Raw genomic sequence first — 59,359 nt, 5'->3', positions numbered from 1 at the left:
GGGGGAGTGGCCCAGCCCTGGAGGAGACACTGCCTGAGCTGGATCCGGTTGCCCGGAACAGCTCCCTTGCCCGGCCCTTGTTCCCATCCGCCAGGTTTATGAGCTTAGTCACAGCTCAGGTCTGGGGCGGGAGAGTGCGTTGTCCTCATCCCTGCAACCCCTCCTGGCTTCGCTGTCCTTCCACCAGGAGTGCAAGCGCCCTGCCTCCCAGGCTGTTGGCGGATGCTGGCAATCAACCTGCGCGGGGGGGGGGGGATGAGGCTGTTTGGCTGCTGATCATGACAGCTGTGCAGCAGCAGAAAGAGCCTCAACTGCCCCCCCCCCATTTTCTCGGTGTCTTCTCTGCATTGGCCAGTCCAGCCGCTTTAGCCCCCCCCAAAGCCATTTCTCTGCTTTCTATACACCAGTGGTTCTCCACCTGTGGGTCGGGACCCCATTTGGGGTCGAACGACCATTTCACGGGGGTCACCAAACAACGCAGTCCGCCATTTTTTCCCCCTTTTCCTTAGCTGTGGCTACTCCCTTTTATTCTATTGGCTTTTGAAAGCCAATAGAAGAGACTCTCTTGAATAGAGTCTAATTCTATTGGCTTTCAAAAGCCAATAGGAATTGTCCAGGCTGTCTCTGCCCTGCTGAGCCCGCCAAAAGTCCCCTTCTGCAAACGGTGCTGCACCAGTTGAGTAGTCCTCGACTTATGACCAGTTGAGTAGTCCTCGACTTAACAACCGGTTGGGGGTCGCGGCATTAAAAAGGTTGAGAACCACAGCTATACACGATGCCCCTTCTTTGGGTTTTTTATTTCCAGTAAGCTTACTTCTTTATTATCTTTATTTCTTTTATTTCTGCTTCCTTGCCTTTCCTCTAGGAGCTCAAGGCAATGCACAGAACCCTCCCTTCTCCAATTTTCCTCACTGAAACTTCTGTGGGGCAGACTTGACAGAGAGGAGCTGGGCCCAAATCTCTAGGGTGACTTCTTCTACGTTTGGGGGAAGGTTTGCTTCTGGCCATTCTGTCCCCACCTATCCTATCCTCAGCATCCAAAGGTGATAGCACACCTGCAAGCAAGGCAGCTCTTCCAAAGCCCTGGCACTCGCGGCAGAGCAGCTGCCAGCCTGTGCTGCCGGGAGAGGAACGCCTCGGGCTAGAGGGCAAAATGCTGTCATGTTGCCCAAGAAGGGGCACCTGGCCAGTCCCTTCTGGCCCGGCTTGCCAATCTCCCGAGCGAGAGGCAGTGCAGGATCCCATCGGGTCGGTCAGCAGGACAGAGGTTCCGAGTCGTGCTGGAGCCCATCCTCAGGGAAGCTCTCTCTACAGCAGTGGTTCTCAACCTTTTTAATGCCACGATCCCCCAACTGGTCGTAAGTCGAGGACTACTCAACCGGTCGTAAGTCGAGGACTATTCAACTGGTGCAGCACCGTTTGCAGAATGGGACCTTTGGTGGGCTCAGCAGGGCAGAGACAGCCTGGACAATTCCTATTGGCTTTTGAAAGCCAATAGAATTAGACTCTATTCAAGAGAGTCTATTCTATTGGCTTTCAAAAGCCAATAGAATAAAAGGGAGTAGCACAGCTAAGGAAAAGGGGGAAAAAAATGGCGGACTGCGTTGTTTGGCGACCCCTGTGAAATGGTTGTTCGACCCCAAATGGGGTCCCGACCCACAGGTGGAGAACCACTGCTCTACAGAATGTGTGCTTTGGGCTGTTCTGCGTATAGTATTGATGTGGTCCCTGGTTGTGTGTGGCTCTTTAATTGTTGATTGGGGTGTTGATAGCTGGCAGGCAGTGCCCGCATCTGCCCACTGCGTTAACCACTGTCCAGCTCGGGACGGGGCCTTTACCAAACTCCATGCCAGCTGCCAGTCTGCCAAGAGGGTGGGCGTCATTTCACCCCCCCAGTTAAACCAAGCCTTTCCCTCCATTCCCTCGAGCTTTTTTTGTAGTTCTATGCCAGACGTGCTTCTTGAAATTGGAAGCAAGGTGATTTTTGCCTTCCATATGGGAGAAGAGTCCTGCATTCTGCAGAACGTAACAGCAACATGGCAGATTTCTGGCTCCATAGCAACAGTTGGTCTTTAGGACCGACCCACGTGGCAGCCGCCTTTGCAAGCCGCCCAGTGCCCTTCAGCCCAGAACATGGTGAGCAGCAGCGGTGCAACGGCCCAAGGGCTCTGCTGCGGGTGTGTGCACTCTGCTTCAAACCTGTATGCCTGACTGCAAGGACTGGAAAGGCAGCATTTTTGCCAGCACACTCACTTCGGAGGAGAACACGAGCAGGCAGCATTTTCAGAGGCAATTTTTCTCCCCCCAGCATCAAACAGAATTGTTCTGAAAACTGTAGCGACCACAGATGCAAAGGAAAAGCTGTGGTGACCAAAATGAAGCCCAGGGATTCCTGCATTCAGGTCCCCAGCAGGGACCCCGCAGCTGCTCGGACTTCTGAGGGACCAGCATGCGAATTCCAACAGCCTCTGAGCTGCTGCAGTCTGACCCACCAGGAATCTCCCCCCCCCCCCCGCAGAAGTTGTTGAGCATAGGGCCCCCTTCTATGTCAAACACCACCCCAGAGTTCAACCGTGCAGAGCGTTTCCTCAGTGTTCCTGGAGGTGACAGGGTGACCCCGCAGGCCTGCAATAATGTGGGAGAGCTGAGTCCAAGCATGATACTCTGCTCCTTTCCTCTCTCTGGCTCTCCACCCTCCCACCACGGGTGCCTCCCCCTCTGGGCGCTGCTTGGGGCTGGGTCATTTTCTGCACATTGTCCACCCTGGGACATCTTGCTTTGGGTGCCCGTGACCGTTTTCTGCCATGTGCCTCTACCTCACAGGTTGGCAAGGGTGAAGAACACTGGCATTCCCCTTGAGAGGGCACTTGGTGTGATTCTGGTCTCCCCTTTCCAGTTCAAATTCAGCCTAGGCTGTTGGACACCAGGCTGGCAGGGGACAACCTGCCGCCACAGCTTTTCCTCCTGCCCGCCAGCATTGGGCAGACTCTCTGAAAAGCAGCTGGCGCATTTCTCCTCGACCCATGTGACTCCTTGTGCTGTGGGGAGAAAAGTTTAGTGCCCCCAAAATGAGGAACGCGAGGGCAAGGAGAGGCGGAAAGGTGACAAAGGGAACATGCTTTTCACCCAAACTGGGTTTATTCTGTGACAAAGCTTTGTAACTTTTATAATGGCCCATTTCTTTGCGGTGACTGCCTCTTGCACCTCAGCCCTTTTATCACCTCCAATAAAGTCCCCCACGGGATGTCAGCCACCAGGTGCCTCTCCCATAAAGCAGCAGAAGGCGCAGGTGGGGCCAAGAAGGCCTCTTTGGTTACACAACGCCTTGCCCTGGCTGCCCCCCCCCATGCCCGCTCCTCATTTTAAGATGTGCACTACTAACAAGCATTTCCCATGATTGGCGGTAAGCTCCCCTTTCAGAATTCTTACGCCAACCTCCTGACCTGCCAGATTTATACCCCGAAAGAAATACATGGGCTTTAGCAGCAGATCAGGGCTCTCCAGCTGCTCCCCAAGTTTCTGATGTGTTGAGCGGAACCGGAGGGGGGCTGTGCCATCCAAGAGGGAGGGGGAAGGATGCCCTGCAGGTGCCCAGAGGAGCAGAGAGGCAAGTTGCCGTCCTGGCCTCACTGGCTCTCGGTGTCCGCCCCAGGAGCTTCTTCCTCATCGCTATCAGGCACCAGCAGATCCGCAGGGAAGCACACGGAGCGAGTCGTACTTGGGGGGTGGGGTGCCGGGCTCAGAGCCAGCCCCCGGAGCGTCTGGGGGCCTGTCACCCAGGCTCCCAGCCGCTGCCGCCTTCTTCTCCTCCTCCCCACAGAAGCCCAGGTTGGTGTAGGCCTCCACTTTCTCGCAGATGGATGGGAGGGCGTCAGGGGGCCGCGGGGCCGGCTTCCACTTCAGCCCCTTGCCCCAGGCGATCAGCTTCAGGACGCTGATCCAGACAAAGTCAATGAGGATCTCCCCGAACTCAATGAGGCACAAGACGGAGCCCCCCATCCAGAAGCCAAACTGTCCACCGAGGCTGGAGAGGAGCCAGACGATCTGCCGTGGGAAGAGAGGCCGAGGTGAGGCCGGCCAGCTCAGGCATCCCCAGAGCAGAGACGCAGGGATCAGCTTTGCAGCTTGGCCAAACTCTCCTGGCCAGAGAAGGGCCGGGGCTGGGCTGCTCTTACGGTCCCCCACGAGGCCAGCATGGAGGTGAGGAACACTCACCAATCCAGCTCCTGAAGCCAAAGCCAGACTTCTAAAATTCTGAATTTCAGATCCTGAAAATGGCTTTGAGCCACTTCCTGGAGTTTCCTCACTGCTTGCCAAGCAACCCAGTCACCCCACTGTCTCAGGTCGGCCTCTCCCAGTTTTCCCAGATGCCGACATTGTTCCTGCCACATGCAAAGCAGGGCTTCCTGTAAGCACGAGGGCACACCCTCCTCCCACGTGACCTCCCACTTCTGAGGAGGCACCTGCCATTGCGTTGCCCATCCCTGCTTATCAATGAACTCGGCCTCCTCTGTGGGGGACAAGCCTTCAGAAGACCTCTGGGGAAGGAGGGAGCTGGACTCAGACCTCTTGCCATCTCAAAGGGGCCACTTACAGTTGTTGCTGCAGACTCTGAGATGGTGCGGTAGTTGTACTCCTGGAAGTAGATGCTGAGCTTGATGATTCCGTTTCTGGGACAGAAAAAGAAGGAATATTCAGGACTCCTCAAAGTGTGAGGCAAGACCTCCTTTCTGTTTCTCCACACCCTTTCCAGCGGCTCGTGGTTTTGGGGTTTTCACAGAAGAACAGACTCATAAGAGTTTGAAGGACCTCAGTGCAAGATCTGCTCCAGCATCCCTCCTCAGAGGACCACCCAATCTCTCACTGGCCCTTCAGCAATGAACTGGCTGCTTCGTGTGTGAGCCTGCTCCACGGCTGAGAGTTCATCAGGATCCTCCTGACATCCTAGCCCAGGGGTAGGCAACCTTGGCTCTTTTATGACTTTTATGCCAGAATTCCTGAGCCAGCATGGCTCAGCTTGGAAACCTCTCCCTTTCCCCTCAGCATGGCTGGTTCAGGAATTCTGGGAGTTGAAGTCCACCAGTCATAAAAGAGCCAAGGTTGCCTACCCCTGCCCAAATGCCTGAATTTTGATCATGTGACTGTGAGGAAAAATATTTAAATATTTAAGCCAGGGGTCTTCAAACTTGGCCCTTTTATGACTGGTGGACTTCAACTCCCAGAATTCCTGAGCCAGCATGGAGGAACTATGGTCCTCTCATGGCTGGTGGACTTCAACTCCCAGAATTCCTGAGCCAGCAGGGCTCAGCTTGGAAACCTCTCCCTTTCCCCTCAGCATGGCTGGTTCAGGAATTCTGGGAGTTGAAGTCCATGAATCATAAAAGAGCCAAGCTTGCCTACCCCTGTCCTAGCCTGAGCCTCCTTCCATATGGTTCTGGTTCTGTCACCCAGGGCAATGCAGAGTAGGCCCATTCCCTCCTCTATATGTGATCCTGCTTTGGATTCATATCTTGCCCTCAGGATGACCATGCCCATATCAAGCCCACAGAGCCTGACCAAGACCCACGGAGTGAACCAATTACGTCCCGTGATCTGGACTCTTAAGATCCTGGTAATGCAAACAGTATTTGCCCTCCCAGCACTTCCATCACGCTGCTGCTGCTGCTGGTGGTGGTGGTGATTGAGAATGGCAGCCTGGTGCTTTCACGTGGACTACCAGCTCCCTCTCCCACGCCTTTCCTTTTTCCTAAATAGATGCATGTTTACTGCTGTCCCATCCAGTCAGTCTTGACCACACTGATACTTTCTCTAGGAGGATCCATCCCTGACCTGCTCCTTCAGGTCTTTCAGTTTCTCCCTCAAAGTTTACCTAGTTCTCCCAGCTTGTCTTCTGCAAATTTTTAAAATGTCTCCTCACTCAAGGATCAAAATGTTGAATGGCCAAGAACCCCGTAGCCAGCCCTTGAGACTTCCCTCCAGATTGGGGGACTCTTGGAGTGTAGCAATTCAGCCAAGATCCAACATCATCGTCATCTAGTCTCTATTTCATCACTTTTCAAAGGAGACCATCATCTGATACTCTGCTGAAGGCTTTGCTGAGATCCAGTGTCTGTGTGTGTGTCGGGCCCCTTCTCTCTCACTCCAGGCGGCTGAACGAAATCCAGCCGGCAGGTTGAAAGGTCTGGCTGGGCTGCTCAAGCCTCAGAAGCCAAAGGGGCTCCGGTGGGCTTTCCTCTGCCCCTGCCAGCCCCCCCATCACAGCAGAGCTCAGGGAGGACACAACTAGAGCCACAGTTGGGCCAATGGGCAGAAACAAACAGGATGGAACTTCACGGGGTTTTGTATCAGAAGGTGAACGCTGGGACAAAATGGGTTTGAGGAAAGTTCACGAGAAGAGGGAAGCTTGGACAAATACACACATAGCTTATTTTTGACAAGAAGGGAAAGGTGTTTGGTTACTGCAGTGATTGGGGATTGTGGGATTTGGCCCTCTGCGCAGAGACACAAAGGTGAGAGCAGCTGTATGGGCAAGGAAGCAGAATTGGCTAGGCTTACTCCTCGTTGACCCACAAGGGAGCTGGGCTCCCACAGAGAGAGGACAGAAGCCCCGATATGCCTCCCAAGGGACGCCTCCCTTCGCTTTCTCCACTCAGGGCTGGCTGAGCGATGGTGGTGACTCAAAGCCGCTCGGTCCACTTCAAGAGAAAGCAAAGGATGAACCAGGTCCAACTCTCCCCACCCGTGGCCCTAGTGTGGGACAGCTGCTCCTCCCAGCCTCTCACATCACCCAGGAGCTGCAAGCGGATGCTTCCTACCGCATCGGCGTCAACGAGGGACACACACTGACGCACCTGTCCAGAGTCACTTTGGTCGACGTGTCTCTTTCGTAAGATAAAATGTGGAAAATCCAGTCCTAGCAAGAGGAAAGCAAGGGACACAAGCAGGTCACGGCAGGTGACAGATGCTCTCATCGGGACCAAGAAGTAAGAATTTTCTGCTTGAATACCTTTTTTTCACTTCCACTGGCTTTTAGAATTTAAACTATTGAACATGGGTCCCCTGACTGACAGAGTCAGAAGGGCCCCTGAAGGTGCTGCTGAGCCCCCCCCTCAGAGAAGAGTCAAGATGGCTGCCCAGCCTCCCTTGCCGGGACCTTGGAGAGGCAGGTGAGGAGCCGGCTGCAGCAGCACTCACCTCTGAAGCTTCGGAGGGCCAGTCCGCCATGGAAATGGTCATCTTGTACTGGGTGTTGCTGCAGGAAGAGATAAAAGATCAGGCCTTTCTCTCAGCCCCCCCCCCCAGCCCCCAGGCCCCGCTTGACCGCTCTTACTTGCAGGTCTCCTTGCAAGATTGGATGCACGTCTGCCGATGCTCCTGGCTGGTGCGCAGGATGGAGTAGCAGTAGGCTGTAGGGAGGGAAAAGCCCGTCTTGGCACAAGGCTCTCGGCTGAGCTTAATCTGAGCTTAAATGTTACCTTTAATTCTGAAGGAGGAATGCCTCGAACCAAAGTTTTGCCTAAGGATTAAGAGGTGGGTCTCTTTCTATTGGGAGCAGGACACCTGAAGGGGGCTCGGCTGGCATTAGCTGTGCTTTCAGGTCCGCTCCACCCCCAGCCACAGCCAGCCAGGCGAGAAACCTCCGGCAACTCCACAACTCCATTCTCTTGTCGGACCCATATGGCTGGGAAGCAGCTCTGTGGGGGGGGGGCAAACCCTCTATTTCCTCACCCCAGTTGGGATAATCCTCGTTGTTACAGTAATGGGTCCCTTCGGGCAGCGGGTAGGAGTAGTGGGCACACTGGCAGATCTTCACCATCTTGTCTTGGAAGCAGGAGCGCAGGCAGGCCTGGAAGAGGACAGGGTCCTGCTGGCCGTGTGCTCCTCAAGAGCAGGGCCCAGCTCCAGCCACTGGGCGCTACCACCACCACCTTGCCAGCCAAATTCCCCCAAGAGGCCCCCAAAGAGGGGCCACAAGAGTTCTTGGGAATGTCACCATCTCAGCCCTCCCCCGGACTGGCACTGAGAGAGGGTCCATGTCTGGGGGGGGGGGCGGGGGGGGCAGCAGCATTGCTCACCTGGATGGAGTATGTGGTTTTGTACTGGTTTCGGAAGGGGCCCATCTTGCTGCCAGGGTGGGTGCAGTTGGCACAGACCCCCATCTCCTTGGCCTTCGAAGAGGAAACATCAGTGGCCCTCCCCAGATCTGGAGAACAGCCCCTTCCAACAGGGCTGTCTCCCCCAGGGCTCTTCACGGGGGGGGGCAGGGCAGAGGAGGGGAGCCCAGAGACGAAAGACCCTCTCGTCCGCAAACGCTCTCCCCCAGCTGCAAAGGGTGGCTCCTTCCAGAGATCTGAGCTGGTCTCTTGCGGGAATCAGGCCAAGGGCCATAGCAAGTGGCCAGCCGGTATTTCCTCCCCCCCCCCGTTTGGCTCTGGCTAGAGAGAGGCCCCACCCCTCCAGGAGGGAGGCTGCCAGTGCAAAGTGTTCCTGCATGGCAGATTTTTCTAGGGAAAAGCACAAAGGATTATAAAGCAGGAGTGCTGGTGTAACAAAAGGCTTATCTGGACCCACCCAGCAACCAGGAAAAAAGGGGCCACCCAGCACACCCAGAGACGGGGAAGCGCCCTTGTTCCCTCTCAAGGACACGGCGGCCCTGAGGAGTTTGGAAACTTCCTCAGCAGTTTCCGGAGGAGACTGGGGCAGATTCAGAAACCGACGGCCCTTTTGCTCTTTTGGGGGGGGGTCCTCCTCCTCCTCCTCCTGCTGAACCAGGGCATCTCCATTCTTTCTGAGCAGCCCCACAGCCCAGCCTGGGAGGGCCTCCCTGGGCCCAAAAGACTCGAGGGCTCGGCTTTCGAGAGGCTGCAGCTACTCTGCACCTGGGGGGGGAGGGCGGGGGGAGGCCCCAAGGTGGCTGAAGCGCTCGCTCAGAGTGCTCATACGGCCCGTCTGCCCACAAAGCGGAACAGAGCAGGGAGAGAAGGCTTTGCCCTCTCCTTCCTAAGAGGAGCCCAAAGCTCCCCCCCCCAGAATCACAAGAGGCACCCTGGATTCCCCACACTTTGCTCGGTCGGGCAGAAGCCCCGTCCACCGCCTGTTCCTTGAGCTCAGCTCCTGAGCATCGGTCCCAGAAGGGTGGCTCACTTCCTGCGATGGAGCCCAGCTCACCCCCCTGGGGCTCACAAGAACCGTTTCCCAGGCCGGGGAGCGCAGGGGGCAAGCCCTCTCTTCCTGGTCCCCCTCCCTCAGCATCCGTCAGGAGCCAAGGCAGCCAAAGGCCACATTGCTCTGTCCAAGCAGGGGGCGGGGGACAAAACTCCTTCTCAGAGCTGGGGATGCCGCTGGGTCACGTCCAGCAGACGCACCCCAGGAGTCCCACCCATCACTGTGGGTTTTCCAAGGGGGCTTCAGATATAGTTGATGCAGAAGCCTTCAGAGACCACTCCCAGCACTCGGCTTCCTGCTCTAATCACAGGCCAACTCAAGGTTCAGAGGGGAGCGAGTCTCCGGCCTCTTCAGGACCCCCAGCTCAAGACCTATTGGAGCGCCGTTCACTGAATGCAAGCCGGGCCAGGAGGTGAGCCCCCCCCCCGGCTGCCCCTTTTCTCTTGATGGGAAAAGGCACTAAGGGCCCAGGATTGCAGTGCAAGGCCGCAGAAGCTCTGGCCATAAAGACCAGCCAAAGGGGCTGTGGGCAAGGGACCCTCCCTTCGCACCCGCAAAAGATCAACATCCCAAAGTACTCATCCTCTGGCCATACTGCAGAGTCTCACAGTGACATGAAAGGGGGCCCTCCTTCCAAAAAACCAGGGACCCAACCAGAAAACCCCATCACCTGCGAAGCAGCGTAGTCCTCGTAGAGGTTCCTCACCGGAACGTCGGACCCGTTGAGGGTGCAGTCACTGTAGGGGGAGCCCCTCCGCTCCAGTTCATCCTAGTAAGAAAAACCCGAAGAGGTGGCGACAGTTGCTTCTAGCATCCTGCCGAGATGGCGTTCCCCCAAAACCGAGCTTCCCTGTCCCCGTTCACCTCTCCGGGGAATGCAGACCGTGCAGGGGTCAAAGTCCTCCGAAAGGCCTTCTCGGGAACCCTGCACACTCACCCTGAGAAGGGGAGAGCAACCCTCCTGATGCAGAAGACCCCCAGGTTCCCTTCCCACCCTGGCTGGGTCCCAGCTCTCTTCAGGCAGGCAGTCCAGAGCGGCCCACCTACCACCAGGACGCCAATAGAGGTCTCAGTCCCTGACATGGCGTAGATGCCCTGATCCTTCAAGAAAGGGAAGCTCCTCTGCTCATGCAGCATCAGCCGGACTCCGGCCGTGGCGGTGAGGAAGGGGATGTAGTCCTTCTGGCTGATATCCAGGATCAGCTTCAGCCCTGTAGAAGCAAAGCCCCACAGTCATCAGCCGGGGGGGTGGAGGTCCTGGGAGAGAAAGGGGGTGCAGAAACAGGGGTGCAGCCTGTCTTCACTCTGTTTGTCAGGGGTCTTGTCTTGGTAGCAGGAGGGCTGGGGGGAAATCCAATGAGCACCTCTGCCCAAAGTGCTGGGGATCGGGCCACACACCTTGGAGAAGGGCAGAGCACAAGCTTGGGAGGCCTGGCACCCACACTTGGCTGATGGGCCTGGCCGCTGCCTCTGAGCCCGCAACAGAGTGCTTCTTTTGCTGCTCCGGTTTGCTTTGGGCTAGATGTGCCCAGCCTTTGGAAGGGGCCTTGGCATCGACACCCACATCAATTCAGCCTGGATGAGCAATGCCAATTTAAGGATAGTTTTCCCTCTGTCACCAGAGCTACAACTGGCCCTGATCATCACAGCTGCAGTGCAGGACTTCGAGGCACTTTCTCCCTTTCTCGGGACCAAATCTACCTCAGCTCTACAGAATCCTCCCCCCACCTCCAGCTGGAGCCCAGCCAGGCCTTGAGACCTTCCCCCAAGGGCTGTCGGACCCTGGGACTCTCCACTCCCCCAGGTACCCACCAAACTCTGCCCCCGGATTGGAGGAGACGAGGGGCTCCTTCTCCACCCCCCAGTTGAAGACGTAGCAGTTGCCATGGTCCGGGTGGTAGAGGTGGGTGAAGTTTCTGCAGGAAGCCAAGCAGTAAAGAGATTATTCTCACAGGGAGACTTGTGGGGGTCCCGGCACACCTGGCTGGACCGGCCCTTCATCTCTCTGGTGCTGCCCTTGGGGGTCTTCCAGGGAAACCCTCCATCAAACCCTGAGCTGCACTGAAAAATTAGAAAATTCAGATCAAGCCTAGTGTTTCCTTCCAATTTGACTACCCAGGGAAGGTAATTCACACACTGGCCACTTTCTACGAGTGTCAAGGTGCCTTCTGACGTCACCCAAAACTGGACAGCCAGCAAATTACTTGCCGCAGGTTTCTATGGAAACAAGCTGTCCTCCTTCCATGCTTGCCAGCCACCCAGGAGTCCCAGACATCCAGCCTTTGGAGGAGGCCCTGAGCCAGGAAGAGCCAGGAGTCAGCAGTGCTCGGATTAACTGAGCCTGGCGTGTGGACCATGTGAAGCCAGGCCTCTGGTCTCACTGATCAGAGCCCTGGTTTTGACCTCCAGAAGGAAAGGCGCCTCCCCTCTTACACATTCAGTTTCTCTGCAACTGTCCAGCCTACCTCACAGAGTTATTGCTATGGTGAAAAGGGGAGGGAGGATATAACTCCAATAAATTCATTGACACTGTTGTGTCCTGGGCCTGATAAAGGAAACTCAGCAGGCCCAGAATTGTTGCAAATGGGCCCGGGCATTCTAAAAGCTGCCGGGGACCAGACAGAGCGGTGCCAGCCTTGCACGCATGCGCAAGGCGCAAAGAAAGAAGACATCTTATTGGTTCACTCTGTCCGGGTTTCAAGCCCTATAAAAGGCCTGCGTGCCTTTTGCCTTTTGCTGGAACTTGGAGTAAGAGAATAAAGCATTGATTAGTTATAACCATGTGTCTTCATCATTTGCACGCGAACGGAAAACACAACATTGGCGACGAAGATGGGATCCTTTGCAAGCTGAAGAAAAAAAGTTTTAAGGACTCACCCAGGAAGTCCTGAAGAGGGGAAGACAGCACCTGAATCAACGTCCCAGCCTGCCAGTATAGCATCGCTGGAGGGTGAGCTCGGCTAAAAGACCCTTTCCCCCAATAAAAGCTTGCAGAGGAACGAGTGGTGAAGTTGAAAACTAGAGGATGGCGAAGATTGACCGCTTATCTGATTTTGATGTCTCACCCTGAGAAATGGACTTCATACGTAGCACGAGTTGAGAATTACTTCAGAGTAAATCAGATAAGAGAATACGGCCTGAAGGCAGCAACTCTTTTGTGTGCCTTGGACAAGAAGCTTTTGACATCGCAGAGAATCTGGTGGCCCTGCCCCTCTGGAGTCAGTAACATATGCTGACTCAAAGAAAATGCTGAAGGAACACTTCCAGCCGAAGTTATCCGTCATTGCTTGGAGGCACACGTTCGAGCAGAGAGACCAGAGGCTGGGTGAGTCTGCTGCGGATTTCATTGCGGCCTTAAGGCAAGCAACCAGACCTTGTGAGTTCAAGGATCTGGAAGAGAGGCTGCAAGATCCTTCGTATGCAGTTTGAGGAGCAGAGACTTACAGCAGAAGATTTTTGCAAAAGAAGATGTCTCTTTCCAAGATGCCCTACAAGAGGTGACAGCTGAGGAAGCAGTAGGCGGGGCTGTGAAGGCTTTATGACCCACTAGGAACCCTCCAGAAACAGTTGCAGTCCATCAAGAGGACGCTCAAGAAGAATCGGAAGCAGATCTTGAAGAAGAGGTGGATAAGCTTCACCAGCCAGCTGGAAAGAGGCAGAAGGAATGTCCGGACAAGGCCCCAGCATCGCTTCAATGCTCTGGGTGCGGAGGACACCACAAGTGAGCTAACTGCAGGTTTCGCTCTGCCATTTGCAGAGCATGTGGCAAGCAAGGCCATATCACATCCATCTGTTTGAGTCACCAGAAGGTCCAACCTTGTGAAGAATTGCGTCTGAAAGGTACCAGGGTCCCCAGCCAGCATAGGACGGGGTTCTGTGCATTGCGCAGGAGTGTTTTGAGAACAGGGACAAACAAGCCCCTTAAGAAGAAACTTTCCATTAACATAAGGCTGCAAGGGGTTCCCTTATCAATGGAGTTGGACACTGGGTCCGCTCTTTCCATTATTTCCATTAACACATTCAAAAGGACATGCAGCAGCAGTGGCCTTCGAGTTAGGCCATCGAATCTAATACTTACAGATTTTCAGAATTCTATGGTGTGTATTAAGGGAGAGGCCACCCTTAGAGTACAGCATAAGGATTTTGATGGTCCCCTAGATGTGGTGGTTGTTGAGGGTGAACGTACGAGTCTCATTAGACTCGATTGGTTCAAGGCTCTGGGAATCCAGGTAACTGGGCTGCACCATTTGCAAACGTTGAACCTTGCAGAGGTTTGCAAGGAGTTTGCAGATGTGTTTAGTTCAGAGCTAGGATCCTACAAGGGGTCTCCCATTTCGCTATGGTTAGACCCAACCATCATGCCCATCAGGGTTAAGCCTAGGAGGGTACCTTTTGCCCTCAAAGGTAAGATAGATGCTGAACCGGACAAATTGCTCCAGCAGGACATTTTAGAACCTGTGGATTTCAGTCCATGGGAAACTCCCATAGTAACGCCTCTAAAGGCTAATGGGGAAATATGTATATGTGCAGACTACGAGTGTACACTGAATAAGGCATTGCAACAGCATACTTATCCAGTCCCTATTGTAAGCCATATCCTGGCCTCCCTCAAGGGGGGGGGGCACATTTTTGCGAAACTTGACCTGGCATAGGCCTATTAACAGCTACCTGTTGATGAGGCAGCTACAGAGGCCCAGACTATTGTAACTCACAGGGGGGCCTTCAAGGTCAAGAGACTGCAATTTGGGGTAAATATAGGTCCTGGCATATTCCAAAGTGTCATGGAGAGCACACTTCGAGGTATTCCTGGGGTCTATCCCTATTTTGATGATGTTCTCATTGCTGGGGAGTCATCTCAAAACTTAGCAGAGAGATTAAGGGCTGTTTTGCTTCGTTTTCGAAAAGCAGGCCTTAAACTAAAGAAGGATAAATGTAAGATAGGAGTCACTTCTACTGACTTCTTAGGATTCAGGATAGATGCTCAAGGCATTCATCCTGCTGAAACTAAATTGCAAGCCATCCAGCAGGCCCCAAGCCCTAAATCTAAGAGTGAGCTGCAAGCCTTCTTGGAGCTATTAAATTTTTACCATGCATTTCTCCCACATAAGGCTGCTGTGGCAGAGCCATTACAAAGGCTCTTAGACAAGCAGGCTCCTTGGCAGTGGACTAAAGTCCATGACAAGAGTTTCAATGTGGTTAAGGCCTTGCTCACGTCTAATGCTGTTTTAGGACATTTCAATGAGCAACTGCCTGTTTGCATCGCCTGCGATGCATCTCCTTATGGGGTGGGAGCTGTACTTAGTCATCTGAAGGCTGATAGGACACAGGTCCCTGTGGCCTATTATTCAAGGACTCTGTCTTCTGCAGAGTGGAATTACGCTCAAATTGACAGAGAAGCCTTGGCCATAGTGGCTGGCATTAAGAAATTTCATGATTTCTTATATGGCCACCATTTCACGTTCTATACTGACCACAAGCCTCTGCTGGCTTTGTTTACCACTAACAAACATACCCCACATATCATTTCTCCTCGTATGCTGCTCTCACGGAGCCTGGGGAGAGGTCTGGCAATTCTGCTGGCACACCTCACCAGGGGCACCTACAAAACTTGTGCATAAAAGTCCTGGTCTAGCGAGCCCAACAGACGGGCTGGTAGGCCAGGCATCATTAAGAACAAGTCCTGGTCTGCCTAGCCGGGCAGGTGAGCTGACAAGCCAGGCACCCTCCCTAACCTTGCGTAGGTCACAACGGGCTAAGGCCCCTCCTAAGCATCTAGGCAAATATGTGAGGTTCTTGTCAGTACAAGGGACTTTGCAGGTCTCGGTTGAGGAGATGGGATCTTTGTGGGGTAGAAGATAGACACGCGAAGTCCACATTAGAGAGTGGTTGGTTGGCTAACTCTGTTAGCAGAAGAAGGGTGTCTGCATGTGAGCAGACTATTATTATTTTTTATTTGTTTTATTAAGATTGTAAAGAAATTGGAATTGTGTGTATTCTATCCAGGGGGAGGGGTGTTGTGTCCTGGGCCTGATGAGGAAACTCAGCAGGCCCAGAATTGTTGCAAATGGGCCCGGGCATTCTAAAAGCTGCCCGGAACCAGACAGAGCAGTGCCAGCCTTGTGCGCATGCGCAAGGCGCGAAGAAAGAAGACATCTTATTGGTTCACTCTGTCCGGGTTTCAAGCCCTATAAAAGGCCTGCGTGCCTTTTGCTTTTTGCTGGAAGTTGGAGTAAGAGAACAAAGCATTGATTAGTTATAACCATGTGTCTTCATCATTCGCACGCAAACAGAAAACACAACAGACACAATGAATGTTCGGTCCTATTGCTCAATGCTTGTTTCCAGAAAATAAAATGGGCCCAGCCGGTTCTAAGCAAAACAGCCCTTTTGGCCAGAGACTTTCCAAGCAGCTGACAAGGCTCCTGGCATCTCTGGAAGGCAAAGTGGGAGACACTGCCCTAAGCCCTGGACGACTTATGGGGATGAGTAACACAGGGTGGCAGCCACTGGGGATCAGCAAACTATGGACTGAGTGCAAACCAAATAAGGGGTTTGCTGGCAGATGGCTGCGTGTCGAGACAAATCAGAATACTGCTGGAAGGGATCTTGGAGATCTTCTAGTCCAGCCCCCTGCTCAAGCAGGAGACCCTATATCATTTCAGATAAGTGGCTGTCCAGTCTCTTCTTAAAAATCTCAAGTGATGAAGCACCCACGTCTGGAGGCAAGCTGTTCCACTAGTTAATTGTCCTCATTGTTAGGAAGTTTCTCCTTAATTCCAGGTTGCTTCTCTCCTTGATTAGTTTCCATCTATTGTTTCTTATCTTTCCTTCTAGTGCTTTGGAAAATAAGTTAACCCCCTCAAATATTGGAATACTGCTATCATGTCTCCCCTAGTCCTTCTTTTCTCTAAACTAGCCATACCCAAATCCTGCAACTATTCTTCATATATTTTAATTTCCAGGCCCTTAAACATCTTAATTTCTCTTCTTTGCACTTTTTCCAAAGTCTCAACATCTTTTTTTGTAATGTGATGACCAAAACTGGATGTGGTATTCCAGATGTGGCCTTACTAAGGCTTTATAAATCGGTACTAATACTTCATGTGATTTTGATTTTATGCCTCTGTTTATAGAACCAAGGATTGTATTAGCTTTTTTGGCTGCTGCCACACACATTAAAATAAAATAGAGCTGGAAGGGATCTTTGAAGTCTTCTAGTTCAGCCCTCTGCTCAAGCAGACCATATATCGACAACTGGCTGTCCAGTGTCTTCTTAAAAAACTCAAGGGATGAAGCACCCACAACGTCTGAAGGTTAGCCATTCCACTGGTTAATTGTCCTCGCTCTTATGAAGTTTCTCTTTAATTCCAGATTGCTTCTCTCCTTAATTAGTTTCCATCCATTGTTTCTTGTCCTGCCCTCTGGTGCTTTGGAGAATAAACTGACCCCCTCTTCTTTGTGGCAGCCCCTCAAATACTGGAATACTGTTATCATGTCCCCCCTAATTCTTCTTTTCTGTAGACTGGCCATTCCCAAATCATGTCAAGTGATCATTCACTAGGACTCTAAGACCCGTCTCACAGTTACTGTTTTAGAGCCAAGTTTCACCTAATCTGCACTTGTACCTTTGGTTTTTCCTGCCTAAATATAAAACTTTCCTTTTCTCCACATTAAATTTCATATCGTTGGATTGGGCCCATTGTTCAAGTCTGCAAAGATCGTTTTGGATCTTGAGCTTGTCTTCTGAGATGTTGGCTATTCCTGCCAGTTTGGTGTCATCTGCATTTGGTGTCATCTGCAAATCATCTAAGTCATTAATGAAGATATTGGAGAGTTTACTCGGCCTAAGACGGAATCTTGTGGCACCCCACTGCTTACTTCTCTCCATGTGGATGTAGTGCCACTGAGGACTACTTGTTGAGTATGGTTTGTCACTCAGCTACAGATCCATCTGGTGGTGATGTTGTCTATTCCAGCTTTTTCTAACTTATCAAGAAGTAGGTGGTGGTCTACTTTGCTGAATGCCTTGCTGAAGTCTAAGTATACTATGTCCACAGCATTTCACTGCTTTATTAATTTAGTCATTTTGTCAAAGAATGAAATAAGATTAGTTTGGCATGATCTGTTTTTAACATACCCCTGCTGGTTATTAGTTATAACTTTATTTGTTTCTAGATGTTCACAGATCTGTCCTTTGATTTTTTTTCCAGTATCTTCCCAGATATTGAAGTTAGTCTGGTTAGTCTGTAGTTTCCCGGATCTGGTTTTGGGGTTTTTGTTTTTGTTTTTGTTTTTTTGAAGATGGGAAACACATCCGCTCTTTTTCAATCCTCTGGTAGGGTAGAGCTGGCTTTCAACGGAAAAAGCAAACGATTTGGTGAGGAGGGTTAGCTGTGTCTCTTCAAACAGGAGTGTAAAATGTTGGCTGATTGATCGCTCCAGGCAAGGCAATGACCCAAAGGACAGGCAGCTGCTCTTCGAGCGGAGTCGGCAGACACAAGTGCCACAGAGTCGCAGCCAAGACCCAGAGAGATTCTGCAAGGATCCAGGAGACAGCCAGGGAAGGGCCACAGGCAGTGGGACCCCCAGCTGCCTTCGCACCAGAAAAGCAAGTCACGTTCAGCCTCACTAGGGCTCCGTCAGGCCAACCTCTGCCATACCTTCACAGGGAACCCTGCCGAGGGATGGATGTCTGCTCACCCCAAAGATTTCTGGGTACCCAAAGAACAAGCCTCTTGGCCAGGAGCAGCTCCGGAAACCGAGAGACCATCCTGCCTTTCCTTGGGGTGGAGAGCACCCAAAGCCTTGTCTGGCCTGGGGAAGCCCCCTTGCTGCCCTTGCACAGGAGGGCAGTCTTCCCTGCCTCGTTGGTTGTGGCTTTAGCCAGGCTGGCTTAAGCTTCTCCGGATCTGGGACTGAAGCTTTTGCAAAATCTTATTTCAGTACACAGGATCTCATTTCTCAAAGGATAATCCACCCTCCCTGACCGAACTGGACTGGTCTAGAAAGGGAATTAAGGCAGCAGGAAGTGGAGGAAGAGCAGACAAGACGCTCTTAGCCCAAAGGCCGAGAAGGCGACACCCACATCCCCCACCCTGGACTGGGAGCACAGCTTGTGTCACCAAAGGGAGTGTCTCTGCAGACCACACACACACACATTGTGGCTTGTGGTTGTCACCACACTTGGTAGAGCAAAGCGCACTCATTTCCTGTTGAATCTCTCACTCAACCCTCCGTCATCTCCTTATGATTCCTCTCCTACCGATGAGATCTCTGCGGGATCAGATCAGAATCTGCAAATGGGGAGCAACGAACTTGCTTGTGGGGTGGTTTCTGGGAAAAAGTAGATCTCTACCTTTTTCTTGGTTCATCCCAGGCTGATTTTTATATCCTGGTTTATTCTGAACATAGGTTCACACAGAACACTAAGAACAGAACAGAACAGAACAGAATAGAAAATGACTAGACTAGACTAGACTAGACTAGACTAGACTAGAATAGAAAATGAATAGAATAGAATAGAAAAAGAATAGAATAGAATAGAATAGAATAGAATAGAATAGAATAGAATAGAATAGAATAGAACACGAAGGGACCTTGGAGGTCTTCTAGTCCAGCCCCCTGCTCAAGCAGGAGAACCTATACCACCTCAGACAGACTCGTACAAGGTTCTACAATTAAAGAAGGAACTGATCAAAATGCTAAGCAAACTCTCCTGCACACATACCTGTGATTGCAAGGCTCAGCTCCATACAGACATGCCAAGATCATGTCCTCTGCCTGGTAGCCCATTTCGATCCTTTTGCTCAATGGCACTTTGGACAAGATGCTGGTAGACTGCAGGATGTACCACTCACTCACCGCCTGGGCCGCGCTGGTGAACTTCCGGTAGAAGCAGTGGGGGGTGAGGTGTGTGCACTGAGGATGCAACCAGGAGGGAAGGGAGAACATGATTGGAAGGGAAGCCAAGCAGCCATGAGCGGCATTGGCCTTTTCAGGTACATAAGCAGATTGCAGGTGGGCTGGCCCAGAAATTAGCAGCTCTTTCCAGCTGAGCAAGTGACCTGATAGGGTCTCTTCAATAACTTCTAAATAGACCCCCACCATCTGGCCCACTTACCAGCAGAGCTGCCAGAGGAAAAGTCTAGCCAGAAGCTCAGAGCTGCCGGCACCACCCTGTGGGGGAGCTGCCCTGTGGGTGTGCCATCAGGCAGGGCTGCCTGGGGAGGGGGTGGCGCATTGGCAGTCTCGGGAGCAGGGGATGAGTCCTCATCTGCGGGGCACAGGGGAAATCCTCCTCCTGCTCCCCTGCTTACCAGTTTCAGAGCCAGCTTGTACCTCCTCGCTTCCGGGTTGCCAAAAGAGGAGTAGTTGTGGTGCCCTCCGAGGCCAAGAGAGCCGTTCCCAAGAATGTCACGGACGACCGGATGAGCCGCGTCGCTGTCGTCAATCAGGACCAGGGGGATCTGGTTCCAGAGCTGCAAGTTGAGCTTCTCGCTTAGATTCGCTGCAGAGCTCGCTGAGGCATTCTCCTGAAGAGGCTGCAGGATCCTTTCAAGGGCTGCCTCAGTGAGCACATCCAAATCTTTCAGGTAGGGCTTCACCTTAGAATACCTGAGACACGGGCCAAAGGAAGTTCACACTAGATTTGATTATCACAAGGGGAAAATGCAAAGAGGACCCTGTGCAACCACACACACATCTCCAAACAATAACTAGGCACCAGGCAAACCAAGGGCCATGTCGAAATCCTAAGATGCCATCTGGCTGGCCTCCTTAATAGAGGGAGGTTCCCTACTTTTGAGCTTCTCCAGCATCTGCAAGCTAACCTGTCAGCACCTCCCGCCCAGTACCTTCTCTGCTGGGTCAAGAGCCTGGCTCTGGCCACGGGCACCAGCTGTCCTGCAATTTGTGTTCTTCGGGCCAAATCAAGCTTTTTACTGTGGAGAGCAGCCTGTGTGTGTGTGTGTGTGTGCGTGTTCATGTCCTCGGTCAAAACCACTGGGTTGGCCTTCTGGCTCATGGCAGCCTAGATGGAATCCCATCCCATTTTAACAGCAGTATCAGGTACAACGGAAGAATCCCAGGTTGTCCAGAGGCCCTCCAGATACCAGTTGGGATCCCTGCAGAGGGAACTCACCGGAAGGGACTTGCATTGCAGATGGTAACAGCGGGGAAGGTCAACGTCTTGAAGCCGATGGCCAGAGAGGCAGTAACGTTGTAGGACAGGTAGGTGTTAATGAGGATTCCCCACTGCCAGAACACCAGCGAGGCGAACAGCAGAGTCAGGAAGAACCAGATCAGTTTCTTCTTTGGACCCTCACAAATGATGCGCTTGGGCCCATGGGTGTTGGTGTTGTCGCAGTACCAGACCAGCAGCTCCTGGTAGGTGTATCCAGGGCCCTTCTGGAGGCGATGGAGAGCCTTCACGAAGTACTTCTTCAGAGTCATTGGAGAATCTTTTGAAGAACAGAAAAAGTCTGCGACATAAATGGAATAAGAAAAATGCCCAATTTCTCATTGGTTGGAATAAGTAGCAGGTTGAGAATAAGAAGCCACGGTGGAGACAGTGGCAGGCAGGGTGGTGGCGGCGGCAATGGTACCCCTCACAATCTTAGATGATGCTAGAACAGAGCCCTGAATATGGGAGCAGACAGGGAGAGCCTGGAACACGAACCCAGGAGAACAAACATGCCATCACAGGCATTACTGGAACTTGATGGCACCCTTGGCAGAGTTAGGTTCCCAACAGATATTGGGATAGTTGAACTCCCTCCTCCCACTCCATAATTACTGTGTGCCTCTTTGAAAGTCTGGTCATTTGACAAGGAGCAGCCTCGCCCAAATGCTCTACCTGTCCAGGCAGTTTATAATAAGCTCCTACAACAATGTCAAGTACATTTCTCTTTCCTTTTGTTGTTACACAGAACCATCAGCAGAATTTCCATGCTCTGATTCGTGAATTTCTGTGCAAGTGTATTTTCTACTTTACATACACTATAACATTTCCTGAGTAAGCTCTAGCCTTCCAGGGCTACATACCAACAAATTCCTGTCCTCTTTTGCTGACAGCTCCATGACAGAAAGCAGAGGAAGGAACAAGGGGTTCTGCTGGGTCTCATTCTTTACCAACAAGAAGGTGACTAATACTTTGGGAGAAAGGGACTGGGGTATTCTGGAATTCAGGATATAAAGAGGAGAAGAGTCCAGCGTGTCTGTGGATTCCAGAAAAGGAAATTGGGATGGCAAGTAGATGTCAGACACCCCCAAAGTATTTGCCTGCATATTACTTCTTTGCCTGTGTAGTTTTTTGGGTCTGCCATTCTGATGGGAGGAGGGCTACTTGGCTGGGGAATGTATTTGCCTTGCTGTGCTCTGTCCTCTTTGAAACCTCTTCCCTTCGTGAGAAAGGAATGTGGCCTGAAAACATCTGCCTTATCTCCAGACCGTTGGGACAGTTGAGACTGTTGGGACCGTTGGAAACGAAAGAGAGACCTTGAGATGGGCACTAAATCATCAGGTTCTCAAAACAACCTGGCACCTATGGATTGGCTGGACAGTTAGACACTTGGGGGGGGGGAGTCCTCAATGGGCATTATGATGTAATCTTTTGCACGCGAATTATTCAGACCTTGCTTTGCTGTACTGCTATCTCTAACTCTCAATAAAAGTTCCTTTTGAAACAATGCCTGTTTCAAGAGTTCTGCTTTCTTGAGAGCCCTAGTTGAGTCAGGTCCTTACATAAGGTCAGTTCCATTGACTTGAGATTATTGAGGAGAAAAGTATGGGAGATCTTGCAAAGGAATATTCTAAGGATACAATCACAAACAACTCCAGCAGAAAGTCTACGGAAGACATCAAAACATCCCAATGAAGATCAACAGCAGCTTCCTCAAATGCTGAAAATGTGTGTGGAGAATAAGAAAGGCTGGAGAAATGCCAGTTTGAATAGATCCAGGTCTCCCGTGCCAGGCAGGATGCATCCCAGCAACTGAAGGGACTAGTGGAGAAGAACTCTGAATGTTTCAGGAATTTCAGGACCCCGAGAACCAGAGGGCCCTCAGATGGGTCTCTCTGTTGGCTGTCATTCTCAAAAGCCTTTTGAGCAGCTTATTGTTCTCGTCTGCCTCAGAGCAAGCACCATCCTAGCCACGAGAGAGCCCAACTTGTCTTGTGGCAGCTTCCAGGAGAAGCCAGGATGCACCTCTCCAGAGGTGTATAAGATATGTAGTCCAGGAGGCTCCCAAGGCAGCTCCCTCACCAAGACACCCCAAGTTTAACACTGACCTAAAGCAACAACATCCTGCAAGTGCCGGATTCAGGGAATGTGTGGAAGAAACAAGTCAGGGTGAGAAAAGGGTGACTGTTTCTGGGGCCGAAGGATGAGGGCGGATGCAGGCTGCTTTTCTAATGCTTTTGTCTTCAAGATACATTTTGTTCTGTCGAGGGAGGCCAAGGCAGAGCTTAAAGGTCTCTCCAGGTGAGCCAGGGCAGGCATGTCCGAGTCCCTCGGTGCTGTGGGAGAAGCAGGGGGACTCTGTCTCGAAGAGGATGCCCTTGAGGAAAGAAGCCGAGCATGGTGAGAGGCCGGCAGGCAGCTGGCAGGCCAGAAAAGGCTCCCGGACAGCGGTTTCTCCCGATGGTCCTACACTGGAGGCTCCAGCATTTGCTGGGCATGCAGCTTCTTCAAACGCGGAAAGAGCAGGCCTGGGAACCGAGATCTGCACTCACACCTCCCTAGTAGGACTGACTATACTGTCTACCAGTTTTCCATTCTGAGGAAAAGATTCTAAATCCACAACCTATGCAGAAGGTCATATCACGTTAGCTGTAGAATTAAGGACTCCCCCATAAAGCCCCAGAGACTGAAGGAGCCCCACTGAAAGTTTCCCCTCCTGAATGGCTCTTCATCATAAAAAGGTCTCTGGCATTCAAGGCAATTGTTGCATATGGTGTGCAGTGGAGAGTAACGGACAAGTCCAGACCATTTCTGGGAGGCCATCACACCCTTACTGGAAGTAGACCTTCTGCCCTCTGCCAAGGCTTTCCCAGAACTCTACTCCTACTCTTGATCCTCCTCTGAACCAGTTCCTGTTTCTCTCAATCCTTCTTTATGGGTTGGGGGACCCAGAGCTGGATTCCAAGTAGGGTCTGACTAATGCAGAACATGCCAGACTTGTTGGTGAAAAGGAGACTAAACAGGGAGCTACTTTCGTTTACCTGGAAGGGTGTCATTCTAGGGGGCAGCGCAAGGAATAACGAAGTTAAGTTACATGAAGTCTAATTCCTTTGAATGGGTCATAAATCAAGAGTTCAGAGAAGAGTAACAAAAATGATGAGGGGCCTAGAAGCTAAATCATACAAAGAACGGTTGCAGGAATTGGGTTTGGCTAGTCTAGAGAAAAGAAGGACTAGAGAGGATGTGATAGCAGTGATCCTGTATTTGAGCAGCTGCCACAAAGAAGAGGGGGGGTCAACTTAATTTTCAAAGCACCAGAAGGCCGGACAAGAAGCAACGGATGGAAACTAACCAAGGAGAAAATTCCTAACAGTGAGAACAATCAACCAGTGGAACAAATTGCCTTCGGAAGTTGGGGGTGCCCCAACACTGGAGGCTTTTAAGAAGAGACTGGACAGCCGTTTATCAGAAATAGCATAGGTCTCCTGCAAGAACAGGGGGTTGGACTAGATGACCTCCAAGGTCCCTTCCAACTCTGTTACTGTTAAATGGATTCAGAAGCAGCTGGCAAAGGAGCCCCTTCCAGGGAGACGGTGAGCTTCTCCTCGCCTGGGGCAGGGCGTGTCCAAGGAGAAGCCAGACAGCCACCTGTCTGGGAGGCTCTCACTTGCCGCGGCAGCTTAAATGGCCCCTTTCATAAGTAATTTGTAAGCTATACTTTTATTGATGTGGTTTAAAATTACATACACATGTTCAAATTTATTAGATTATTCCACTGTCTACCAAAATCTCCTGGCAATTCATAATAAAAACATAAGAAGCAATTATGCTAGAACAATTGCAATCTCTCATAACGAAATTCCTATTGAAAAAGATAAGCTCTAAAGGCCAATTCCACAGGAGCACATTCTCACCTGGGGCAGAAAACCTCAGCCTGCAGGAAGTCTAGGCAAAGTTCAGATGGGCCAGGAGGGGAAGGGGTCCTCTTCCAAGCCTTCTGGAGCTCTCGGAAGCAAAACCAGCTCTTTGTGACTTTGTCTGAAACAGTTCGAGGGGCAAATGTGGTTCATCCACAGGCCCACCTTCTTGAGGTCTCTGGACTAGACACAAATGTTAGGAGAGTCTCGCATGAAGCTTTTACCAGCAGGTGCTCCGTCTTAAAGCTGCTTTCTTCCAAGAACGGGCAGAGGAGAGATGTTCACAGAGCCTCTTAGGAAGAGTGGTGATTTCAAAACTGGAAAAGCAGAGAAAGGTCCACGCCTTGAAGGACACTTGCACTACATAGCTGCTCTTTCTGAGGGAAAGTTGGAAGGATTCCATGATATCAATATTTATTAGAGACAAATTTCCCTCTAGGAAATTCCAGACTTTTCCCGTGGAAATTTTCTCCTTCAAAAGATGGAAAACGTAAGAGAATCCACTGTCTTGGATCTGACTAGGCAACAGGGACATCATAGAACATATTTGGGGAAGTAGGAGTAGCAGGAACCTTGGATACTACTTAATATTACTTCCTGTAATATTTCTGATCTTAAGGAAAACTGAACCTCTTTCTTGGGCTTCACCCAGGCTGATCTGAACAAACTCTGAGCAATGTTGAAGCACTGGCAAGAAAAGGAGCCAAGTAGACGGAGAGTTTCTTAACCAGGATATATTAATAGCACAACCACAAATAATTCCAAAGAAAAAACAAAATAAGGGAGAATGCTAGTCAACGTGGCTGCAGAAGAGATTAACAAACACTTGAAGACAACAAATAAATGAATATATAACTTTTCAGGGAAGATGGCAAAAGGGTTATCAGGTAGCCAGAAAAAGGCTGCAAGTCCTCTCCTGGTGCTTCTACTTCGTTCCTGGGTCTGGGACAACTTGCCACGGCCAACTTGCCCTGGAACCAATCGTTGTGGGACAATTCAACGCTGTATTAATCGTTTCATTCAGTTACTTTTATTTTTGGTGACTTCGTTTTCATCAAAATTATTATAGCTCTTGTATTTCTGGATTGACTTTCTTATTTTATTATTATATTGTCCACAATTCTTCAAAATTAATTTAACTTTTGTATTTGTTGACTTGTCCCAAGGTGAGTTGTCCTCTGGCGAAGGGTCCCATTCCGTTCCTGAAAGCCCAGCCAAATCTTCGTCTAACACAGCGGTTCTCAACCTATGGGTCGTGACCCCATTTGGGGTCGATCGCCCATTTTTTGGGGGTCGCCAAAGGCGGCGATCCGCCATTTTTCGCGGTGCCGTGCACGGGCGCTGCGCATGGGGGCGGCCCCACGCATGCGCGCCGCGCATGGGGGCGGCACCGTGCACGCACGCCACGCATGGGGGGAGCCCCGCGCATGCGCGTCGCACATGGGGGCGCCGCCGCGCACACGCGCCGTGCATGGGGACGCGCCGTGCACGTGCACTGCGCGTGGGGCGCCGCGCATGCGCATTGCGCATGGGACAGCCCCGCACATGCGTGCCGTGCGTGGAGCCTCGCCCCCATGCGTGCGGCCCGGCGCATGCGCAGAACGTTTGTGTGACGGGGGTCGCCATCACACAAACGTTGAGAAGCACTGGTCTACCATTTCTGAGAATGAATTAAGTACAGGTAATCCTTCATTTAATGACAGTCTGAAGTTACAGCAGCACTGAAAAAAATGGACTTGGGGTTGTTTTTCACCCTTATGCCCATTGCAGCATCCCCCCAGGGTCACGTGATCAAAATTTGGGCACTTGGCAACTGGCACGTACTTGTGACTGTTGCAACGTCCCTGGTGTGTGTGTGTGTGTGTCACGTGATCCCCTTTTACGACCTTCTGACAAGTAAAGTCAATGGGGAAGCCGGATTCACTTAACAACTGCATTACTAACGTAACAACTGCAGTGACTCACAACATCTGTGGCAAGAAAATGGAGCAAAACTCACTTAACGACTGTTTTGCTTAGCAACAGAAATTTGGGGCTCAGCTGTGGCGGTAAGTGGAGGACAACCTGCATCAGGGTTACAAAGGCTGCCCCATCTTGAAAAAGGGAGGAAAGGAAGGCCTGGGGGGGGGCAAGGACAGGCAGCCAGAGGGCCCCCAGAGAAGATTCTAGAGCATTTCATAAAACAGCTGATCTGCAAATCCTTTGAAAACAATATTATGATTATGAAGCCAGCCTGGGTTTATCAAAAACAAGCCTCGCTGGATTACCCTTATGATCTCATTTTCTTACTGCACACAGAATACACCTTGATTTCAGCAAAGCACTTGATATTCTGATTAGCACACTTGGACTGTGAGGCAGGACAATTAAGCGGTTGCACAGCTAACTCAAAAGCCCATATTCCTCATCCTAGGGCGGGCCCTGAGCAGGGGCCATGAGGGTCTTTCCTATACCTTTCAGTGCTTTTATTAATCACTGTGAGATAAATCTTATCAGATTTGCAGATGGCACTCCATTGGGTGGGGCAGTTAAGACAAAAATTCAGAATGATCATCAAAGGTTAGAGAAATGAGCTGAATATAAGAGAATTAAGTTTATTTTTTTAACATTAGTTATTTACATAGGAAACACATCAAATGCACAGGTTTGCGATGGGAACTTTTAAAAACGGAATGGTATATAAATGGCAGTAACAAATAAATAAATTCAGTATTTGTCAGTGCAGATAAGAAACATGTGGCACTCTCCATCCTAGCCACCAGTTGACATTTTGACACCTCCCCCCATGGATACCCTGCCTGCAAGGATTGGGGGAGGGGGCAATCTCCAGCCCCAGTGAAAAACCACTGCTTGTCCCACCCTCGGCATGGCAAAGTGTTCTGTGTGCCAGCCCTTCCGCCTGCCCATAGAGCCGGAGTTTTTGGAGTTGGTAGGTTGTACAATTCTGACCCTTTTGCTTAGATCATGGTTCAGCCAGATGAGAACCCCGGCTGGAAAATTCAAATATTTTATGGTGCTTTACTGACTTGCCATTGGCTGCACATCTTCTTTTATGGCACCCAGATGTAAAGAACAGAGCAGTCTCTCAGGCTTGGCTATAAATGCTCTACTAAAATAATAATGCATGCCTAGACTGAACCCAGCATAGCACCCATTTCTCTCTGATAATTCAATGCTGTGAACATGGAAGCAGAATTTTCATCTCTGAACCATAAAGAAACACGGAAGACAGAAATGTTTTGCAAATCCACAACTAAATAGATAAGAACATTTTAGATTTTGAAAATTGGAATTTTCAAATATTTAGCATCAAGCATGTTTGAAAATGTTTATTATACTATTACTCTAGATTAGAATGAACAACTGATACAATATGCATAAACTGTGATCCAATTCTGGAACACATAAAAAGTACATAGAAATTTCTCTAAATATAAATTTGCAAGAAAAATAGGAGAAGAAGGGGCTATGATGATGTTTAAAAGTGATATTGGAAGCAAAAGTGCAACTTCTGGAAATGAATGGATTTTTTTAGCAGATGTGATGGTGTGCTTGTCTGGCCCAGAACCCAGCCAACATGTAATCTGGATTAAAAACAGGCACCTCCAAGAGACATCTGTAGATCTGCCATCAGAATGGTAGTACTTGGTGTCTCATTCTGCAGTTTGAACAAAAAAAGTAGACTGGATCCAAGCAAAGAAAAGGAAAAGTTTAATTTTAAAAAAACCAAGGAACTGGGCAGCCAGCAACAGAGCAAGTCCTCAATCTTGGTCCACGTTGCTTGCATCAAAGGAGGCTTTGCACAAATGAGGCCCTGCTGCCAAAAAGGCCCTGCCCACAGGAACTCTCTTGGCTGGCTGTATCTGGGCACTGGAGCAAGCCTCTCTCTTGGCCCACAGCAGCCCCACAACTGTCTTTCCATTTCCTGTGTCAGGAGGAGACAGGTATGGAAAAAGAATGCCAGAATCCAATTATATTTCATCTCTAGTTATTGACTGTGGAAAACCCCATTTCTGCCCTCTCTGGATTCTATCATACGATGAAGGGGAAGGGGGGTGAACAAAGGGGTTTTATGGCCCTCACTTCCTTCGGTACAACTTCAAAAGGGACTGAATGTGGATACCACCAAAAGGACTAACCATAACAATGGGGCCATCAGCTTTCATCTACTCCCCTCTGAAGTCTCCCTTCCGCCGGCAGTGAGGAAAAGGGGGTGGAAATGTAACATCTGGGATTGTCACTGGAAGGATGATGGGGTGGGGTGGGGTTGCTGGGGACCCCTTAAAACCTTGAACCGTAGGGCTTGGGCCCCAAGTCCTGTCTAGAACGCCTGCAACCATTTTCTCTTAATAAAGATGCCTGTTGGAAGAACTATTCCAAGAGTTCTGTCTTCTTAAGAAGCGAAGTGGGGTGGGTCCTTACAAAGAAGTACCTTCCTGGGTCTCCAGAGGTCAGAAAAATCCAGGGTGAGAAGAGCGGGGATCCACATTGGGAAGTTTTGCTGACCTTCCTTCCTTCCTATGCCAGCCCCCCTTCACTGAGCAGGGTATCAAGTGTTCAATTGCCAGCTGGGAATGGCCCCAGGTACGGTTCATCTGTAGTTCTTCACAAGGATCTGGCACAGCATCTGCTGGTCCACTAAAGTCAGTCACCTTAAGTATTTTTTAGGTCCCTGCCCTGGCAAGCTCTGAACCTCTTCTGAAATCATTTGAGGATCTGAGGAGCTCCCTGGACACCACAGATGCCACCAGGGGCATAAGCAGTGCCACTAAGAGGGAGACACCCTTGGCACAGGAAATCAAACCCAAGGTCTCCCATGGGATCTAGAATAACTCACCAGCAAGGGCATGGAGTCCTCACCAGCAAGGGCATGGAGTCCATGAGATTTGATAAATGAGAGAGAGAGAGAGAGAGAGAGAGAAGGGAAGGAATGCCAAGGACGTCAGTAGAAGGGATGGTTTCACTGGGTGGCAAACAGATTTGCTTAAATCAGGAACTGGATGAGGGAACCCAGTTCTCTTAGCACACCTGGACACAAGATCCTGCCTCTCTTGCACAAGCAGCCGGGCTGGCAGCTGGCCTCGTGGCGCAGCGCCCAAAATCCGCAATTTGGAAAGAGCAAATAGTTTGAGCCACTTGAGATTTCTGCTGAGCTTCTTGAACTTTGACACTTTAAAAACTGGTCTAACTGCCATTTCAGAGGGCCGAGTGCTTGCCAGCGATCCACGATAGGCCTCTTCCAGTGGGGCAATAGGCCTCTTCCAGTGGCTGGCGGCTTCTCAGAGCAAAGGCAGTGAAGGTCACCAAGAACATCCCTCCATCGGTACTTCTTTTCAACTGATAAACATCAGTCATACTCTGCTTAATCTCGAGTAGAGACAGGCTTAAAAACGAAGGAGATTTCCCCCATCCCACAGAGGATCCTTTGGAGCAAAGGTGTGCTAAGAGAGAGAGAGAGAGAGAGAGAGAGAGAGAGAGAGAGAGAGAGAAAGAGAGAGAGAGAGAGAGAGAGAGAGAGAATACTCTCTGCTCAAAGCCAGCAAGTTTTGCTCAGCCTGTCTCTTGTTTGTACATTTGTTCCTTTTTTTGCACGCACAGACAAGTATGTATTTTCCATGGGAGCCAGGCTCCTGCCAAGCTGGTTGCCCACCTATGGTCATTTGGGCAACAAGCGCAACATACAAAGTGTAGATAAGTGAAATTCTACCACCAGCTTCACCCTGGAGCACTTCTGGGCAACATGCAACAAATGGCAGCAGTTTGGGAAACCACAAATCCTCCCCCGTGAACCCATAATCACACCAGGTGTGGTTTTTGCTGGTTTCCAGTGGGAGCTGAGGCACAAACCTCAGGGAATCAGGAAGTGCTAGCGAGGTCTGGTGTTACTGATAAATAAGAAGAGCACAAATGCTCCAGCCAATGCTGGGCTGTAGGTTTTCCCTATCTGTAAATGTGAAAAAAAAAATACAATTCCCTGATTCATTTTTTAAAAATGAAACTGTTCCTGGCTACAAATGCCTGGAAGGAAGCAGAGAGAGACAGTCTGTATCTTCTTTCTTGTTATTTTGCTTTTCCTGTCAGTTTCATCAACTTCCGTCTGTTTAAAGACGCCAAAGAAAGCCATTTTCCAGTGTAGTTTTCCCAACCTGTGTCATCTGGAGATCCAGAATAGTTGTGGTGCAGAGAGCCCATCTTTGCCCCAAGGACCATTAGGTGACATGGATCTCTCGGGAAAGGGTCACTGAAGAGACTGGCACTTGACTTAGGTGGTCCATGAATTGATTCCGATATCACCGTGCCCCATAAGCGCACAAAGGGTCGTGCAGAGCCAGAGCCAGGCGCATCTATCTCCAGAGAAGCCACCAAATGCTGGAGGAAGTCAAAAGAGCAACAGGAGCACAACTTCACCTTCCTGTTGGCATTGAGCTCCTATGGAGAGTCACCATCACCAAAGCCATAGATCAGCGGTTCTCAACCTATGGGTCGTGACCCCATTTGGGGTCGATCGACCATTTTACGGGGGTCGCCAAACAAGGCGATCCGCCATTTCCCTCCCTCAGGGGGCAGTGCCGCGCATGCGCACCGCGCATGGAGGCGCCACCGCGCATGCGCACCACGCATGGGGCGCCGCCGTGCATGCACACCACACATGGGCGTCGGCGCGCATGCGCGCCGCACATGGGGGCGCCGCCGTGCATGCGCGGCACGTTTGTGTGACAGGGGTTGCCGTCACACAAACGTTGAGAAAAGCTGCCATAGATGTTTCCTTTCATTAATATTTTTAGCGATCACTTTATTGGATCATTTCCACATCCATATTATTTTATTTTCAGATAGTCCTCTATTGATCCCAAGATTGAACTTTCTGTTGTTCATCAGTATTTTCATTGACTAGTTCAGCCCATTTCCCACAGTCCCTTTCCTGATCAAACTCTGCCTGTGCCCTCAGATACCATTGACATATATGAGAAGTTGGCATGAACACATTATATCTTCAAACCTGGAACTGCATTTGTTGTTCACACATATGGAAACTCTGGTCCCCAGTTCCATATTTCTAAAAAATTTGGAGTTATGCAGGAGGAACCAGGTCTGGAAGGTGATGATGCTGGGAGCAAGTATATGGTCAGCTGCAGGCAATGAAAAATCAATGCTGAATAGTTATGAATGGCTTATTATTAACTTTGGAACTACTGGATTCAAATGGAACCTGCCCACCCATCAGGTGTTTTCACCTGAAATTCTCAGAGGTTCAGGTAAAGGGGGAGGAGCAGTGGGTGACTTTCTCTCTCCAGAATTGCTTGCCCACCAGGTGTTAATTTTCAGGTAGGCAGTAACAAAATGAGCTGTTAGAGGAATCCTACTTAGGCAGTGTTGGGGGGGGGCAGCTGTTTGACATGTTTCATATGTTAGGTTTTAAAGGAATCTGGAATCTACAGAGTAGGTAGTACATACATATTTGTAGAAATAAATGCTTGATTAGTTTTATATTTCCTGTAATGGGCTGTGAGAACAACTTTGGGAGAGAGGAAGCAGGAGCTGCAGCCGGGGTAGGGATCAGCAAGAGAATCTCAACCCAGAAAGAAGCAATAGTGGAATATTGTAAAAAGAAATTAAAATAATTTTTTGAAAATAATATAGGTAAAGGCACTGATTTAAAAATAATGTAGGATGTAAACTTTTATTGGACATTGTTTTATGCAATATAATAGTGAACTTAAAAAGAAGAGTCAATCCTAAACCTCTTTTGGGTAAAATACAGAGCAAAGAACTAAAGAAATTTCCAAAGAAGATACGTGTGTATCAATAAATTAAGCTTTTACAATGACAACTATTTATGTTAATAAGAGAAATGGAAATAAAACTGAATTATGTAAAGCAAAAAACATGAGACTATAAATAAACTAGGTATGTAGGAATAAAGATTAAGAAAGAGATTGTTTTTGCAGATGATGGTGCTGCCTGTAGAAGATCTTTTAAAGGGAATTGAAATATTAATGGGCAAAGAATTTGGTCATAAGCAGGTGTCAATATTAGTAAGCAGAAGATGAAGATATTAACAAAAATATGGAAGTAAGAAATCCAACAGAACTGATAAGTAAAATGAGTCTTAAGATCGAGAAGGTAAAATATCTGGGTATCATTATGAAAAAATACTAACTGCATGTTATTCCAAAATAACTACAGTAACAGAAAAGATGGTTCAGGACTGGAAAGCAAATGAAAAAGCATTAAAGAGGGGTAAGTGTGCATTAAGAAGAGGCACTCCACATTGGCCAGAACTCGAAAAACATGTGGCAGACATGGTGAATGAGCATCGCCATTCATAGTGACACGAAATAAAATACGTTCGTTTGCACTTCAGTGGGCCAAGTCTAACCCAGATCACAGCAACAGATTTAAGGCCACTGTATCCTGGTGTACTAGATTCTTGGGAAGGCATAATATGGTACTGAGGCAAAAGACGAAAATTGCACAAAAATTACCTGCAGATCTTGATAGCAAATTAAATAGTTTCCATCGATACGTAATACAACAGCGCACTAAACATGGCTATGCGTTAGAAATATGGATGAAACTCCAATGAATTTTGATATGGTTGGAAATAAAACTGACCATCAAAAAGGTAAAAAAACAATTTTAATTAAAACAACAGGACATGAGAAGTCCAGTTTTACAGTGGTACTAGTATGCACAGCTGATGGTGCCAAACTGAGACCAATGATTATTTTTAAAAGAAAAACAATGCCGAAACTCAAGTTCCCTGTTGGTTGTTTTGTACATGTGAATGAAAAAGGCTGGATGGATGAAGAAGGGGTAAAGCTATGGCTTGATAATGTACGGAGCAGGCGACCAGGTGGACTTATTCAAAAACATAGTCTACTGGTGTGGGATATGTTCAGGGCTCATTTAACTCCCAGCACCAAGCAAAGGCTTGCAAGAATAAACACAGATGCGGCAGTTATTCCTGCAGGATTGACATCGTCGGTATAGCCACTGGATGTGTGCCTAAACAAGCCATTTAAAGATCGCATTCGAGAACAGTGGAATGAATGGATGGTTAGCGGCAAAAAATCATTCACAAAAGGAGGAAACATGCGTGCTCCACAGTTGGATGTTTTGTGCAAGTTTGTCATAAAAGCCTGGAATGATATTGATGCAGAAATAGTAATCAAGTCTTTCAAGAAGTGTGGCATATCAAATTCATTAGATGGTATGGAGGATGACTCCTTGTGGCAAGATGAAGAGGAAGCCGAAGCTGGGACCACACCATCTGATACGGAATTCGATCCATACGATGATTGCCTTGCAAATGTATCACAAGATGTCATTGATGTTTTTATGATATCAGATGACGAACAGGATGATTTTGAAGGCTTTTAAAGGGAAACTGTCATGCCAGCAAAACCTGTAAAAATAGCTTGCAGTTATGATGGGTGTTGCTAACTCGCCAGGGACTTGCCCAGCACTTGCTCTCTCTATTGTTTGTTATCTTCCTCCTATCATCATCAGTTCCAGTTTGGTTGAAAGCTTAGAAAACAAACAGCATGGCAGCTTCCATGGGTTTATTGTCTTATCCTTCCTTTCAGCTTTAGAGTGAATTAGGAAAAGTTTAATCCACTTGCACTGTTTTATGTTTACATGTTTGATGACAAACAGCCTTATGTTTATAAGTGACAGTTTTCCTGCTAAGTACCTGCATGTCATAAGCATTTGAATTAAAATTACCATATTGAAATCTAATCTGATGTTTTTTAATTTTTATTTGGTGTGCGTTGGAAGAGGGGTAGTCTTATACGGCAAGTATAGCCCAAACTCTATATTTTAACTGGAAAAGTTAGGGGTCGTCTTATACGCCCAGTCGTCTTATACAGCGGAAAATATGGTATGTCAAGACAAGAATGAGTGAAGGTAAAAAAGATAAGATGGGAGAAACCACAACTGACATTGCTGGGAAGCAATTCTGTGATAAAATGATTTGTTTGCTTGTTTCCGACAGTAACTGTTTTGAGAGCTGATGTGCCATTTAGACAATGGCAGGGGGATATATCTAAATTTGTGCGGCAGAGGGGAAAACCACGAGTAAAGTCTAAAGGGTTACAAGATGCAAAGGGAAGAGGAGGACAAGGGTTGCCTGACTTGAAATCGTAATTTGCAGCTGGCTCTTTGGCTTCTAGGAAAGGCGAATGTTGCTGAGAAACAGAAGCCTCTAGGAGCTGGAAGAGCAGGACCTGAGATTCGGGAGACAGGGATGCTTGTGGTACAATAGAATGAAGGTCATCACAAGAAGCATTTTTAAATGAAAAATAACAGGTAGAACACAAATAGCTAACGTATTGTGAGAAACTAGAATTTGTCAAGGGAAATATAAAATAAAATCAAAAGAGGAACTGGTAGCAGAGGGATATAATTTTCAATGATTCTCTTATTTCCAATCAGTAGAAAGATTTAAAGAAGACAAGAGAATTTATGGTTTTAAATATTGTAAGACTGAATTTGAAACTGAATTGTGCACAAATGATGAGCATGTAATTGCTAAAATGTATAAACATTTATTGACCTTTGAAAGAAGAACAAATGAAAGAATAAATGATAAAGGGCTTAAAGTTTTGATTATAATATATAGATGGAACAATGGGAAATTTGAGGCTGGAAGGATTGAAATGTACATTATTATTTTAAGATAAAATGTTCATAAAAGGATATACCATTTGTATAGTATATGTCATTAGAGAAATAATCTAGAATATGTTGGAAATGTGAAACATTTCAAACATATGTTGGAAATGTGAAAAAAGGGACATTTTACCCTGTTTGGTAGAAGTGTGAAAAGCTAGAAAATTCTGGATTCAAATATTGGATAGACTCTGAGGATCTTTAAAATTAACATCCAGAATCAGAATAACAGAATTGGAAGGGACCTTGTAGGTCATCTAGTCCAACCCCCGCCCAAGCAGGAGACCGTATACCATTTCAGATCATCCAATTGAGGTCAGAGGTTTTTCCTGTGGGATTGATGGAGGGCTGACATTAATTTTGCAAGTCTGAAAGCCCCTCTCCCCCCCTTGCCTTTACATGCCACAGAAGCCAGTAGGGTCCTTCCAAGATGCCTTCTTCCACCCCGTTCCTTCTTCTTCTGTGGCAGGAGATCTCTCTTGCCCGACCCTGCAGCTCTTCCTCTGGTCTCCCAAGCGTATTCTCACTGCCCGCTACAGCTTCCTGCATCAAAATGAGGGTTTCTGGAGGACTGTCCATACCCTGTGGCCAAGTGTATGCTTCATGTGAGCAAGGATCTCAGAGTCCCAGTGGACAATCACTGAAAGATGAGCCAGCCGTGTGTGGCAGCTGCCCAAAAAGCCAACACAGTGCTAGGCTGCATTAACATCAAGAATCAAGATCACGTGAAATGTTAATACCACTTTACAAGGCCTTGGTAAGGCCACACTTGGAATACTGCATCCGGTTTTGGTCACCATGATGTAAATAAGAAGGCAGAGAAGAGCAAGGGGACTGGAGGCTAAAACATATAAGGAACGGTTGCTGGAATTGGGTCTGTCTAGTTTAACGAAGAGAAGGGTCAGGGGTGACATGATAGCAGTGTTCCAATATCTCAGGGGCTGCCCTAAAGAAGAGGGAGTCAAGCTATTCTCAAAGCACCTGAAGGTAGGACAAGAAGCAACAGATGAAAACTAATCAAGGAGAGAAGCAACCTAGAACTAAAGAGAAATTTCCTGACAATTAGAACAATTAATCAGTGGAATGTCTTGCCTCCAGAAGTTCTGGGTGCTCCAATACTGGAAGTTTTTTTTTTATTGAAAAGTTTTATAAAAATTACAGTATACACCTCAAACCCCCCCCCCTCTCCCTCCCCCACTTCCCAGAGCTGAGTACAGGGTTACAAATATAATAATCAAACTCTAACATTAACCAACTATATAAATAACCAGGTCCATAATGCGCTTTAACTCCCCTTTAACATAGGTATAAACAAATTAAAAATAAACATAATAATATAAACAAGTCGATATTATTAAACAATACAATATCCAAATTGTTAACAATACTAATACTAAAAATAATAATAAAACTAATAAAAATTCTACTATAATAAACTATTAATAATAATAATACTCTAAAATTTACTCATAAACTAGATGGAACTTTTTAGTCCCATATATATTCTGAATATAATCTATCCATCTTCTCCAGACCAAAATGTATCTTTCTTGTGAATGATCCTTCAAGTAAGCAGAAATTTTCGCCATTTCTGCTAAATTTGACACTTTAAGCATCCATTCTTCTATAGTAGGCAAATAATCCTTCTTCCAATATTGCCCTACCAATAACCTTGCAACTGTTATCAAATTCAACAGCAAATTAATTTCTTTAACATCACAATTTACAATAACACCCAATAAAAATAATTGTCGAGTAAACTTTATCTTTCTCCTAAAAATCTTTTGAATGTTCCACCAAATCTTAATCCAAAAGGCTTTTATATTTCTACAAGTCCACCAGATATGAAAATAAGTAGCATCCAAGCTACCACATCTCCAACATTTGGGCTGTAAATTAGGATACATACAAGACAACTTTTTAGGATCCAGATGCCATCTATAAAACATTTTGTAAAAGTTTTCTCTTAAATTTTGGGCCCGGGTAAATTTTACATTTCTAACCCAAATTACCTCCCATATATCCAATGGAATCAGTTCTTGAATATTTTGGGCCCATTTTACCATACAATCTTTAACTAAATCCATTTCCAAATCCAATTCTATGAAAGCATTATAAATTCTCTTTATATGCACTCAATTTTGATCTTTAATCTGTATTACCAAATTCTCATCCATTAAGGTAATACCAACCTTTTGATCTAACTTCCACCTAGCCAACAATTGATTATACTGAAACCAAGACTGTACAATATTTTCTTGCTTTAACTCAACTAACGATTTTAATTGCCAATCATTTCCTACCAATCTAAGTAGTTCCTTATAAGAAATCCTATCCAAATTCACACCCATAGATACCCCCTCTATCACGTGTCCAGGAATCCCCCAGATTGGTATTTTATAATTTAACTTATAATAATACTTCTTCCAGACACGCAATAAAGCACTTCTTAAAATATGAGATTTAAAAGCTTGCTCAACTTTTTTATTATAAATTAAGTATGCATGCCACCCATATAATAAATCCCATCCCTCAAGATGAAGTATACTTTTATTTGTTAAATTAAGCCAATCACTAACCAGTGTTAAAACCACCGCATCATAGTATAATTTCAAATTAGGCGCCTTAAGTTCTCCTCTTCCTCGTGCGTCTTATAAGATCTTAAATTTAACTCTTGGTTTTTTCCCTGCCCAAATGAATTTATTAATGCCCTTCTGCCATTCATCCAAATTGGCATCTTTTTTCAAAATAGGTATCATTTGAAACAAGAAAAGAAACTTTGGTAGAACATTCATTTTAACAGCTGCAATTTTCCCTAACAAAGATAATTGTAATTTTTTCCAATTGTTTAAGTCCTTTTGTACTTTTAACCATAATATCTCATAATTATTTTTATACAATTTTACATTAGAGGCTGTAATATATACTCCCAGATATTTAACCTTTTTCACTATTTCAATACCTGTCAATTTAACTAACATTTCCTTTCCTTCATAATCATATTTTTAGATAATATTTTAGTCTTATTATTATTTACCTTAAAACCAGAAACTTTTCCATACTAAGTTATAATTTCCATCAAATCTATAATCGATTGAATCGGTTGAGATAGTGTCACAACCAAGTCATCCGCAAAGGCTCTCAACCTATAATCATTCTTTTTTATTTTTATTCCCTTTATTGTAGTTGATTCACGAATTTTAATCAGTAAAATCTCCATTGTTAAAACAAACAACAATGGTGACAATGGACATCCCTGTCTCGTACCCTTTTCAATTTTAAATGCCTCTGTTAATCCCCCATTAATTATGATTTGTGCCGATTGTTGTTGGTATATAACCCTATGAGAATATAAAAATTTATCCCCAAAATTCATTTTATCAACAACTTTTAATAAAAATTGCCAATTCAGCTGATCAAAAGCTTTTTCAGCATCCAAAAATATCAATGCCGCAGGGACTTGATTATTCTTATGCAAATAATACTGGAAGTTTTTAACAGAGTAGACAGCTGTTTGTCTGACATGCTATAAGGCTTCCTGCCTGAGCAGGGGTTGGACTTGAAGACCTCCAAAGCCTTTTCCAATTCTGTTATTCTGTTAAGGAGAGGCTACTAAGGGGGTATCTGAGTATCTGAGGGAAGGATGAGAAACAATGATTGGAAACTGATCAAAGAGAGAAGCAACCTGGAATTAAGGAGAAACTTCCTGACAGTGTAGACAATCAACCAGTGGAACAGCTTTGCCTTCACAAATCGTGGGTGCTCCATCACGGGAGATTTTCAAGAAGAGACTAGACTTTCACCTGTCTGAGATGGTATAGGTCCTCCTGTTTGAGCTGGACTAGAAGACCTCTAAGGTCCCTTCCAGCTCTATTCTATTCTATTCTACTTGAGATATATCTAATTTCCAGTAAGTGAAGTCACTGAGCAAGCAAACAGATATCTGAAAACACAGCACAATGGATGAATTTAAATAGGAATTTCCAAACTAATTTCCTTTTTGGTACACGTATTCTATTGTAAGTGGATCTGATAGGGGATACTTTATTAACCTGTGAGGCTGAAAAGAAAATGAGAGAAAGCAAAGGTATTCCACTAGTAATTATAAGGTAAGACCAGAAGGAGTAGAATGTAGCCCAGTGGGACATGGCAATTAGGAACTGGCCTTACAATAACATTGTGTGTGCATGCAGCCATAGCATGTTTATTGTGGTGCTTGAACTAAGGTAAAACAGTGGCAGTTGTGATTGTTGATGCTTCAATGCTTACAAAGATAAACATTTACTGAACAGAGCTCCATAGGAGGTACCATAGCAGAGGTCAGTTCAAACAAAATTCACAAGAAAGAAAATGGGAGAGAGAAAAAAGTTCCAGAAGCTCATAGGGTTGACACAGTCAGAAAGATGGCACCCTTATCCATAGGGAAATATGTGGGCACGTATGATGATGGCATTAAGCCACAGTCCAATGCCCTGCTGGGTGCCATTGAGCTTTCCCTGACTAATGGCTGCTTAAACACACCCAGCCTTGCATTTTCAAGGCTAAATCTTTTTCACAAGTATTAGGTCAGTGATGGGGAACCTATGAGAGACTGAGTGCCCAAACTGCAACCCAAAACCCACTTATGCATCATCGGGTGCCGGGTGGGTGTGGCCCATTGGGTAGGTGTAGCCCATTGGGTGGGCATGGCCCATTGGGTGGACGTGGCTGTGATGGTAATGGCAGACTGGGTAAGACTAAAAAGTTCAATCAATCAATTCCAACTTTGCAAGATCTTTTTTTTCCTGCAAGAAGTTGAAATTGACTGATTGATTGAACCTTTTTTTTTTTTTTGGCACAAGGCAGCGGAGGCCTAAAGCGAAAAGGTTTTATAAAACCCAGCTGAAGGCCTAGGACTGGGGCGACGGTGCGCGTGCCCACAGAGAAGGCTCTGTGTGCCACCTCTGGCACCCGTGCCATAGGTTCACCACCACTGTATTAGGTTCTATCCCATCATTGCTTCCTCTGAACTTGTTTTAATTTGTACGAGTTCTTGCTATAATGTACAACCTAGAACTGGACACAGTAATTGATTCAAGATGGGCCATGATCAACGCAGGCTAAAATGGAGCAAATGTGTGCTACTGCTGAGAAACAGCAATAACTATTAGCTCAGACTTTGAAGTTCTAGGAAGAAACTCAGGAATTTGTGACTCAGGTGATGTTCTCATCCCTTCTCCCACAACCAGGAAGGACCAGTTATGGAAGTAACATTACAGTTCGGGTTTGAGGACACTTTAGGAGTGAAAGATTGGTGGCACACAATTCTGAAAATAATTTAGCATCATCCCATCAAGCCCCCAATACAGTTATTATGGTTACCATATCAGCATGAAAAAATCAGAACCACCACTGGGATTTTTATTACCATCTAGTGGTGGTTCTAATTTTTGTATGTAAATACTGTATCAGTGGTTCTCAACCTTTTTAATGCCGCGACCCCCAACTGGTCGTAAGTTGAGGACTACTCAACCAGTCGTAAGTCGAGGACTACTCAACTGGTGCAGCACCGTTTGCAGACTGGGACTTTTGGCGGGCTCAGAAGGGCAGACACAGCCTGGACAATTCCTATTGGCTTTTGGAAGCCAATAGAATTAGACTCTATTCAAGAGAGTCTATTCTATTGGCTTTCAAAAGCCAATAGAATAAAAGGGAGTAGCACAGCTAAGGAAAAGGGGGAAAAAATGGCGGACTGCGTTGTTTGGCGACCCCCGTGAAATGGTCGTTTGACCCCAAATGGGGTCCCGACCCACAGGTTGAGAACCACTGTACTGTATGGTCACCATAATATCGGGGCTTGATGGAATGACTCCCTAATTTGAATATAACAGATTTACTCTGAAAGAAAAGATGCAGTTGAGAGGGGATGAACTGGATTATATGCTAAGGCCACACTTTGTCCTACTATGGAGAGTCTCTGATTAAAGTAAAATTAACCAATGCATGTCTGCTGTTGGTGTTTTCTATTGCCCTTCAGTCCACATCTTCTCCTGGGATGAAACTTCCCCGAAGGAAATAGCTGATCCTTCAAAGAGATATGAAATAGCCCTGATATAGGACTTTGATTGCCCAACCCGTTGGGAGACAAACTCTGCCACCTGCAATGCCTTGAGGAAACTTCTGACTTCCTTTGCTAGCAACTCCCTCTTTCAAAAGGTACAAGAGGACGAACTGTCTTACCAGCAGGCGAGACTTAGTGGAAGAAGTACAAGTAGCAGATAGTGGACTTTCTGATTGTAGGAGAAACTAAAGCTAAGTGTCTCCAAGTATGTTCCTTAGCCTTGAGAAAAAATGATTTTAATACATTCAGAGAAACTATATTCCTCAGAAATAAATAAAAACGGAGAAAGGGGTGAAATTGGGAATTGGGTGGGTGTTCTTTAAAGATGTGGACTAAAAACTCAACTGCAAACCATTCCAATAACAGGGATAAGGAAGATGCAGAGAATTATAGTTCTGCTCGACAACAGATCACAACTTAAACTCTCTGCAAGAACCTTCAAATGGCAGCAATTAGGAGGCCTCAGCACGGATTTCTCAAAAACAAGATTTGTCCTATTCATCTCCATTCATCTCAGAGTCATGTTTTGGAAACAGGTTAATTTGGTTTGAGCAAAACTCAGAAGGCGCCTAGCAATCCCTTCTCAGATTAATACATGTTATAAAAGGGGTTTTGGAACTGCAGTTCCTTTTGTCAGATGCGGGGGGGGGAGGACTGGGGTTGGGGTCGCCCCAAACAGCACCCAGAGATCTGCAGGGCCGAGGGACGAGGGCGATGGTCACTAACACCGGGGGAACTCCGCAAGGTTGGGAAATAATACATCCACTTGACCGGCCTGGGGGGGGGAGGGTGCCCGGATCAAGCGTCCCTCGAGCTTTGCCTCCCCGCTTTAAAGCTGCCCCATTCAAGGGAAGGTCGCGGCTGCTCGGCCTCACTCGGGGCGCGGGGCGGTAAAGCAATCCTGGGTCTAAGTTGCAGAAAGACGGGGTTGAACGTCAGGAAAAGCCCAAGGTTGCCCGCGACTGAGAGCCCCGCAGCCGGAGCGGCGCCCCGGCGGACACCTGCCCGGAGGCCCGCAAAGCCGTCCAGCTCCGCCTCCCGTCCGGCCGAGGGAGGACATTCCTCTCCCTGGAGGGCCCCGCGGCGGCCGGAGCCTCTGGGGACCCCGCGGCCGTCGGACTTGGGCCGCGCTCGCCGGGGCCGCCCCGCGCGGGGCAGAGCCGGAGGACGAGCGCGGCTGGGGCGCCGACCGGGCTGCGCTCTCCCGGCCTCTCGGGCAGGAGGAGGAGGAGGAGGAGATCCGCCGCCCCGCCGCCCTCACCTGTCGGCGCCGCGCGGTGCTGTTCCCTGGGCGCCTCGCTTTCCTCGACGGGGCGGGCGGCGGCGCCTCTCCTGGTCCGGGAAGCGGCGGCGGCGGCGGCGGCGGCCCTCCTGTGCCGCTGCCTGAGCCCGCCGCGCCCGCGCTTCTCTCGCCCTCCTTAGCCGGCGCCTCTGCCGCCCCGGTAAGAGCACAGCGCGGCCCGCGAAGGAGGCGCGCCGGCCACCCCCGCCGGGAGGGCGCGTCTGTCTGGGCGCTCCCGCCCCTGCCCGGCCTCCTCTGCCCGGCCCTGGAGGGGCTCCGGCCCGCTGCCCCGCGCTCGCTCTGGGCCTCGCGTCGTCCGGGAGCCTCCCGAGAGCCTCGCCGCGCCCGCAGCATAGGTTGGGCTGCTGGAGGCTGCGCCCCCCGCTCAGGGGAAGGAGTTGGGACCGCGGGGCTCCGGCAGCCACCGAAGGGGCCTTCCACGCCCAGCGCCCTGAGCGCCCCCGTTTTGCCAGTTCAGGGCCAATTGGCCAGGCTTGGCTTCACGAGCTGATTAGATGATGCAGTTTCTGTGATCCCGTCCTTCCTGCGGTTTGAGGGTGGCATCTGAAGAAGCCCCAGGATTGACCAACTTTGGGGGTCAATCTGGGGCAGCAGCTGGGCTTCCCTACAGGCAATGGGGCAAGACTGAGTTTCTGTACTCTTGCCCATCTCTGAACTGACAGCAGCAACCAACGTTGGCCAGCCCCCCCCCCCAGCCTCTGCGCTCCTGGTATCCTGCCCCCCTTCTGGACATCCTGGCTGGTGGGGGGCTCCTGTCAGCCCCTGGCCCAACCTCTCTGCCTCTCTGCCCTCCCCGCTAATCAGCTGGCGGGGAAGGGTCTTTCACATGGAGGCCCTCAGGGCAAGTAGCGCTGGAGGAGGAGGAAGGCAATGTGCTGGGGTGTGTTTGCCACAGAGGGGCCTGATCTTGGCTTGTCCATTTCTGCCCTGGACGCAGACTCTGCTGCCTGTCACTCTTGGAATTTCATCGCGGCTCTTTTGTCCTTCGGAAGCTCTTCTGCTGAGGCATAGTCGGAGCTCCACCATCTTTTTAAGCCTTCTTTAGCCTCGACAGCTGCCCACAATGGCACTGGGCACAACCCTCCTGCTGGACCAAGGATCATGACGGCTCTGAGGGGCCATGAAGGTTTTTCAGGAACCACAGATAGCAATAGCACTTATATACCGCTCCATAATGCTCTACAGCCCTCTCTAAGTTGCCTCCAACTATAAGCAGTTTGCAAAGTTAGCACCTTGCCTCCAACTATTTGGGTCCACATTTTACCGACTTCGGAAGGATGAAGGCTGAGTCAACTTTGAGCCAGTCAGGATTGAACTTCCTAACTGTCAGTACTGCAGGCCACTTTAGCTGACTGTGTTCAGCAGGTCAGCGGTTCAAATCTCACCGGCTCAAGGTTGACTCAGCCTTCCATCCTTCCGGGGTAGGTAAAATGAAGACCCAGATTGTTGGGGGCAATGTAAATATATATATACATTGCTTACTGGTGTACACCGCTTAGAGAGTGCTTGCACGTAAAGCGGTATATAAGTCTCATAAATAAATAAATAAATTCTAACCACTGCACCAGCTCAGATAGTCCCCTTAATGCCTTTACATGGTAGCAGCGCAGAAGCAGCATTTGCAAACCAGGGTTTGCTGTGAACTGAAGTCAGAAGACTCAGCTGGCTGGATCGAAGAGCAAAACCTGGATCAGCCGTGGGGCGTCTGGCAAAGCCCCAGCCCTGTCGATGGGAGGGCCGGCTCTGAGCCAGACATTAGGCCTCTCCCCGCATTGCAGCACCTTTGATCCACCTCGGCTACAGATGTTACCAAGGGAGGCCCAAGAGAAAACCCCACCTTTGCCTGTGGCTTCAGCTGAGCTTCATTTCCTTTTCTGCCAACTGCTGCGCCTCCCTTCCCAGGACTGCCTGTTGAGCCGGTTTAGAGGAGAGGTGGGGTTGTTTTCTTCAGAGGGGATGGCGGCTCACGAGGAGCTTCCCAGCCCATAAGCTTTTAGGTTAATTTGGGGAGTTCAATCCCAGCTTCTCTTCTCAGCATCTCTTTTCTGCTAAACTGCCTTCCTTAGTCATAGACTTTGCATCCTGCGTCTCCCTCCTTCCTCCTCCAAAAGCCAGGCTGGGAAGTGCTTAAAGGTTCTGTGGTGATAGTTCCAGCAGGGTTTTCTTTCAAAAGAAACCATAAGGAGGAGCTTTTCTCCTACTAGGAAAAATATTAGTCCCATTATGGCAGCACTCATTCAGTGTAGTTCTGGGGCGGGCATTTGGGGAGGGGGCCCTGGGCTCTTCTGGAGGCAAGCTGACCCCTGCAGGAGAGGGCAGGGAGTGCCACAGGGGACAGTTTGGGGTAGGGGGAAGCTCCTCCTTGCAGGGACTGGAAGAGCAGCTTTCTGGGACAGGAGAGCGTGCAAGCAATGGCATCCCAGCTGAACCCTTGAGCCCAGCACGGCCACCTCACTGAGCAACCTCTGGGCAAATGTCCAGCTCAGAATGCTGCATGTGACACGCGAGATTTGGGCCTCTCCCGCCCAGCCTGCTTGCCCTGATTTCAAGGCTTTCTTGAGATCTTGCCCTTGGAAAGGTCGCGCACCTCACCCTGGAGGAATAGCAACTTCGTAGAAATACTGCAGCTATTTCATGAGGCTGGTATTCCCAAAATAAGCAGGAAGTTGGGCTTTCCTGCCTGTGGCGAGTGGGATAAGCTTCAGAGCCCACCTTCTGTTGTTGCTACACACCCAGGCAAGCCTCTTTTTTAGACGGGGGCCTTTTTCACCTCCTTGCTCTCGAGAAGAACAGAATCATGCCAGGAACATCCTCAAGGACAAGATCCGGAGTTCCGGGCTCTTCTCAACATAGATGGAAATTGTGTCTCTGGTTCTTTCAGCTATCCCAGGAGGGCCAACAGCTTGTGCTTGTAGCTGATATAGTTCAGAGGAATCACGGCCCATCCTTTGCAAGCCATTTAAGAACAAGTCCATCTCTGTGTTACTCGGGTGAAGAAAACAGCAATTAAAAGGCCCCTCCCATTGACCTCCCTTGCCAGGCTCCCGTCTGCTGGCCTTGCTAGTTCAGGGAGCTTGCGGGCTTCCTCCAATGGCCTCTGAAGCGGCCTCAGCCAGGTCAGCAGCTCTCTGCCCTGAGCCATCAGCGCTGCCTGGCAGGAAACTGCATTAGCTGCCAGTCAGCCGGTTCTCTGCCCCCTTCCGTTCATGTCCTCTGCCTTCTCCCTCAGCGAAATAATCAGCCTGTTCAGTGGTTCTTTGTCACCATCACTGGGGAACCATCTCTTACACCAACTAGATGACACCAAGTCACACTTTCAATGCACATTTTAATCCTTCAGTGCATCACTCAGCCCCTGCATGGATTCATCATTTCTGCTGCCCCAGATCAAACCACGTTTGGCTCTCTTACATCCTTCCCTTTCTCTTAGGCTCACGGGCACATGACAATTCTTGCACACGCTTTATCATTGCCTCCCTTCACATTCACACACCATAATTGCCACCAGGTGGACCCACAGATACTGATTGCCACCTCTGAATGGCAAGCACTGCACGGTCCACCCTTGCCCAGTTGGCTGCCAGGATGCCAAGTCCACTGTTTCCCCAGGCTTCCTCGGGCTCCTCTCCTGCGCAAAGTGGCAGCCCTGATCAAGAGACCGGCTTTCAAGCCCGCCAGAAGTTGTGGGTGCTCCATCACTGGAGGCTTTTAAGAAGAGAAGGGACTTTGGAGGTCTTCTAGTCCAACCCCCTGCTCAAGCAGGAAACCTTGTACCATTTGTCTGAAATGATACAATTTTCCTGCTTGAGCAGGGGGTTGGACGAGAAGACCTCCAAAGTCACTTCCAACTTTGTTGTTCTGTTTCACGTATATACACACACACCCGTATATACACAAACACACACGTATATACATATAGACATAAACACATACCTTCCCCCACACACAAACAAAAAAACCACAGGAACAACAATGGGGAAAAAAAATAAACCCAGAGGGGAACGGGAAGGAAGAAAGGGGCATCTGGCATCCTCTCCCAAGGCCTGGGCAAAGAGCGCAGTCGTTAAAGCCCATCAAAATGCCAACAGGCTGGGGGCCGTTCAGGTCTTCCAGGGGAGCCTCCTTCCAGAGGGCAGATGCTGCGACAGAGAAGGGGCACTTCCTGGGTCCCAATAGTTGGCATTGTTTAATCGATGAAACCCGGAGTGTGCCAACCTTGCCAGACTGAGCAGGCCTGGTGCACCAGTGTGCCAGCAACACCCTACGATGCATGGGGCCCCAAGCCCCACTTGATTTCATGTCATTTATTTATTTGTGCAATTTACCTACTCTTGATCCTCAGACTCTACAGTGATGCCAGATTCCTGGAACTAAAAAAAAAAAAGAGGAAAGCCATTACGCTGCTGCTGCTTTCAGGGTTGCTTTTATTTCTGGCCTGAGACAATCTTAGGGGGGGGGGGAAGGCTGTAACTTGTTTGGAGGAGTGTCTCATGGCCCCCTCCCCCATCAAGGGGCCAAATTTTTGCATTGTATTGCATTTTAGAATTACTCGTGTGAATAACCAGCTGCTGGGAATCTTTTAAATGCTATCAGTAAATCTGATCAACAATGTCTGAATAAGCTAAGAGCGACAGAGGATTGTTTCCATAACACGTTTTAATTGCACCAAATACAATGGTGGAGTGACAGGCAGCTGTGCTTACAGCTCAGGCTGAGCTGTTTGGTGGCAGCACATGACAAGCCAAACGCCGCCTCTGCCTCCTCCGTTTTCCCAGCTCATCGCGGACTCTGCAGGACAGGGAGGCCGATGTGTGCCTCTCACAAAGCCTGCCCAAGCTTAGGGAGTTACACAAACGTTTCAAAAGTAACTTTATAAAGGACTCACAAAGCGAGCAGAGTCATAAGCAGGAAGTGTAGTCAGCACGTTCCACTTTCCTTTCTCTTCTCTCTGGGGCCTTGTAACAAACCAGGAAGGGCCACAGCATGAAATCACGGAGGGAGCAGTCTATACACTCCTGGCCGAGAGTTGCTCTTTAGGGAGGCGGCTGACTAGGCGGCTGAGGGCTGGAAGAGGCTCCTCATCAGCTGGGAGTGACCCAGAAGGGCCTCCCTGACCTGCTGGCTGCTGCTTGTCCAAATCTGCCACTGCTGGCAAAGTTGGTGGAGCAGCTCTGCCCCTGGGACTGCTCTTGGCTTCTGGGCACAGAGGGGCAATCCCCCTGCTAGGCTGCCAAAGAGGCGAAGGCAATGCCATGGGAGCATGGCAGAAGAAAGGGTGCCAGGCCAGGTTTTCGCCATGATTGGGTGAAAGTGGGGAGAAGCTCCTGGAGCAAAACCTCAGTCCAGCCTGCAGGAGCACCTTCTGCTTCACTGCCAGGGCTTCCAGGCACAGCTTGATGTCCTTCCAGCCATGGGGCTGCCTGGGAAGCTGAAGGAGGGAGGTGGCATCACCCTAAAACTGCCCTGAGTGAACTGCTGATATTGATAGTAGACATCAGAAGGAACCCAGAGTGGAAATGGTGCCTCTTTCATTGAGTTGAATGAATAAAATCAATGGGAAAGAAACGCCAAACAGAACAACAGAGTTGGAAGGGACCTTGAAGGTCTTCTAGTCCAACCCCTTGTTCAATCAGGAGACTCCACACCATTTTCAACAAATGATTGTCCAGTCCCCCCTTAAAAGCCTCCAGTGTTGGAGCATCCACAATTTCTGAAGGCAAGCTGTTCCACCGGTTGATGTTCTCACTGTTAGGAAGTTTCTCCTTAATTCCAGGTTGCTTCTCTCCTTGATTAGTTTTCATCCATTGTTTCTTGTCTTGCCCTCTGGTGCTTTTGAAAATAAGTTGACCCCCCGTTCTTTGTGGCAGCCCCTCAAATATTGGAACACTGTTATCATGTCACCCTTAGTTCTTCTTTTCACTAGACTAGACGTCCCTAATGAAAAGAAGAGGGCCTGGCAAGCATTTTCTGGCCCCTGTGCCACGAAGAGGTGCTACATGTGGTTGTCTTTCCAAAGCCAGAGGCTGTACTGATGAGCCTGTGCATTTTTGCTTAAAACTCGAAATGAGCTGTTAGACCATTCCAAGGTCAGGATGGTTCATTTGCCTGTCGCATCTCAATTCCTGCTGCAGCCATGCTAGTGGCTTGGAGAAACATCTTGGAACTTCTCCCAACTGACCCAGTCAGGGTGACAGTTCCTCCTCCCTGCTGTCACCTGCAGTAGGTAGTCAGATGGTGCATCTCTGTTCTGGGGGGGCAGGGGAGGGAGGAATCCAGCTATCCAGCAATTGTGGGCGACTGGAAGCTGCATCTACCAGCAGGACACAGCTGGCTTCCATTCCCAAGGTTCCTTCAGAACGAACTGACTGAATTCAGAAGGTCAGTGCCTGCCTCCAGGTCTGGCTTTGGGTGGGTCTTTGGTTGGGTTATTTAAACCACTAGAAAAGGAGGGCACACTGTCCTTTCTCTGGTCCAAGTGGGCCTTGTGGGCAAGGGTGGCCACCAACTGTCCCAGGAACTGCCTCTTGGTCTCTGATTGATGAACCCCAGCAGATAATCTTGTGTGAGATTGCCGCAAGGCCCAGGGGGAGCTATAATGGCCTCATCCTGTCATGTGCAAATGTGGCCTTGCTTCTTTCCTCCTGCCTCCAGTTCTCTGGGCTCCCTTCCGCTCTGCCTCCCCAATGCCAGAGCCTTCCTTATCATGCCCACCACTCGGTTTCCCTGTCCTTTCTCAGCCTTGGAAGGCAATCCCTGCAGAGAAGACCAGCACAATCAGGACTGAATCACGTCCCCAATGATTTCTCAAGGTGGCCTCTACAGAGATGAGCAATCAGGTCACCTTGGCTGCAGGCTGTGTCTAGGAGGAAGAACCTGTGGGATGTTCCCCTGTCCTGGGCGGAGAAATTGCTGGTGACCACTGTGGCAGTCAGTCCCAGGTCATGCCTCTCCCAGGAGGAAACCACCATGATATCATGTCCGGGCGAAGGGCACTCCAGGAGCTTTCTGTCCCCTGGCTGGAAATGTGCTGCTCCTTGGGACAGAAAGAGGGGTCCCTGGTGGTTTCAAAGCTTGGTTGTTTTTTTGCAGACCGTTCATTACCCAACTAGATAACATCATCAGTACTATTGCAGAAAGGCTTAATCAGTTTCCTCTTTCTCCCACCCCACACCTCTTCATGCCTCATCTCCTCCGCCAACACAACTTGGGTGCAGAGCTCGGCCCTTCAACCCCTGGGGTGGCTGGAAATTAGGAAAACAAAACAGCCCCAAACACCAACAAACACAAGGACGACAAAACTGACATTGCAATCTGAAATACTATGTGCCGGAAGCGTTCATGCACGTCAGCCCTCAACTGGTGCTGCCAGCCAATCTTTCCTGAAAGACCTTGAGATGTCCCATGGGCCGGGTGCTGCCCTGCCTTGCCCACCAGCGCCTGTTCTGTGGGTGCCTCTCTTTGGTTTACAGGAGAGACCTGCATAAGGGGGGGCAGCAATGGAGGGGTCAGCGAGTGCCAAGGGCTGCCTTTCTTGAAGTAGAGATTTGGGGGGAAATGTGGCAGGATGGAAGCTCCATGGAACTTGGGCTCTTCTGCCCAGGCAGGGCTTCCTGCTTTGCAGCAGGGCAGAACTGCAGCTGAGCAGGAGCAACAGGGATGAATCAGTGAGGAAGGGGAGCCCCTTTCCTCCCTGGGGGAGCCCCGAGGCTGCTTCCCTTGAGCCTTTGCCACAAGTGGTTGCTGGCAGCTGGGGAGCGGCCAGGCCCACCAGACCCTCCTCACCCTGTCTCAGCACTTGGCAAGAGGGAGCTGGCCTTGGGAGAGGAAGCTGCTCTTTCTGGCTTGGGCACAACCTTCCTTGGTGAAGTTGGGCATAATTGCCTCCTTCAGGAGGGGCAGCCTTTGCTTGTTGTGCCTCTCTCAGGACACCGCCCCACACTGTGACAAATGCCCTCAAATGGGATATTCTCACAACACAAACTTTGTTGCCATCAAACTTTGGCTCATTTCTGTTTTGGACAGCTTAGCAGCCTTCTCAACTGTGTGATGGCCTGGTGCACTGAACAGAAAATGATCAACTCGGAGACCAAATGACCAGGAAGAATGTGACTATAGGATCTCCCTCCTTGCCAACTTGATCCAGAGGGCATTGAGCTGGATTCTAAATCCATTGGCAGCCTCGAGCAGGATTTATGTGGAAACCTGAGCCTTGAGGGGGATATCGGTAGATGGATCTTTCAGAGCTGATGGCTTTTTCTGAGAAATCTGTGGGAGGGGGAAGGGCATCTGCAGGGGCCATGGGAGCTGGGTGACGGCGCAATGGTGGATCTTCCAAAGGCCACGGCCTCTGAGCTTCCATCAGATGTCCTGATGTAAATGCATCATTGTGCTTTCTGTGGAATTACAACATTGTGCAAGTGCTGGCCTTCTGAGTCTTTGTGGCTTTCCAAGGGGGCTGATGTGTGTCTGTGTGGGAGAAGTGACTCCTCATGTGAGATTCAGCCCTTTTGTCAGGGAGGGAAACACTGAGCACTCTTGAAGCACCTGCCTTCAATGCGGGAGGAGGAGGCAGAAACGTGGGGGCGCACATTGGGGGCTCCTGGAGGCCACTAAAACAGTTGATCAGGGAACTGTTGAGGCTGGTGGGCAACCTCCCCACTTGCCTGGCCCCTCCCCTCCCCGCCCAGACATTGCTGCTTGTCTCCACAGCCACAAAGGTGACCCAAAGCCACACACCCCACACGCTGGTCTGCAAAAAAGAAAAAAGCGCCCTTTTGGGGTGAGGTGCACATTTGCCTGGGACCCCCCCCCCATTGAGAAGGCTGAATCTCTCAACAGCTCTGGCATTGGGGAGGGCCCTGCTGGATTTGGGAGGGGGTGATAAAATCCTTCCCCCCACCCCACTCCAATTCCCCAAAGAAGGATCAGAGAGCCCCACACACACTGCTCCATCAAAGACAAGTTTATTGGCCTTCAGCCTCGGCTCTCCTCCTCTGCAGTGGCCGCTGTTGAGGCACTCAAGGCTGTGCAGGAACCGGCCTCCTCCATCCCTCCGGCTTGCGCTCTGCATCTTCCTGACAGTCGCAGGGCTTGGGGGCTGCTGCTGCTGCAGGAGGTGCATTCCAGGGAGTGGTAGGGCATTGTCCTTCTGAATGCAGCTGGCCTGTGCAGGGTTTCCAGGACCAGGCAAAATGTAGCCAGTCAGGCAGAGGACTTAAGGTCAGCAACTGCCCTCCTTTCAGGAACTGGCCTCCCCCTCAGCCAATGAGCCAGCCTTAGATGCTTACACCTTGGCTGCTCCCCAGAGAGGCCTGGAGCTCTCCTGGACCACTCACTGGCCTCCAGGATGGGGCAATTTGGCCACCAGTGGGGCTTCCCAACTGAGAGAGAAGGCAGCTCCTGTCCAGAGTTCAAGGGCATGGACTGGGTGCCATTTTGCCTGACTGTCCTGTCCGCCATCCTCACGTGTGGTAACAGCAGGCACCCCACAAGGGCAGAGGTGAAGGGAAAGCACACACCCGATCGAGTCTCTTGCACAGGGAATTGCTGTGTTGCTGGTGTGTGGCTTCAGGCCTCCAGCAGCAACCCAAATCCTGGGGCTTTCCGTGGAGACCGCTAGCCTCACTGGGCCCTGACTTCCAGGGTGTCTGCCAACTGCTCCGAAAAGGGGCTGATGTGTCGCAGAGTGTTATAGTTGGGTGGGGGCGTTTGGGGTGGGGGCAGCCGCATGGCCGTGTTGAAGGTGGGGGGGTCATCGTCATCCTGGGTGCAGGCAGCGTTGTGGTAGCCTTGCTCTGGGCTGGTTGGGGGTGCGCCATCATCCTCTTCTCGGTCCTGTGTGCTTGACTGCCCTCTCCACCACCGCTTGGCCTTCTGCCACTGCTGGCGCAGGACAATGCAGAGCGTGTCCAGGAAGAAGACCTCCACAATCTCAATGACACAGACCACCGAGCAGCTCATCCACAGCCCCAGTTGGCCCCCAAAGTTGGATAGGAGCAGGACAATCTGGGGGAGGGATGCGAGTGTCACTCCGGGGGGTCACCAGAGGGGTGGACAGACTTGCCCCTAACTCCCGAACCAGATCCAGGCCCTTAGTCCTGCTGCCACCACTGGGAGACGCCTGTTGCTCGGAGGGCAGATAGATTGGATGCCCTCCCCTGCCTCTCGGGGGGGGGGATTGGGTCCCACAAAGCGGAGCAGCCTGGAACTTGTCGAAGGGAAAACTTACATTGTTGGCTGGATTTTCGGTGATGAACCTCTCATTCAGATCTTTGTAGAACACCACGAGATTTGCCAGGTCTGTCCTGGAAGGGAGGGAGGGAGGGGTTAGGGTTAGGAGGGGAGCAGCCAACGAGGGGCCCCCCTGGGTCAAGAACGGCCTGAGGGCCGAAAGGTTCTGACAGTTAAAAAGGCAGGAGGAAACTTACTTGTTTAACATCTTGTGGCCGTTCAGGCCTTTGTCCCAAGAGAGAACTTGAAGGATCCATCCCTTCCAAGGACGAGAGGGAAGGAAGGTGAGTGGAAGGTGTTTGTATGCTTCTCCCCCCCCCCCCCGCAGACCTTGCTGCTCTCAAGACCTCCTTAACCCTCCCAGCCAGTGCATGTGCCCCCTCCCCAGTTGGCCTCCTCAGAATGGTCACTTCCAGCCTGGGGTGGGCAGTGGAGCTGTCCGTCCAGGCAGGCCCCACCGCCATTGCCACTGGTTGCTTCCCCTCTTCAGGAAGCGGGAGGCTGACTAGGTGATGCCCTCTGGGCTCCTGGCCCAACCTCCTCTTCACCGCACCCACCAGACCCCGGTTAGAAGCCTCTTGAGAGGCCACTGAGTGTGGAAGGGCATCCCTGGCAGGCCTCCTTCGGCCGAGCAGGAACTTGCCTCAGACACGCTGGACGGCCACTGGGCCAGGCTGGTGGTGAGGGCCCACTCCTTCAATCTGCAGAGAGAGGCAGCGGCTGAAGAGCTGGGAGCAAGGGGGCTCCAAATGCAGGCAGTGCCTTCCAGCTCCCTCCCCACTTTTTACACACAAACACTCCATGCGGAACGCATCCATCGGGTCCAGTGCTTAAAAGCACCGGGGTTTAAAGCGCCCAGAGCAATGCTAGAAGTGACTCCTATTATTCCCAACCTGACACGATGGGGAATTTCTAGTGCTGGAACAGGTCCTGCGCGGACATAAACCTGGGTCTCCGCTGGACCGGAATGATCCAATTGAAAACCAGAGGGGAAGGTTGGCAGCTCATTGACCCTTTGGGCTTGGAAGCCTCGGGCAGGGCAAGATTATGGGTGATCTCCGCTAGGCTGCAGATGAACCCCCAAAGAGCTGTTTGCCTGAGCAGGGGCCGCACCGCACAGCTTTTCACAAAGTCTTTCCTGCAGGAGAAGAGGGGAAGCGCTGAGTTTTCTCCAGGAGAGGCAGATGTGACGGAATGGAAGCCGCTGCTTTTCAGAGGCTGGCTTTGTGCATGGGGGGTCCTAAGGTCCTGGGGACTTCCAGCGAGGACTTACTTGCAAGCTTCTCTGCAGATTTGCTGGCAGCCCAGCTGCTCTTTCACAAACCGTTCGTGCAGCTTATAGTAGCAGTACACTGCAGGGGAACAGGAAGGAGCGTGATGGAGGATGGAGAGAGGGAGGGAGCCAAAACTTCACCAGGGCCCCGGAGGAGAAAGCGCCTTGGGGGGGAGCCTGAGAAAGGGCAGAAAGAGATTCACCTCCAATAGGGCAGGGGTCTCTCAGAGCCTTCTTTTCAAAGGAGAAGCAGAGGTGGGCAGGCTAGAGGCAGCCCCAGGAAGCAGGAAGAGTTTGTCTTGGCTGCCACTTTCAAGAGACTCTAAAGTCGCCTTTCTCAACCTCAGTCACTTTAAGATAGTGGACTTCAGCTGGAGAATTCCGCAAGTCCATGCACCTTAAAGTGGCCGAGGTTGAGAACACTGCTCTAAAGCCAGATCCCAACAGCCTGAGATCCATTCCTGTGAAGGATCCTCTAACCTCCTGGGAAGACTTACTCCAATTGGGGTATTTTTTATAGTTGCAGAATTCGGCTCCATCAGGCAAGGGCTGAGCGTACTGAGCACATCCGCAGGTTTCCACCATCGAAGTCTGGAAACAGGAATGCAGGCAGATCTGCACCGGGTGAAATTAAATGCTGGTGAAATCTGGTGAGACACACACCATGGTCTTTTCCCTCAGAATCCCTAGCAGCCATGGGAGGGGGGAGGGAGGGAGGGGGAGGGCCCCCAGGGCTCAAGGCACAGCCTGCTTTGCTGCTTGGAGGGTCAATGGGTCTTGCAGCCCTTGGGCTGGGCTGATGCCCAAAGAAGGCAGCCCCAATTTGCTGAAAACAGCTGGGAAGGGATGGCCCAGGGGACTTGCCAAATGGGGCCAGCCCTAATGGGTCCCACCTCAAGGGCACGACCAGAGGGGGCCAACATGGATTCACCTGCAATGAGTAGCTTTTATTGTAGAGGTTCTTCACAGGAACATCAGCTCCGTCCTCCGTGCAGTTGCTGTATGGGCGGCTGAGACGGTGGGATGTGGTCTGCAGCATGACAAAAAAGAGCTCTGTTGGGGATACGCCTGTTGGGGAACCCAGGGGAGGGGGCTTGGGACACCAGGGGAACACCCTTCCACCAACTGCTCCGCTGCTCCAAGAGGGCTTCTTTCTGACCTGCCCAGGAGACACAGCTTTGAGCAGGGCAAAGAAGGTGCGAAAGCTCCATTTCCCACAGAGCCTCTCAGCTGGGGGAGCCTGTCCAGCTTCCTGGGCCAGAGACCCCGAGTTGCTGGCACTCACAAAGTGCATCCCGATGGAGGTGGCCGTGGCTGTCTCGATCTCAATGCCGATATCCTCAATGAAGGGGTACTCGTCCTGATCGTGGATGACAATCTTGGCTCCCGTGGAGGTCACCAGGAAGGGGTTGTAGTCGGCTTCTTCTATGTACAGGATCACCTGCAGCCCTGGGCAGAGAAGTGGGAGCAACCTGAGGCCCTGCAGGTAGAATGAGCAGGACCAAAGGGGGCAGGTTGGGAACACCTTGGCCTGCTTTTCCCACAGCATGTCCAGCTGCTTACAAACAAAGTTATCCCTACCAATCTACAAGACATCCAATCGAATTAAAGTTTTGATTGCAGCCAGCTGCTGCCATCTACTGATCATCCACATTTTTTCAGACCAGATCTATTAGCCTGAGATGAGACACGTCAGCCATTTAATCCCAAGGAGGAAGCTTCAGTCCAGAACGGAGTTCCTGTGGGGCACAAGGCTTCCTACTGCTAGGGCAGAGTCGGAGCAGAGGCTTCGAGTCCAATTCCTCTCCCTGGATGGGCCCATTCAACCTGGACAAGGTTGAATCTGGAATAACACCTGGAAGCTACCTGACAGTCAATCCAGCTTCCTTAGCAGCAACATTACATGGCACCTTGTCCTGGCTGAAGGTTCGGAATAGTCAGTCTATGTAGAAGGGATTACAGCAGTCCAAATAGGAGGTGATGAGGGCGCGAATGACAAGAAGCACACAAGATGAATTTTTGCAAAGGCCCTCAGCCTTCGACTGCTCTTCAGGCAGGATCCATGAGCCCAGAAGGATCCTCGGGTTGCAAGCCAGATCTATTCTGGATGGAATGCAACTCCCTCCAGAGCAGTGGTTCTCAACCTTTTTAACGCTGCGACCCCCAACCGGTTGTAAGTCGAGGACTTTCCCTGCCTAGGAGCGCCACACATGCGTGGTGCCGCCCCCTGCGCCGGCTGTTGCTGTTCACTTTAATTTGCAGATCTATATGGGAGGAATATACTAAATCAACTCTGAAAGCCTAAGCAGTCATTTCAAGGTTTTGTACTTCCAGTCCCCACTCATGATCAGGCCAGTGAACCCCTTTACATCCTTTGTAGGAGACCCTGGACTCTAAAGTAAAATGGAAGAGAGGAGGAGGAGGAGGAGGTTGGAAGACTTAAGACTGAAAACCTGAGTGTCAGCTCCTGAAGAAAAGAACCAGCAACGATGGAAGTAGCAGAAAGAGTTGCTGGTACAAAAGTCTCATCAGAACTGCTGACTGCTGGGCACCCCGGGCATCTGAGGCTGGAGATGTGCCTGGAAGTTTTATAAACTAAATGGAGCAGCTCCACAGAGCCTTGGGTGGCACAGAGGTGGAACCGGGATGCAGCTTAGAATGAAAGATGCCAGATGACGACAAATAGGTCAGGCGGCGGCAGCAGAGCAGGATATGGGCGTTAAGGACCAGAAAGCCCAAGAAGCTCAAGGGCCACCCCAAGACAGCAACTGGGGCGATCCTGGACCACAATTCTCTGTTTCTCAGTATCCTCTTTCAGGAGGGTGGTTGTTAAAGGGGCTTACATGAACCACAATACCAAATGAGTAGCGAGTAGGTACTTGAGTAGGCATCAAGAATCAGGGATGCCAGTAAGGTTAATTAGCTGCGGCCACGATAAGCGTGAGGAGAGAGACACGATTAGCAGGGCTAAGAACCAGGCCGCCAAGATGGCCACCACCCAGAGGTGGGGACCAGGCAAACGAAGGCCCTCAGGAGGCCTTGGATGGAGGCGGCCTTGGCCAGCTGGACAACCCATTCAAGGAGATGACAGCCTGACGTGGAAAGGATAATCACAGTCCTGATGTGCAAAAGATCTCAGGCCTCTGGAGCAGGAGAGAGATTGGTCCTTTGTTAAGATGGCTGGTGTCCAGCAATAAAGAAGCCACGGTTGCTCCAAAGATTAAACTTAGCTGTGGTCTCGGAGAAACAAGTTGGGGAGGGGGGGGTCATCTGCTGATGGCTCCCTCAGGGACCCAAGTGGTCCTATTGCCAGGTGGTCCCCCAACCTCCTGATCATCACTCCTTCCAGGGAAAATCCTCCCTCCGCTGCTGGCTCTGAGCACGTTCAGCTCTCCGCTGCCCGTGGGTGCCCGGTGGGGGGCTGGGGACTTCTGCCTGGGGTGGGAGCCTGGGAAGCAGGAACCTAAACGTTTCCCGACCCGTCTTGGACAGAGAGGCCGCCATTACAGGGCAGGAGAGGCCACATCGCAAAAGCAGACCCTCAAGTGCTCCTGAAAAGGCTGGGTGAAAAGAAAAGGTGGGCAGAGCCCTGGAGTTCACAGAGGGCCACTCCAAGCCAACACGCGGAGGGGCCACGAGAAGGACAGAAACAAACAGGATACAAGCTACACCGAAATGAAACCACAGAGAAGCCAGTCAGAGAAGTTGCCAGCAAAGAGCCCAGCTTGCTCTCTTCTCCTCTGCTCCTGCGTCAACCTGCGGCTCTTACCGTTCTCGCTGCCCCCTGTGGACGTGGTCAGGATCTTCCCCTCTTGCCCACTGTTGAAGGTGTAGCAATTTCCATGGAGAGGATGGTGGAAGGAGGTGAAGTTCCTGAGACAGGCCATATAGGAAACATTTTACTAAGACTGTTACGCACACGTTTCCCCAAACTAAGAACTTGTGTAAGAAACATTGTGTTTCTACTGTCTGGCGGACCAGAACAGGAATCTGGCTTTGTGACGGTGCTGCTCTCCCTCTCCCTCGTTTCCCAAATGGAGAGCTGAGCCTGAAAGGCAGAGAGCTTAACTGGGCCAGTTACAAACACGTGCCAGGCTTGGCCGGAGTTTTTCTGCCAATTAGTTGGTGGGATGAATCTGGTGGCTACCCAGTGCAGATCCTGAAACCGAGTTCAGCCTGCAAGCTAAGCTGGCAGTGCGAATGTAGCCCTTCCCTCTGAGCTGGCCAGTGACTGGCATGCCCTCCCCCCCTCTCTCTTGGGTGAAGCTCCCCAGATGCCCACTCTTGCCTCCCTTGACCCAGAACTGACCTGGCGTCACAGGAATCCCCGTCAAAGAAGCAGCTCAGCAGCAGCTCCTCTGCTGAGTAGCTCATCCTCTCCTTCTCCTCCGCATCGATCTGAGCCATGATGTTCATGTAGTGCAGCTTGTACCACTCCTGGATGGCGTTGGCACCCGAGCTGAACGTGTACAGGGTACAGTCGCTCTTGTTGCTGGTGTCACACTGCAAGAAACGCAACAGGCTGGGGAAGGACTGGAGAAGGAATCCAGGCCGGATCGCCACACTTTGGAAAACTTTTCAAAGCTGAGCTGTGTGCACATTGGAGGTACTCTCGCTCTTGCTCTCGGCACTCTGCGGGGGGGGGGGTATGGCTCATGTCAGAGCCAAGGGGTGGGCCTCCTCCTCGCCACAAGCCCTGCCGCTAATTCTGACCCCAGAAAGGCACCCCTGGAAAGACCCCAGCTCTCCGGGAAGGGGAACTCACCAGCTGGAAGCCCACAACGTCTTGGGGGCTTCTGACGTTGACTATGCTGGAGCTGCCCGAGATGATGCCAGCGCTGATCCGCCGCTTGTACCCAGCGGAGACATTGACGGTGGGCTTGGCGTGGAGGCTATCCAGTTTCATCAGGGGAAACCGCATGAGAAACTTGCTCTTCTCGGGGTGCTGCCTGCCCACCTCCCGGCGTTCCCGTGGCTTGCTTCCTGCCCCTGAGAAATTATACAAGGACTCCAGGGCTGCCATGGTCTCCTTGTCCAGTTCGGCAAGGTGTTCTTTTATGGCACTGTACCTGCGCAGGAGAAGGAGGGGAGGAAAGGTTGGTGGCGGGCAGAAGCCCCCCCCCACTGTCTTCCTCTCTCTGCAGTATCGGTCCCTTGCTGCAGATTCCCACCAGCCCTCAGCACCTACTTGTAAGGATTGATGTTGCAGATGGTCACAGCTGGGAAGCGCAGCTTCTGGAACTGCACTGTGACGGAGACGGAGGCCGTGTAGTAGTTGAGGATCAGCTGGGCACAATACCACAGAATCAACCCCACGGCTGTCAAGGTCAGGATGATCCAGAGGACCCGGCGTAGACGTCCCCGAGAGACCACGATGCGCCGGCAGCCGTGGGTGTTGGTGTTCATGCAGTACCAGTGCATCAGCTCTTTCAGGGTGGGGGCCTGAGGGCCCGTGACGGGCAGCGTCTTCTTGATCTTGGCCTTGATCTTCTCCGCGGGAGCCATGCTGCCCAGT

General features: G+C 50.0%; 2 protein-coding genes across 4 annotated transcripts in view; both read right to left on the bottom strand.

The window, feature by feature from the left end:
* Positions 1-3,116: 3,116 nt before the first annotated feature.
* SCNN1B (sodium channel epithelial 1 subunit beta) lies at positions 3,117-42,543 on the bottom strand. 3 transcript variants are annotated; one of them, XM_039349658.1, is made up of 14 exons: positions 42,300-42,543; positions 20,306-20,645; positions 19,482-19,779; positions 18,893-19,083; positions 10,978-11,081; positions 10,213-10,376; positions 9,836-9,934; positions 8,076-8,168; positions 7,729-7,846; positions 7,331-7,406; positions 7,195-7,252; positions 6,852-6,913; positions 4,595-4,670; positions 3,117-4,044 (listed from the first exon to the last, which is right to left on the bottom strand). In XM_039349658.1, the coding sequence occupies exons 2-14, from the start codon at positions 20,614-20,616 to the stop codon at positions 3,673-3,675; spliced, it is 2,022 nt and encodes a 673-aa protein (XP_039205592.1). In that variant the 5' UTR covers positions 20,617-20,645; positions 42,300-42,543; the 3' UTR covers positions 3,117-3,672. The 3 variants fall into 3 exon arrangements, with proteins under 3 accessions (XP_039205592.1, XP_039205591.1, XP_039205593.1); XM_039349657.1 differs by having other exon boundaries at positions 20,306-20,624; XM_039349659.1 differs by lacking the exon at positions 42,300-42,543 and adding an exon at positions 24,259-24,552 and having other exon boundaries at positions 20,306-20,624.
* An 8,745-nt stretch (positions 42,544-51,288) lies between these two features.
* Positions 51,289-59,359, bottom strand: part of SCNN1G (sodium channel epithelial 1 subunit gamma) — an 8,851-nt gene continuing 780 nt past the window's right edge. The window contains exons 2-13 of the mRNA XM_039349662.1: positions 59,033-59,359; positions 58,610-58,913; positions 58,154-58,347; positions 57,614-57,717; positions 55,130-55,293; positions 54,776-54,874; positions 54,342-54,459; positions 53,845-53,923; positions 53,215-53,272; positions 52,769-52,830; positions 52,570-52,645; positions 51,289-52,346 (exon numbers count right to left, since the gene is read on the bottom strand). The exon at positions 59,033-59,359 is cut by the window's right edge and continues 10 nt beyond it. Coding sequence (XP_039205596.1) covers positions 51,963-52,346; positions 52,570-52,645; positions 52,769-52,830; positions 53,215-53,272; positions 53,845-53,923; positions 54,342-54,459; positions 54,776-54,874; positions 55,130-55,293; positions 57,614-57,717; positions 58,154-58,347; positions 58,610-58,913; positions 59,033-59,349 — 1,959 coding nt within the window. The 5' untranslated portion in view covers positions 59,350-59,359 and the 3' untranslated portion in view covers positions 51,289-51,962. The remainder of the gene's footprint in view (positions 52,347-52,569; positions 52,646-52,768; positions 52,831-53,214; positions 53,273-53,844; positions 53,924-54,341; positions 54,460-54,775; positions 54,875-55,129; positions 55,294-57,613; positions 57,718-58,153; positions 58,348-58,609; positions 58,914-59,032) is intronic.

The sequence above is a fragment of the Crotalus tigris genome, unplaced genomic scaffold (assembly GCF_016545835.1).
Source record: "Crotalus tigris isolate CLP2741 ecotype Arizona unplaced genomic scaffold, ASM1654583v1 scf7180000018301.7375997, whole genome shotgun sequence".
Classification (NCBI taxonomy): Eukaryota; Metazoa; Chordata; class Lepidosauria; order Squamata; family Viperidae; genus Crotalus; species Crotalus tigris.
This window is presented reverse-complemented; position numbering and strand designations above follow the sequence as displayed.

What these genes read in the sequence shown, in the direction of transcription:
- SCNN1B (XM_039349658.1), bottom strand. Translation starts at nt 20,616, where the DNA reads ATGACTCTGAAGAAGTACTTCGTGAAGGCTCTCCATCGCCTCCAGAAG. An exon ending in GCTGAGCCTTGCAATCACAG is followed by an intron (nt 11,082 to 18,892) that starts GTATGTGTGCAG and finishes GGCTTCCTGCAG; the next exon opens with AAACTTCACCCACCTCTACC. An exon ending in TCTTGCAAGGAGACCTGCAA is followed by an intron (nt 7,253 to 7,330) that starts GTAAGAGCGGTC and finishes CTCTTCCTGCAG; the next exon opens with CAACACCCAGTACAAGATGA.